Source organism: Neopsephotus bourkii, unplaced genomic scaffold, assembly GCF_033783945.1.
Source record: "Neopsephotus bourkii isolate Nb327-2 ecotype Australia unplaced genomic scaffold, CSIRO-AGI_Nbou_v1 NB_941, whole genome shotgun sequence".
In the NCBI taxonomy this organism is placed as follows: Eukaryota; Metazoa; Chordata; class Aves; order Psittaciformes; family Psittacidae; genus Neopsephotus; species Neopsephotus bourkii.
In genome coordinates, this window is record NW_026901435.1 from 2,324,071 (window position 1) to 2,396,159 (window position 72,089).

At 40.4% G+C, this 72,089-nt stretch overlaps 1 protein-coding gene and 2 long non-coding RNA genes across 3 annotated transcripts; 1 reads left to right on the plus strand and 2 right to left on the minus strand.

Annotated features, from left to right (window-relative positions):
* Nucleotides 1-8,484: 8,484 nt before the first annotated feature.
* Nucleotides 8,485-31,412, minus strand: LOC133214923 (uncharacterized). Its single transcript, XR_009726267.1, has 4 exons — nucleotides 31,232-31,412; nucleotides 10,431-10,529; nucleotides 10,181-10,233; nucleotides 8,485-9,050 (listed from the first exon to the last, which is right to left on the minus strand). It is a non-coding gene; the product is annotated as an uncharacterized LOC133214923 (long non-coding RNA).
* Nucleotides 13,899-16,382, minus strand: LOC133214953 (uncharacterized). Its single transcript, XR_009726280.1, has 2 exons — nucleotides 16,179-16,382; nucleotides 13,899-14,855 (listed from the first exon to the last, which is right to left on the minus strand). It is a non-coding gene; the product is annotated as an uncharacterized LOC133214953 (long non-coding RNA).
* A 13,817-nt stretch (nucleotides 31,413-45,229) lies between the features above and the next one.
* Nucleotides 45,230-69,238, plus strand: HMGN3 (high mobility group nucleosomal binding domain 3). The gene is given in 6 exon segments (XM_061358374.1): nucleotides 45,230-45,426; nucleotides 59,708-59,758; nucleotides 65,579-65,608; nucleotides 66,255-66,302; nucleotides 68,617-68,730; nucleotides 68,847-69,238. Coding segments are annotated over 6 exon segments (441 nt in total). The 5' UTR covers nucleotides 45,230-45,411; the 3' UTR covers nucleotides 69,030-69,238.
* The last annotated feature ends 2,851 nt before the right edge of the window (nucleotides 69,239-72,089 follow it).

The following is a 72,089-nucleotide window of genomic DNA, read 5'->3' on the forward strand; positions in this document are numbered from 1 at the left end:
GGGTTCCAAATGCATATTTCACATCGTATTTTCTTTTTTAAAAGAATACCTTCATTTTCCTGACAGACAGAAGGCGACAGTTCATGATTTTGGATTTGTTCAGGAAAACAGTTCTTCAAGTCTCCATGAAGACGACCGTTCAGGCTGGTTTGTGCTGTTAACACTGAAGGCTGTATTCTTCCTAAATAAGAGAAAAATTATCCAATTCAATCCAACCCAATCAAATACAGATATATTATCAGTATCTCAGCCTTGCCGAAGAATGAGTACACAGAACTGCCTCTTCCAGAGCTGCTGAGGACGTCTGCCTTTCAGGTAACTTAGAGTAGGCTGAGCCACCCAGTACCCACACGGCCCAGTTCTAGACTTGGAGCACTGTGTTTTAATCTCAGTTCATATGGGAGCCAGTGGGGCCAGCAACAACCTCTCTGTAACCACAACTTCTTTGCTCCTCCCTCTGCTAAAAGGCAAGAACAGTGATGTGTCTCAGAGGGATATTAGTTAGCTTACAAGTGTTTGTAACCCTTTCTGAGATCTTCCTCCTGTCACAGTTCAAGAGTCTGAGACACCTCAGAGTTGAGATCATTCCAGCGAAGTACAACCTAAATTTGAAGTAAATCAGCTACCTATTGATTTAAGTTTTCACCTGCTGTTTCAAAACTATCTGTAAAACACTTCACTCTTAAACCAAGTTCAAGAGCACACAGGTACCTGATCTGCGGGGAAAGCAATGGACAGTAGGTCCTGAAATACTCCTGAGGCCACAAGCCTGGAGCACCTCTGAGAGCGATGAGCCTGTCAGACTGCAGCAGTGTGCAGCACTTCACCTGCTTCAGCCTAAGAGAGGTTTTCCCCAAAGGTGTGTGCTCCTGATTAAATTCTAGAAATGTTGCCCAAGGATGTTGAGTAAGCCAGAGGTATAGATGTAGTTCTAGCAGGACTAAATACATCCAAGGAAGACTGGTCCATGCGAGTTATCAGAAAGATCCTCAGATGCAAAATGTTTGGCATGAGGCACCATAGGAAAGATCATAGTATGGTCACAGAGCTTATCCTGATCATTGTAGCCTTTCCTGAAGGGTTTGGACAGGGGTCAAGGACAGCTACCGCTCTCAATCACTGCTGTCACTGCGGTACTTGGTTTCAGCTCATGTTAGCACTTGTAACTGGGCTGGGCTCAGTACCAGGTGTTGCTGGGGTTTCTGCATCCCCATAGTTTGTGAGGAGCCACCAGTGTGGTGGGGTTTTTATATATAAATATATTTATATATATAATGTAAAATCATGTAATTTCTGAAAAATTAAGTTCAATTCTCATTTTCCTCTACGCTACCAGTAACATCCTGTGTACCTGGTACACAGCTTCTTCCCCTCCCTGTTTCCAATGGTACACCATCTAAACCCCCTCTTGGCTCACACCACTAGCTTTCCCATTGGTTATAAATGTGACGGTAAAGAGACTTCTGTTGCAGCCACCCTGTTACTGCAGTTACTCCAAAAGATTTAGCTATTGACTGAATGGAAGCATTGGACAAAATGCTGTACGCTGTTCAGAGGGTTCAGCTTCCTTCAGGTATTGTTGTACTCTGTGACTTCTGGCTTTTATGAGGGAAAAGAAATGGCTGGTTGCTATGACTGTAGCTTCAAGAAGTCCATTGCTTTAAAGCAGTGCCAGGGTCACATCTTTTTTTTATCTTTTCAAGCCTTCCATCTCTTTCTGTCTCATTTTAGGCATTCTCGAGTTCACCTCAATCCTGACACTGTGTCCCATTGCAGCCATGCAAAACCCCAGAGCGCTCCAGCTTCCTAACACTTATTTCCCCCTTTTTCTAAAGTTCATATTTCTATTGCATTTTATGACCTTCACATAACTTTCATACAGCGGTCAGATGCACTCACTCCTAGCCTCTGGCCTTTATTTCACTGTAACAGCCAAGAAGCAGAAAGGATCTCTTCATCATGAAACCCAGCCCAGCACTCAAGACAAGAAAATATGTCATATAATCCTTGATTTAAGCTTATTTAGCTCAGTCTTAGCGTAAGTTAACTTTTGTGGCCCCTGCTTCCTTCTACAAAGCTGTTCTTGCTGCTTTGGAAAGCCTCTGATTTTCAAAATTACCCTGATGGTATTTTTCTGGTTCTCCACTGGCTCTGAGGTATTTGTGAAAGGAGCTACTCTTGCTTTGTTTTGTGATGCTGAACAAGTCAGGCTTCCCTTAGCTCCTCTGGAAACATAGGCACTGTAGCCCCTCTACTGTCCTTATACCCTCCATGTTTGTATGCAGCCCTCTGCTTAGGAACCTGTCAGGCAGATGTGAATTGGTGCAGTGCCTGCTAGAATCAGTATTGAGTTTAAATTGATACATGGATGTGAGCAGCTTCAAAGCTTAAGGGAGCTAGGACCAAGGCGATGTGCCTCATCTCTTAATAATTAATAATTATTATTATTTATTATTGATTATAGTAGTTTGCTCAAAACACTAATGAATGTGGCTACAGCTCCAAAAAGCTGATAGCTTGGTTAGGAGCTACATTAAAATTATATGATTCAAATATATCATAATAAAATTTGTTATCCAGTGTATTGCTGATAACTGATGGGACCTATAGATTAAACCTCCAGCATACAGCCACAACTCCTGATGTTTTTCAGCTTCCTAGGCTAACTGCCTTTCACGCCTAGCTAACATGAGGACAAAGGACTGATACGAGGAGGGGCAATTTCCCATTATTTCTGTTGAGGCCAGAAAGGTTATTTTTCAAGTAACTGGTGCTAAACAGAGAGCTCTTAGAAGCCCTTGCTCTTAGTGTGCCATACTTTATGCATTTACGGATTGTGTTAATCATTCAAGGCACCACCTTGCACTGAAGCTTCATGACTAGCTCACCATCTCCTGTGACTCCTTAACTTCTTTTCCTTGGGGCGTAATCTCTGCTCGCAGAAGCACAAATGTTCCTTTTCCCAAGTAAGTAACTATTTGGCTTTACTGTAAATGAATTTTGTTTGCTTGTTTGTTCTCAGTTTATTGCATCTGCTGGAGGGAAGACCAGACCTTTTTAATATTTAACAATCCTCACATTTTTGCTTTATGTGCAAAATTTACCAGCAGTATTACCATAGAATCATAGAATGGTTTGAGTTGGAAGGGACCTTAAAGATCATCTAGTTCTAACCACCTGCTACAGGCAGGGACACCTTCCACTAGATCAGGTTGCTCAAAGCCCCATCCAACCTGGCCTTGAACACTGCCAGGGATGGGGCAGCCACAGCTTCTCTGGGCAACCTGTGCCAGTGTCTCACTGCCTTCATAGTGAAGAATTTATTCCTTATAACTAACCTAAATCTCCCCTCTGTCAGTTTAAAGCCATTCCCCTTTGTCCTGTCACTACAGGCCCTTGTAAAAAGTCCCTCTCCAGATTTCTTGCTGACCCATTTAGGCCCTGGAAGCTGCTCTAAAGTCTCTGCAGAGCTTTCTCTTCTCCAGGTTGAGCAAGCCCAGCTTTCTTAGCCTGTCTTTGTAGCAGAGGTGCTCCAGTCCTCAGAGCATCTTTATGGCCCTCCTCTGGACTCACTCTAGCAGTTCCACATACCTCTTGTGTTGAGGCCCCCAAAGCCAAACACAATACTGCAGATGGGGCCTCACAAGATTAGAGAGGCAGAATCAGCTCTCTTGACCTCGTCGTCACACTCCTTTGGATGCAGCTCAGGATACAATTAGCTTTCAATTTCACTGATAAAAGTTAAATAATATGAAGAAATAGGGAAGCACACTAAAAAGGAACTTCCTTAGTGAGGATTCTTTAGGTATGTTTAAGTTTGAGATCAGTCAGTTAACTGGTTTTATCATCTACCATTTTGGTGATGATTCAGCAGAAATATAATCTATAATAATTAAAATTTCATGTATATATACATATAGTTCATATATTTGATTTGCATTCATGTATTTACCAACCAAATCTGTGACATGATCAAAACAGGACTGATTTGCTTTGGAAATTATTTGTTTTTCTTATCTTCTTACTGGTATTGCTTGTACATCTCTCCTTCTATTTGTTTAATGATGAAATCCCATATCTGCTCTTTTGTTATATTTACTAGAACTGATACCAGGTTGCCAGAAGTATGGTTAATTTCACAATCCCTTTAATGGCTTTTACATTCTTGTATGTAGCTACGTTTATTTTCTTCTTGCTTCTCCCACTAAATGCACTTTTGCATGCCAAAAAATGTATGTCAAAAGATAGTTGCTGTTGGCATACACCAGCCAGTTTGTGACAGGATCAGACTAACAAGGTGTTTTTCTATAATCAAAGAAATGTGAGTGAAGCCTCCAGAACAGACAGAGCAATACGTATTTGTATACTGAGTCCATCTATTTCCAGGGAGCATCCTTCAGTGACGAAGAGAATTAATTCCCTTTGTTTCTCTTCATCTTGTGGACACAATCATTGCTGCTGTGCTTTTACACTGATGCTTCTCCACCTTGACATCCTCTTCTCTCTTCATTAATTTTGGTGACTGCTGCTCTTGTTTCTGTTCTTGGCATCCTTTGTTGTTATTTATGGAATAGGAAGGTCAGTTTGCCCTTTTGAGACTTTGTAAATCCTGGCAAGACCCCATTTGTTTATCTGAGGAAACAGTTGGGATCTCATTGCTTTTCTCATCAACCCACAGTGAAGTTCCCCTTCCACATAGAGATGCCTCAGACACCTGATAAAACTGTAGCTAGTGATGGGTAAGAAACAGTTTCCCCTTGCTGAAAAATTGAGTTTTCAAACACTCTTCTATCACGTTGTGTGACTTAGGGCTTAGGTGGCAGTTACCTCCTGGAATGTGTTCTGCTGGTGGACCCAGCCCGGGTGGACAAGGACAAACCAGCACCCTTCCAGATCTACTGGAAAAAGAGAGAGTTGTATACTGGAGTCAGGCAGAAATACCTGCCAGCTAATTTAGCAGCTGCGACAACCAAATGTGACAACTCACTGCAGAACAAATACTTCCTTCTACAGAGAGATACCTTCCTTGTTCTTCCCCAGCTTCCAGACCTCTCCCTTCCTGCTTCTCCTTCTGTTTCTCAAAAACCTTAACATGATTTTCAGGCCATCCTTGTCACCCACTTCTCTTTCTGGGATGCTCCAGTGGAGCTCCGCTCTTGCTTCTTTTCTCTCATGTGTAGCTGCTGGTTGATCCCATAAATAGCAAATTATCTCTACGCAGGTGATAAAGCTGATTTAACATCTGGACCTCTCTCCTCTGTTCAATCCAGGCCTATCTTTCTGGCACGTCTTTAACAATTATCAGCTCCCAGAGTGACTAGTGCAGATCTTAGCCAAACTTCTCCCAGGCTCCTTTCTTCATGGGGGAGGATTGTGCTGGCCATCCCATGCTGCAGGCAGTTAGGGCCCTAGAACTGGGATATGCTTCAAGTCACGCCTCTCATCCTCAGACTCCTGTAACTTGCATAAATATAGATGTAGGCATGTCAAACATCATATGTATCAAATACATTTATTTGTGGCATAACTCTTCTAGGAGATGTAGTTTCGCTCTCCACCACTTACCCGGAGCTCCTGCCCAGGCCCACACAGATACCTGCAGCATCCTTTTCTCTGGCCTCAAATTAGCTGTGCCCTAGCAACGGTACTCAGAGGGTGGCTTTTGCATTAATCCTGTCTCCTAGCATCTGCTTTAGACCATGGAGGGCCAGTAGCATCCTTTTGCCCCAGGAAAGCCATCTGATGTGAATGGAAGGGCTCTGAGACCCTCAATGGCAAAGCCAGGAGGGAAGTCACGAGCAGATACCAAATGTGACTGCCATTTTTTTCCTGAGTCCATTACGTACAACAAGATATCTCAGCATTTTCTTACCACTTACAAAAAAATCTTAGTGACAGTTCTGTGCAACAAAGTGGTAATGGCATGGACCAGGCAGGGCTGGAAGGTGCTCATTGCTCTTGAGCAGTGGGGAGGCTGGGGAGGGCAGGCAGAGGAGCACCAGGGGACTGATGCTGCTGTGAATAAGAGGAGTTTCTCAGCCTGAGGATTTCCTCCAGGGTCAGCTGAGTAAGGATGGCTGCCTGGACAGCGCTGGTTTCTAACAGATGTTTTCAAGGGCAGTTTGAACACTTATTGGATAACACAATTGACTGGTCAGATAGCATTGCTTGGGTTTGGGAAAGGTGAAAATCCAAATGCAGGCTCTTAAGCTAAGCAAGGCCACTAACAAGCAAGTAATGGCCTTTTCATTCTGGCTTTGTGCATCATGCAGTGAGGTCTTGATCCATGACTACAACTCCTACGCTATAAAGTAATACAAATAATTAATAATAATAATGAGTTGGGATTCATTACGTGTCTTGCACTGCAGAAAATCCCCTGTGAGCAGTTACTGCCTGTGAGAATATTTCATGTCTGGGTGCAATTTGAAAATGTAGTGCAAGTGACAGCGTAATAAACCAAAGAACTTCATCAACTTCTAATTGAAATTAATGAGAACTGAACTACTGCATTGTGCATAAAAGAAGGCTCCTTCCCCAGCCTTAAAAGCAGTTGACTCCAGGGGTGACATCACTCAGTTTGAATTATCTTTTTTTCTACCTCAAACATCATTTTTATTGCAGAAAATTCATCTTATTTCAGACAGACAGCAAAAATCACATTGACTTAAGAAGTTAGACTTTTCCCTCAGTTCCTGCAGAAGTGTTTTTCCTACCTATGTATCAGGTCAGTAAAAAAAACTATGCCCATCTGTATTTTGGATGACTAGGAACTGAAAATACATTCCTTACCTACAGGACCAGTTTCTACTATACTACCTCAGAAATTCATGCATAAACCAAATCTTAATGAAAAAAAGACCCTGTTATTTCAAGGTTATTTTATACCTCTGTGACAGAGGTATGAAGGTGAGAAACAACATCATGCGAAAGCACAGTGCACTGAGGCATGTCAATGTGTTTGTCAAAATGGCTGTGGAAGCCCCTTTCCCATCCCCTGGCAGCAGAAATTAATAACAGAGGTGGTTGGTACTGGTCATTGCATTTTATTACCATGCCATAACACAGGCAAATATGATTCCCCATGCTGACGTTTGTCACCATTTCACAGACCCCTAAGAATTGCAATGGGGCACAGCCCAAGCCACTCAGCTCAAGGTTACTGAAGCATTCCTTGTTTTCATAATTACATATAATATTTACTTTTCCAATAGCTTTTTTTGCCATAAACCCTGCTAAAACTAGAATTAATCTCTATTCTTTGCACAGCTCTGCAGAGCTTTAAGAATGTCGAACTTGCTGTAAGTTTTAGCACAGCCATTTACATCATTCCACACTACTATATGGCAGCTGTTTGTGGGTCACCTGTGAAGGGAAGAGTTGTTATGATGTACTGGACTTGCAGACAGCAGGCACAAATCAGAAGAACTGTACTTGGAGGCATATCATTAAATTTAAACAAACAGCTTTACTGGAGAAGTCATTCTTCCTGTGAGATCACTAAAGCTGCCATTGCTCATAAACTATTTAAAAGACCTGAATAAAGGGATACTTAAAATTTTCAGTTGATAAGACTTAATGTTGTGTTTTCGTGTTCCTTTGCTTCTTATTCTCCTACTTAGTAGGATTTTTTTTTCTCAGTGCCAAAAAATTCTCTGCTAATGGACACCTACTTTCAGGATTATTAGAGAAACAGGATATTTAAATACTACCTCTGTCTAATACCTACAGAGAGACCTAAAGCTCTCTGAGATTTTTGATGGCTGCAACATAATGGATGGTTAGCTTGTGACAAAAGCATGCCACATAAGCTGAGTTCAAGTGAGTGTCAGTCTGTACCTCAGATATTGTTGGTTTATTTCTTTTCATCCAAACAATCTAACAATTGTTGTTTTTCGTATACCATCAGCCTGCACCCTGGGTCCAATTCAAAGACCATGAAGTCAATGGAGATTATTCTAAGCAAAGACAAAAAAGTTTCTCCAGAAACAGGAAACAGCTTGTGGTATTTTGTTCTATTTTATTTTATCCAAATGCAAAGACATAAAAACTATAACTTAGGTGAATTTTCTGAAAATGTTTCACCTTCCAGAGACTTAGAAAGCAGTGCCCAGAGTCTGCATGTTCTTCTCCAAAATGTTTACCCTCTTGGAAGTAGAAACACCATGTCAAAATCCCATCTTTCATAATGGAATTTACTACTTCCTGGCGGAGAAGGATGCTTTCTCCAGCAGTATTATGCACTAACAAGGCATGAATCAATTTACATTTTAATTGTAGGGGAGCCAGTAGCATCAATTGGTGAAAGTGCTTTTACTTTACCTGAACTCACAGTCATTGGACACTTCCCAGCAGATTTCCCTTTACGGCAATGCTTACTTTTACCATGACATCCCTTGAGTGCTCAGCATCCGTAAAGATTAATAAATTCTTCCCAAACTGTGGTAAATTCGTTACCAATGAATCTTCTTTCACTACATGGAATTCTAAAAAGACAGTTTATTTTAAGCTTTTAACAGACTGTTGTAGTTAATTGTGTATATCAGGCAAAAGGCTTGGTTGCTAAGAAAATCTTTGGCATGTTTCCATGGGATTTGTGTGTTATTGACAGAAAAAGCACCAAATGATAGGAAATGCATCTGTTAATTTGAATAGTTAAACAAAAAAGAGAATAGAACAGTTTTCTGCCCAACTTCTGAGTTAATACAAGCCGAGGCCAAAAATAACATCGATCTGTCAGTTTATAGATACTTGTCTTTAAAGATCTGATTTAAAAGAAAGTACACCCCCGTTTCTGTGTGGATAGAACATATGGTTGTCAGTGGCTGCCCTTACACTGCTGCACAGAGGTTCCCGGGATGAGCTCAAAGTAAAAATATGTTATTTGCAGAAACACCCTGTGTGCTTGTTCCTTCCAGAAATCTCAGTTGAATTTACATTTAATTTTCTGCACTGTGCAGTTGTCTGCCATGTGATCAGACAGGGCTTTCTCCATAGTTTTTCCAGCTGTCCCCATTGCAGTGGTCCAGAAGAGGGAGGGAAAAGATGGCCTGAGACAGGGAGAGAAGACAAAAGCTGAACCTCCCTTAAAATTCCTCGATACTGCTTGCCTCAAAAACAGACACAGCAGGAGGCATCCAGGGCTTTAGCTGAATGAAGTCTGCCTGGAGGAACAGATGCCTAGTACTGGGTCATACCCTAGAGCTCAAAATGCAGCCAGGGAAGTTCTGCCAGGTACAAGGTGGACACAGCCAGTGGCAGAAACAGCCAGGATCCCAGCATGGACATACAGCCCTGTACAGGCCAAGGTTTAAAGACTAGCTGACTGTAAAATCCATACTTAGTCCACTTCAAAACTTCTGTATTTTATATTTATAGAGAGACTAGAGTCACCTGGCAATCAAGATCAAGCAATGGGATTCCATCCTATTGATACATTCCCAGAAACTGTAATTTAGTTGCTGTGTATTTAGAACTTGGCTATGCTCCATAATCAGTACATGACCTGATAACTTACGATTTTGAAGAATGAATGAGTCCCATAGGTCTACAGGCCAAATAAAACAGTGGATGTATTGTGAAAGGATATATTATTTAGCAGGATAGCAGAGTTCAATAAAGCAGTGTAGTGGCCAAGGAGCCTATTCAGAGAGTAGTTTCCAGGCATACTGAGAACACGGATCTCGAGTGCAAGGTTCAGAAAATCCTGTGGAAAGTGAATTATTCTATGAGATGATAAGGGGTTCTAATTCTTTAATTCATGTTGGGTTTAGGTATCATTTTTTTATGTCTCAACAAGGAAAATCAACCCTACAGCTGAAGCCTACATCCATGTATGGCATATGTGTTGCTCAGTAATTGCCTCCTACAGTGTTTATTTTCCTGGTGAGACAAATCTTGATTTTTGGTTTTCTCATTTAAATGCTTCTTTCTTATTTCAGTTTAAATACAGGAGGATTTTATAGGCTGAAGAACAGGTTCATGCCTCTGATTACCTTTGAGCTGATTAAGCAGCAAAACATTACTGGACAATGAGGGAATCTTATTGGAGGTAAGAAAATGGAGAATGTCAGATTCTCTGATATAATTCAATAACAGCACAGGAGAGAATTATTCATTTGCTGGGAGATAAGTAGTCAGGCCTTTTCTGTTTTCTTTCTGCTTCTATTATTCTACACACTCCGTGACTTCGGGCAAGTCCTCCTAACTTCTTGGTTTCTCAGTCTTCCCTTTCTGCAAAACAACAAATCAAGCTGCTTTGCTGGAATGCTGCAGGAATGGATGTGGTGCTTTATAAATACCTAACAAGCTCTATTTTTTGCTAAGAGGCAGAATGGATGAAAATACATATATATATTTAATACTTGCCAGTGTTCTTGGGTTTTTTTCAAGACATGGCAATAAAAAACTTAAAAGCTACTATGACATACCTCATTGAGTGTCAGAGGTTTTTATCAAATATTTGATTCAAGGTTCTCTGCTTGTAAAGCAGCACTGAGGCAAGGCACATTTGTTTAGCCTGCATATCCCTAGAAAGAAATCAGATATGCATTTTTTAAAGCACCTTCATTTACTTATGAGAAGAATACCTATCTGCAATACTTGATACACAAAATGTTTTGTGCCTGCATAACATATGCACAGAGCATATGTTTTAATTTTAGATCCCTACAATATTTCAAATTTAAACAAATTAGCCCAAGGCATAAAGAACTATCATACTTTGGGTTTTTTTCTGGTTTTTAACACATGCCAGATTGTAGAGAAGCATTTTACTGATGAAAAGGGCAATCATACACCTGAGCATATTTTATTTACTCCTCATTAAGGACACAATATACCTCTTTTTTTTTCATTTAGATTTTCATGTAGTGAAGAAAAAAAAAAATCACTGGTAATGATCATACCTTGTTATTTCTTTGCATGTTTTTGTAATCATTGTTTTAAGGGCTTTTTGTGTTGAAGGTGCCATTCAAACTTTGTTATTCAGAACGATTCCTCTTAAAAGTTGTCCAGTTTCCATGTTTCATAACCAGGGAATACAGACATGGCCCTGAACTATTTCAAAGATAGCTGCTAAAGATAACTTAAAAGCAAGTCGGAAGGTTTAAATTTACTGTTCAGGAGTCCACATTTTTAATCCTGTGAAATGGTATCTATTATGTATATTGAACATGTACTCCAGTAAGCCCTCTTTCTCCCACAGAAGGCTTAGCTTAATATGGGATGCTGTTTCTCCAATCATAAACATTCTATGGCAGTTGTCCTGGGTTTAGCAGTGGCAGTCATTTTTCTCTTTCTTGGTAGCTGGTGCAGGGCTGTGTTTTGACTTTGAGCTGGGAACAGAGCTGGAAAACAATGATGTTTTGGTTTGGCCAAGGACTCTGTGGGCTTCATGCTCTGCCAGGGAGGAGGGAAGCTGGGAGGAAGCAGAGACAGGACACCTGACCCAAACTGACCAAAGAGGTATTCCATACCACAGCACGTCATGCCCAGGATGTAACTGGGAGTTACCCGGAAGGGCGAGTTGGACTGCAGGGTTGGAGGAGGTATGGGTTGGTGCTTGATCGGGCTGGGGGGGGGCAAGTTATCGGTCACCTGGTGATGGGGTGTTGTATTCTCTTCCCTTGTTATTTCCTTTATCATTACTATTATTGGTGGTAGCAGTAGTGATTTGTGTTATACCTTAGTTACTAAACTGTTCTTATCTCAACCCATGGGAGTTGCATTTCTTTTTGATTCTCCTGTCCGTTCCCCCAGGTGTAGGGGGAGGGCAAGAAGGGGGGGAGTGGGTAACAAGCTGTCTGGCTGTGGGTTAAACCATGACAGCAGTGTAACCACCAAAGGTGATTGCATCACTTGTTATATAAAATTTCAAACTTAATTCACGAGTGGGAAGTCTCCTGAAAATCCTCTAACTGAAGGGAAATTCAGTAGCCAATATTCTTGCATGTTACTGGATACTCAGCTTTTGCAAACAATTGTGTAAGCCACTTGAACAGAAACAATGAACAGACTGCTTAAATGGCCAATTGCTAGAACAACATTTTATATGAGCCCAGATTTAACACCCGTATGAAGCAATACCTCTAAACATCCTTCTAAAATTTCTTTGGGTGTTCCTCGCTCTGTCCACACGGACTCTTTCATCACCAGCAGGGCTGCCTAAAGGGCCCTCATGCCCTAAATCTTCTATTTACCCGCCCTGCTCTTATGAACCTTCCTCAGCCTGTCTAAGTGCAAGTATCTGGGATGGCTTGAGCAGAATTAATTTAGGTCTTTGCCAACTTGTCTTTTGTTCTCAGGAATGGCTTATTAGCAGCTCAGACGGGAGGCTGAGGAAGATGGAAAGGTCTGGTGCAAAAAGGCAGGGAAAGGGAGAGAAAGGGAGGTGTGTGTATTGAGGGGTCATGCAAAGGGGAATGAGGGGGGAGAAGCTAGCTAAAGACTGAAACCTCTGTGGTTGGCTCAGCTGGAACAGGAAGCAGATATGTCCATGGTGAGGTAGCTCAGAAAGGGATCCAAAGCATGAACTCGTGAAACTTGCTTTCAGGCACTTAAGTTATTACATTCAGTGCAGCACCAGGTAGTGCTAAGATACAGGAGATGATGAGTACAACGTGTATGGCTGTAATCCCATCCTTTCCCTGGTTTCTATCCCTCAAGCAGAGATGCATGCAGCCATAGCTTACTCTCTGCAGGCAGACTCTTACACTCATTTCACTCAGAGAATGTCTCTCTTCCTTTATCATCCCAAGAGAAGGCTGTGGGGCTCACCTTTTACAGTCATCTAACAGTGAGAAACCTAAACCAAGCACTAGTTCCAGCTGTGTCTCCAGCCTGAGAAAATGAAAACTCCAGTCACTCCTTTGAGGAGCTTCCAGCCCTGTATGGATAAAGAAATGTTTGATGTACCATTTTCTGGAAATCTTCTATTTCCTTATGGCAGCACCGGAGTACCCTCCTGTGTGGTTCATGTTTCTGTAGTGAGCACAGCAGGGCTCTGTAGGGAGCCCAGTCACGTCAGCTTGCCTTCAGTATGTGTTGACAATGCCTGCCAGACAAACCCCCTGTCAGGGACGAACATGGCCTCTTCCCTGGATGATCTCGTAGTTGGGCAGACACCAAACTGCTGAGCTTTTGTTTGAAGTAGGGCCACTGTCAAAATAAACTGGAGTGTATCTTAGGCATATAAGGAACCGAAAAGCATTAAAGGATTGAAACATTCCCTGGATTAGAGAGAGCAGATTCAGATCCTAAATTCTGTATGAATCTCATTTTAATTTCACCTCTTTTTTGTCTGTTTGTTTTTGAGTTCTAGTCGTAAAAGTTTTTCCTGCCGTCACATAAAGATGCTGTTACGGATCAAAGAAGTGGGATTCTGTGTCCAACTCTCAGACTAATTGACTACCTAATTTGTGTTTCAGAACAAGTCCAAGTCCTCATTTTTTTATTGAGAGATGCATCAGTGCTGCAAAATAAACTTTTCATATGGGCTGCCGTAGACCTACTCTTGATTTATGACATTATATGATCTTTTGAGGTCCCTTCCAATCTCTAACATACTAGAAGCTGAGTCAAGCTAACGTTGTTCACTGGATATGAAGAGAACAAATGTTAAGTGCTCTGGGGAAGCACTTTTCCATTTTGAATTTTATATGAAAACCAACAGAGTCTACTTCTACTTTTTCCAGTGGAGATGAGAGGGTAATCTGCTGCAACTAGGGGAGGTCAAAAGTAGCCTGTGTTTTAAACAGTCGTTTCTTAACATGGGAGTTAGTCACTTTCTCATGTCTCTTTGTTTCTTGGTTATAGTTAACCTTAAAAAGAAGAATGCTTTAAAATTCAAATTAACTATAAAATCTATAAAAATGTAACATCAAGCATCCCAAACCAGGCACTTGACAATTACATTTATTACTGCACACTGACTGAACAAGATACTGCATTAGATACAGAAGGACAATTGACATCAAACAGGCACTCTACATAAAATGCAACAATATGTATTAGAGAGGAAAGGCATTTGGGGGGCATTTGATTAATGTACTTTTAATTGGACTTTCCTGCCTCATTGGTTTTATTCTCTCAATTTAGCTCAAGCTGCTCAAATACATAAATAGCCAAAGCACCTACTATAATTAACAAAACACACTGTTTGCAAATTACCAGATTTGTCAGACTGTGCATAAACAAATAGTATATTATGCAAATGCTGTTGAACTACAGAAATATAAACAGGCAAAGAAAGTCTAATATTCACTAAAAGAAAACCAACCCCACAAAACCTGACATCCTCCTCATTGAAAGCTATTATTTGGGACACTTGATCTTTTTAGTCCTATATTTCATTAAAAATTTGTAGGATGTTCTGACAGTGCCATTCAATTTTGAGTGTACTAATTTATGTCCCTCATGTGAAGCTCCCTGGTCATATAAAGCATATGTGAGACCATATTTGTACCACAAAATTTAAGCAACAAAACTGAAAAGCAAATATATATTGAATGAAGAATGCCTACAGCAAAGAAACCCAACACAAAATGTTGGCTTCTACTGCTACATATGACTTTTAAAAGATTCTGGGAATTTTAAGAATCCCATGGCATGCACTATAAATCCAGGCTGTAATTCAAAAGAATACTTAAAGTGCACAATTGCTCATAAAACAGATTAAACATTTAACAACTGAGAAAACCATGTAGGTAATTTGGATTTGATACTTACATTCTCAGCAAATGTGAATGACATCTGGCAATAAAGCACATGGATAGAAATATCATAGAGTATAAGCTGAGTGAACAATTTGTTGCATGAGTATTTGGAAGGAAAAGAGCAGACTGAAAAATGTGCATCTTCCATGTCTGAGCAGTCAAATCTTCGCACAGGATTTAAGAACCAGTTAGTATAATATTTAATATCTTTTTAGAGGTTTTGCACTTGAAATAATTTTTAGTTACCATACTAAAACCCCCCAAAGAGCTCTTCCTCAGTAAATCTTCTGTAATTTGCATTTTAGACTATGTACATTTCTACCCTGGGAGCACCACCTACTGTTGAACATCTACATGTACAGTGTATGGGGGAACTCCTACCAGGTTGATAGTCCTTTCCAAGTTTAGATTAGAATACACAGCTTTTCCTTTAAAACAAACACTGAAAGTTAGAGACAGATTCTGCAAGTCACCTGCATAATATATGAGCCAAGAGGGAAAGATGTGATCCTTTTCCTCCCATTAGGTAAATATTTGATTCAGGAAGACTCAAATATTGGATTTATTACATATTTACTACTCTCCATCCCTTCTTCACTACTCTTTGCCACAGAGAAATGTCAAATTATTATTTACTTTATAGTGCTTTTCCATTTCACCTCACAAATTCAGTCACATAGGCTTGAATAATTGTTAAAATGCATACAGTTTCCCTCATTAAGCACTCACAAATCATTTTACAAACATTATTGTGGTCCTCCCATGTTGTCTACTTCACAGTTACACAAAGCTAATAGTAGCTAAGATGTTTCCCATTTTCTCATTGGGAAAGAGGATTTTTTGAGCTGGTACTCAATTTGCAATGCTGGTATTTCCAGGGAATGCTTAGGTGACTTGCAGACTGACTGGGCACTGGGTGGTCATTACTGCCCAAAGCAAAAGGTTCTGGAACACGCATGCTTAGATAAAAAAATCAATTATAGAAGGGAAGGAATTTAAATTGAATCTACCTAGCTACGTTGCTGAGGAAAACAGTAGTGATGTGAGGTAAATGTCCATTAGGAGGTAATAGCTGGAGTATGCTCCACCACTGCTGTCTCTATGCTGAATATGTAAAATCGCTGTAAGTCAGGAAATTCCTTTGGGAAAACTGCTCTTCCTGCTTTCCAAATTAATTATATTAAATGTGGTGAATTACATTAAGGAACAGGAGCATGGAGGAAAGGTTGGAGGAAATTTATTTCCATGCTACCAGAAATTTTCAATGAGCTGTTTTCATGGAGGTGCACAGGGTAACTGAATTCCCCATACTATCTTCTTCTCCAGCTGGGATAAATATGGTAAAGACTTGGAACTTTTATTTTAAATGCATTTTATTATTTATTATATATTTCAAAATAATTTAAATATATTTAAAATAGATTTTCAAGAAAAAATCTTCCTTCTGATGAGCTGAAAGGACACAGAATCCTGAATGATTGCCTGTAATATGCGTTCAATACACATATCAGCACTGATGGTCCTCAGATTTGTAGTTATAACCTCTTCAGACTCAGAGTTTTTCACTAGCATTGCATCTGTACACCTAAGATACATGTTCCTCAATGGTCCAACATCCTTTAAGATGAGCACAGGACAACAAATTCATAGTAAGTATTTATGAAACATTAAAAATCTAAATGCTGATTATCTCTGTTATCTGTGCCTGTTATCTCCACATCCAGCTATCTATCTCCTTTAGCAAGAAAAAAATGAAAAACTAAACGCTTTTCTTTAGTATTCCCTGTCCTCTTCAGTTCCATGTCTTGTGTCCGAGGAAGATGGTATATACTAGTTTCACTTGCATGTGCCTCCAAAATTTCCCAAACAGATTCTGAAAGCCTTCTGAAAAACAAATGATTCTGCTTGCTGCAATTTGGGTTTTTTTTCAGTGTACATGTTTGGTTTGAATTCAGATTGCCATAGCTATTTCCTATTGCAAATAAACACTTTTATCACTAAAGCTTCCAATTAATTTACTCATTGCTTCACTTTGTGGTAGAAGCAGTTCAGTATGCTGAAGAACTCTGATTATATCCATATGTTTAAGTTAGCCATTACTTTTCTGAACTCTGAATGGTGGGAGGCTGGATCTAAAGTCACCATCGAAATGTATGACACTGTAGTTATTTAACATTTACCAATATCATTGTAGCATAGTCACTACATGAAGGTGAATTAACTCAGTCAAGTTAATGAGTAGAATTTCACAGTGTTTATCGCTATATGTGTATTAAGGTTTGCCATTTCACTGGTCAGTCATTTCAGGCTATGGATGTCCTAAAGTTATGGCATTAATCTTACATTATGAATTTTTTTTTTCTAAAGTTAATGAACATTCAGGAGAAAGGAACGGAATTAAATATTTCAAACATCCTCTCAACACATTTGGAACTGTCTGAAATCAGACTGTTCCCGCTGAAAGTGTTTTAAAAGCATTCTAACACTAACAGTTTTCTTTGACAACCCTGAACAAGCTCTAGAAATATTTCCTTATAAGAAGCCTCCAGTTTCTCTACTCATATGTCCACCCTGCAAGCACAGGCAAGTATTACTACTGTGTTCAGTGTAACAATTCAATGGTCATAGAAATCAGAAGTACTGGAGAGACTGGATGAAAATCCACCTCCATTGAAGATAATGTACTGACTTCAGTGAGACAGGATTTCACTCAAAGCGTAAGAAATGTTTTTTAACTATATGGTCTATGCATCTGCAATACCTGAGGAAAAAGGAATATTCTAACCATAGAGCTAATTTGTGTCATCAGAACTGTTTAAAGAAAATTGCTGTTTCAGTTAATGACTTGTAACAACTATACCCAGCTGTTAAAACTAAAACCAAACTTGAAAAACATCTGTGATGAGAGATCAATCATTTCATGGCACCTAATTGAGATGTAGCCAATTAAAACAATAAACAAGATCACACAGATTTTCACATCGCATCAACAATTCGTCTTTCACGATATATAGCTTTGATTATAACCAACATTTGTTTCATTGTCCAAGTGTTCTTTTCTCAGCTTCTCAATTCAAAACTCCTTTAGTGCATTTCTAAAGATGTTCTAATTTACCTGTTTCTGCTGCTGAACTCACTCAAGCCCCTGAAAATAATTTGCAGTGTATTAGCTTCTGTAACACATTATCTTTGCCCTCCATGTCATATGGCAGGTGCTTGTGGTACAAAGTATATTAATTTCAGTATTGTAAGATCTTTTGGTCTGAAGGATCATAGACAGCTCTAGGGAACACCGACAACCACTTCAAACCATTTGAACAAATATTGTCATTTTATCTTGACTAGAAAGAAAGCTTCATCAACTTCCATGCCAGATAGTCTGATCAACATTCACACTCAAAAGGATTTGTGGTCTCTAAGTATCACTAAAATTCTGGTTATCAGGCAGGATTCATTTTATTCCTTTTTAGCTCTTTATAAGGAAGGGGCTTAGTCTAATCCAGTTTCGAGATTTCACCTTCTCGCAGTGAAGAGAAACGGGCTCCTCTGGAACATGTTTCATCCTGTCTGTCCTCGAATAGAAGCTTGTGCTGTATTCCTCCAGAAAAAGTCCAGGGCTGATGGGGCTTCTAAGGGTAAACGAGAATCACCCCACAGAGAGCGAGCAGAAGAAAGCACATTATAGAAAAGCTGTTTCTGCAGAAGCGAAATCAAGAAATCATGGAAGGGCGGTTAAGAAGTGCAGCAATGCTACTCAAGCTTTCTCACCAGCTTGCACCACAGTGCTATGACTGGCCATAGTCAGGCTTCATAGTCATCTCAGCAATGCCAATTCACCACTACTTTTCAAAGCCACTGCTCAACAGGACATATTCCCCCATTCTCAAGCGTTGCCCACATTTTTTGTCCCATGGATGTACAATGTCCTGAAGTGCATGTTCAACTAACTTGAAAAGCAGTCTATGCTGCTGTCTGCCTTAGTCTCTTTGTTAGTTATTGCTTACACACCTTTTTGTGTGATCTTCAAACATCATTAGCATCAGAATTTTGTTGCAAGTCTGGGCCCTGCAGCTGAACCCATTAGCACCTGTAAAAAGCCCCAGGTGATAGCCCACTGGTGATACTAAAGGTATGACTACATTTGGACACTGCGGGTTAAATAGTTTATCATTCTTTTATTACATATCATGTACGTATCAGTACAGTTTAGATGTGTACAGTTTCTCAAAGTGTTGCACATACCAACTTATGTGGTTGTTTATTTATTCTATTACCTTTATAGATTAAACATGAAAGCTCATTAAAAAACAAAACAAAACAACAATATACTAGGATTCAATCTATTTTCAGTAAAGCCCTCTTAGCTGCTATTGATTATATTCCCCTCTTTTAATTCTTAACAAATCAAGTCCTGTATCAGTCATTCCAATAATTTGACCAGGATTGATATCAGGCTGTCAGAACTGTAATTAGATGAATCATCCTGTTTGGCTTTAACGTAAAAACTGGTCACACTCTTCTAAACTTGATATAAGTAGATTATTTTCATTTGCTTCAATTAAAAAAATAAATCATTAGCTATGTGATTACTTGCTGTAGATCAGAATTGTTTCAAAGCAAATTCACAAAGCTGTATAGTATTAAAATATCACAATTACTCAGGTTTTCTTGTGGCCCACAGAAGCATCCAGGAAGGATGCTCTCCATGCTTAGACTGACAAGGACTTGGCTGTAGCTTCACTTCACAGCCTCTGTAAACACAATCATTTGTGGCTGTTTGTGTGGCTGTTAAGGCAACCTCATCAAGTAGAGAGACTTGTCTCCTCAGTCTAGTCAGAGTAGAGCCAATCCCCATAGGCACATTTCCAAACTGCAATCCAGCTGCTGCCACAGCTATGCTTGGCTGCTGAGCAGAAATAGGAAGTTATCTCAGACTCCTGGTCTTGAATACACACTTCTTATAATATTACAAATCATAGAATCATTTGGATTGGAAAAGACCCTTAAGAGCAAGTCCAACCATTAACCTAATACTGTCAAGTCCACCACTAAACCATTAAACTCTAACTGCCACATCTACATGTCTTTTAAATACCTCCACAGGGATGGTGACTGCACCACGTCCCTGGGCAGCCTGTTCCAATGCTTGACAAGATTAACCCTTTCAGTGAAGAAATTTTTCATAATATCCAATCTAAACCTCCCCTGGTGCAACTTGAGGCTGTTCTGTCCTATTACTTCTTACTTGGGAAAAGAGTCTGGCACCCACCTTGCCACTACCTCCCTTCAGGTAGTTGTAGAAAGTGATAAGGTCTTCCCTGAGTCTCCAGGGGAGACCTGTCCATGCTAAAAAAACCTCAGGTCTCTTAGCTACTCCTCACAGGACTTGTGCTCTAGACCCTTCTTTGGACCCACTCCAACACCTCAGTGATTTTGTTGTAGTGCTGGGCCCAGAATTAACCACAATATTCAAGGAGTAGCCTCACCAGTGCCGAATACAGGTGGATGATCGCTGCTCTGGCCCTGCTGGCTGTGCTATTGCTGATAAAGGCCAGGATGCTGCAGCCCTGTACTGCAGTCACTGACTGCAGCGATAGGAGAGGCTGTTTAGAGAATGTTCAGGAGCCTTGCCACCTTCTGAGTTCATTTCCTCACACATCACCGTAAGCCACACTCATTGTATCACAGGGTACATCCCTGCTCATTTTCCTTATTATCTGTTTATCAACCCATGGGCCATGAATTTGTCCATCCCCTTTTGAAGCTGCTGATACAATCTGCCCCCACAGCTTCCTGTGGCAACACTTTACAGAAGTTCACTATCCACTGAGTAAAAATGTACTTTCTTATATGTGTTTTAAAACACTCTATCTCTAATTCCGGTGAATTTCCCTAGTTTCAGTATTGCAGGTTTTGGTGAACAACAGTTCAGTTTCACTTCACCTACATTGTTTTTTAATTCCCCTTTGCTTTTTTCTCTCCAGACCGAAGAGTCCTGTATCTTTGCAGTATGTCTAGCTCCTGGAAATGGAAGAACGGAAGGTTTTAAGCCTCTCATCCTCTGTTTCATTCCATTTCCCACTCCAGAATGGCCATCCTTTCCTCTCATCCAAATGTGATGGCAATACAGATAGTACCATGCAACTGGAGGTGGGAGGGAGGGACTGATAAATATGTTTGACTTTGCCTATAGTTATGGAACAGCCCTGTTGTTCGCAAGGCGCTTGCATGTATCCCAAGTTCTGTACCTAAGCCCTGCAAACAGCTATACGCACAAGACTGCTATTCTCACAGGATTTGTGAAAAAGCAGTTCATTAAACACATAATGTTGACATATACATGAGTGAGAGGCTCAGTGCACTCTTTCTCCATACACACTCAGATTGCCGGGGCTGGAAGTTTCTCGTGATGGTGCTGGTGTAAAGCAGTTTCTTCAAGGATGACACTGAATGCTAGTGAGACTCCTCAGCAATAGATCATCTTTTGAAAGTCCATCAGTTGAAGATGGATGTGCCTCTTTGTCTTTATGATTTTTTAAACTGTTAGTGCTTAACACTGTCTAACATGTGCTTAGTAATATGTATTTGGCCAATTTTCTGCTTGCCAGTCTGGAAAATCAACACAGAGTCATCTTTCAGTATTGAGTTTGGTACACAGCTAATGTGAAGGGAAAACACAGGACTGTTAACAAAGACAAAGAGCATGAGCTGACATTATTTCCTTCAAGCTTCATTCAGCAGAATTGCCCTGTGGAGCACATTATTCCCAAAAGCACTTTCAAAATGAGTGGGTGAACATCCTCTATCATTCTGTAATACTTGTTAAATACCAACACTGCTGCTGGGAGGGATGGAGAGCATGGAGGGTGTAGCTAGAGGACTGACACTCCTGACCAAAGGACAACACCTACAATTACAAAAATTACAATTCTTAGTAAGTGTTTTGGAAAATAAATGACGAACAATTTAAGTGGGTGAAAAGCTGGACAGAGCCTGGCCCAAGCGTACAGCTGAAACATATGCCCACGGAAAACAGAGACAGAGACTCTCCAAGTAAAATACTCTGCCTGTATCTGTCAGTGGATCTGTAGTATATCATTTACAAAAGCAAGAGTCTTACAAATATTTCCTTAATGGTTTCCTTAATTATTCTAATTAATGAGGGTCTAGTAGGTTGCTTCTTCAGTCACTGGTGAACTCAAATGTTGTGTTTCTATTCCTGCCTTGTCTTCAGGAATCCTGTAAGACAAGAAGTCAAATATACAAAACAGTGATGAGGAAGTGGCCAGTGACTGGAACTTGGAGGAAAATAATTAATAAAAGAATTATCATGATTAAAAAGGTACAGTGCTGGAAAAAAACACATCTCCCAAGGGAAAATGGTTTACTGTCTTACTGCCTGGCATGATTAGTTGTGTCGTGGATTTTTTCCTTTTTTTGCTGATCCTAGTGACAGGAGAACATACATTTGATAGAGCCTTTTTATTCAGTATATACTGAGCTGCAACCTCATATTTTGAACACAACAGAGAATAATGTATTACTAGGCAATCTAATATCTAATGATGAGCAAATAATACAGGAATAAACTAAAGTCCCACTGAACCCAAATAGCTGCTTAAGCTGAACCAGCTATGAAAGTATAATTATGTTTGGAGAGTTCATCTTGCCGTTCTGAATAACTCTAAATATTTATTTCACAAATCTGTTCATATGTTGTTGGGGGCTTTTTAACTTCCCTAAGTCAATTAATGCAATATGACATGAGAGTATGCGCAGCATCACAGTGCCATAACACTGGCAATACAAGTTCCACGTTTTCTTTGTTAATGCAGCTCTAGAAAGAATACTCTGACATGCTATAGACTACTAGATCATCATTGCTTTGCAATGAAATCCTAGTTGTCTGAATCAGTTGGGTGACATTGAGGATTTGCAGCTAATTGCAAATCAATACAGAAGTGGAAGATAACAGTGGAAGAAGTAGCTTGTTAGAGGGAGAACTTTGAGTTACAGATTTTCAAATACCGGGCTTCTATGTGTAATTAATCTTTCTCTTCCCAATGTAAAGCAGGTATCTGCTGTGAAATAATACTATCCATTTTTTCTTTAGAAAAAAAATCATGGTGGGAGTCAAACGAAAGTTATTAAGAGATGTTAACAAGGTGGTTCAATGGGCTTTATTCAGAACATGCCAACAGAATTCTTTTTGCTTGAAAAGACAATGCTCTGAGTCCCTAAAAATCACAGTTTAACTGTACAATCTGATCCAATCAACAGTGCTATATGCATGAAAAATGTTCCCAAAATCCATGCTGCTGACAGGGCTTCATTACACTTACCACCTTAGAGAACCTGCCCACTGAGGTTCATTTATAGTTGATTAGCTTAGGCATGGAAGAGAAACATGATACATGATTATATCTGCACTCAGCCCAAAAACATTAGCAGTGCTGATGCTGTGAGTTCAAAAAGAAATTATTTGCAAACAAAAGTCTCTATGATCTGATCACTAATGTCAAGAGAACACAAGTAAGCGTAGCTGTAATTTTAGAGCAGGCAACAGCGCTCTACAGCTCACTAGCTGAATTATTTTCCTTTTAATGTCAAACCGAATATGCTGTTAAAGGATGTTCAACACAGTAACAGAGCATCACATTAACTCTGCATAGCAAAGGCTGAGCCTCCCAAGGAAGGAGGATAGCAATAGCCAAGAGCTAGAAATCTATCCCAGTGAACTCTTTCTGTCTGTATCTCTCCACCTCAGTGAGAGCTTTTGAATTTTAATCTCTTGGTCTCCATTTTACATACTTTCTTTCTGACTACAGAAATAAGGCAGGAAATGTATTTCTCTCCTTACAGTCTGTCTCACAATGTGCTCCACATGGCTCATTCTGGACCTCAGATACAATACATGGTCTTAGAGACCCACATCAGTTTTCATTTCTCTCTTTTCCTTTCATAAGTTCCAGTAAAAATATAAAGTGATCCTAGAAGTGAACAGAAGAAACCACTTAATTTCTGCAGGAGGACAGGAAGAAACACTCAGCAATCCACATCTCTGTGATGCCAAGAGCTTCCTAGCCCTGCTTGTTGGAGTGGCTGGAATTCCTTTGTGCTGTTTTTCAGCTGCTCCCCTGCTGACCTATGATCCTGCTCCAGGCTCTGGCATCTATTGCTCACACTGGCATCAAACTGGTAGGAGTGGGATGGATGGAGGTTCCCCTCCCCTGGCAACTTTAGATTAAAGCCTTCTTCACCAGTTTGGCTATGAATTGCTAAATTGGAATTTTATCAACTGTCCAGTTTTTCTAGAATAGCCAAAGAGGAAAAAAACGTATTCCCATGGTAGCTGCAACAGCTGTTTTGAGAGTTCACATCACAAAGATCAGGAAAAGAATTATGAGTTCCAGTGACAGCCGAAAAACCTGCTTAGACTGTAGTGAAATAGTAGACGCTGGTCCTGAATGTCCACAACAGTTTGTGTCTGCAGGCATCCTCCCAGATGAACTTCAGACCCAGTGGTGCAGAGCATCCACACTGTCCAGAATGAAACTTCCTCAAGCACAGACTTGCTCATGTGCAGAGTGCACAGCACTTGACTTGGGTCTCCATGGGACAGTGCACAGTAAAACATAGTAATAACTCTGTGTGTGTGTGTTTGTGTATGTGGTAGGATGAGGTTTTAGTTCAAAGTGAATTTAAGGACTGTGCTGGATGGAGCCCACCTGAGTGCAGTTTTTATAGCATGATGGTGAAAGCATTTATTGCTTATTCTGGGGCCTGGCATCAGCCCAGTGGAGTTTAAGGGTGTCTTAAGCCTTCTGGGCTAGTGTTGGAGGAACATGAAGCCCCAAGGAACAAAATCTGGCAATTAGAAATCATCCCTGTCTGCAGAGAACAATCCCTGGGACAAATGATCACCAGAACTGCTCCAGATGGTCTATCCAAAAGAGTTCAGGGACAGCTTTGCGTATGGTACTGAGACTTCTTGACCTGTCCTGGAACCACATTTGCCTCTTTCAGTGTCATTATCACCTAGGCACCGCATTGTTCTTCTGTGGTCATTTGATGACAACCTATGTAATAGCAGAGGCTCCTATTCTTTGCTCCTAAGTGGATTGCTTTGTACTTGGCATTGTTTAAACCTACTCCATCCTCAAGCTCTTCTTCAATTCCCTTTTATATTCTCTGATTGTTTTATACCCTTGATATTCAAATCCTTTCTATGCTAATGGTGCCTCTCAATGTTGCATCATCAACAGATTTAATTAGGATATGCACATTTTCCCATGACAACGTATACTACATGAAAATATTAAATTAGAGATCAAGACAGACCGAAACTGCTCCTGAAGGAATTTTACTACATACTTTCCTCTAGGATTATGATTGTGTTTTCAGGACAACTCCTGTCATCTATGTTCTGACTACCCTCTTTTCAGTTCTTATATATATCCTCTTCTCTGTGTGGAACAGAGTGAGTAAGCAGCATCCAAATTGATTAAAGCTGTTGTATTTCAAAGGAAAGATAACACAAAGAAAATATTTTTTTTGTCTGAAAAAAAAATTGTGTTATCATAAAATCTACTTTTGGTGAACACAAAATAGATCTTGCTCTATTTATCCCAGTCATACTGGCAAAAAAGCAAGTAAGCTCGGCTTTACTGTGTAAGAGCCCCCTTCTTCTTTTCTGGTTCTCTTTTTGTTTATACACCTAAATTAAATTTTACTATTGCATTTATTTCATCTTAATTCATCTTAACTTTCAGCAATTTTTGATTTAGCTCTATACTTTTTGCCCTCCAGGGAACTGTTCAGTCTTTTTTGTATTTCAATAAGGGTGTCTACTTACTTCTAATATTGTTTGGAGGTTGCTAATTGTCCAGTTTATCCTGAACCTTTTCATACCAGTTTTGGGAGAAAAATTATATACTATTTTTTGCAGGTTTGCCTTCAGAAAAATCCAGTTCAAGCATTCCTTTCCCAAAGCACTTCAGTCCAGCCTGCTTCACTATACAGTTTTCCCAGCTTGTCAAAGTTTGCCCATTTAGGATTGTCACTGTAGGTAGAGATCACTTTTGTTAATCCTTTCATTTCATGACCATTCTTCACCAAACAACAAAGAGCTCCTTGGTTAATTCTCTTAGCCTAAAAAATTACAAGCTCTGTTAGTTTTGGCTGTGGTTTATATGCCCAGATGAATGAGTTTGAACGAAGTTGTTCTACCTGAGGCATCTCCCTTGCGTTTGTTTGAAGAGAAGATGAATGAAGTGCCCTTGGCTTTCCTGTCCTACCTGCATGTATAAACACTTGAGTGTTTTAAAATATAAGGTCCTGTGGAGGGTGTCATGTAAATGTCTATGTCTGAGATAGTCATTGCAGGTTCCTCTTAGAGTCCTCGAAGAGAAGCAGGCATTTTGAGGTTGCAAATCAGAAATAAATAATTCTAGTCCTTCCAGAGACTAATTTTGGATAGGGAGGCTAGACAGTTAGCACAGATGTAGGCATCTACACTGCAGATTACTGCTCTGAAAGGAGATGAGTCAAACTACTGGTGTGCTTTAACCAGTTGTTTGTGAAACAAACTACTGCACCCATTTTAAGTGCTAATGAGGTTGTGGATTCTCTCTGCTACCTATTACCACTGCTGGAGACAGAATACTGGGTGACTAGGACCTTTGATATGATACAGTTTGTCATGTTCTTATTGCAGACATTTTTCAAGATAATTATGCTACTTAGATTTTAGTTCACTGATAATTAATAGTAGCGAGATTCACTTGCTGGATGATAATTAGTATTATCTCTCAATAGTCTTGTATATATTAAGTACAAAAGACAATGCTTGCTCAAAATGAGGTGCTAGTCTGAAAATCTGCCTTAAATTACATATTAGGTTTTGTACAGGATATAATAGTTTTTGGAGACCTCTACATTAGGTAGTGCATACAAGCTGGTGTTAAGTTCATACAAGGTTATCTACTAAAGACAATTACTCCATTGTCCCACACAGCAAAAATGATGCGCTAGTAAACATAGGTATGTCTAAAATTGTACGGTTCACTTAAATTTGCATGGCTATAAAAAAAAAGTACACAATTGCTTTTTGCACTGAGTCATTGTGATCAGCCTTGTTTCCCTATATTCTCAGTTAAGCAGCTAATAAAAGATGAGAAATTTAACGTTACTTCATTCAAGCCAGGAATGGCTTTTCCCCTGTCTATACAAAAATTTACTACTGGAAATATTATTCTAACAGCAAATAATGCAATTAGGTATTTGGTTTTGTTTAGTTATTGAAATGTAGGCCCAACATACCTTTTCTGCACATGTATGCCCTGGTTTGTTTCTATATTAATCAGATATGTGAAGTAATAAATTATTTCTAAAGAAATATGTAAATTTTTACTGTAAGGCTAAGGAAAGCAGAGCAAAGTGCACTGACTATTATGTAATAATGAAATACCTTGACATCTAGACCACTTTATGATACTATTTTATCTTCAGGCTGACATATAAAAGAACAATAATACTGATACTAAGCAGTATAAAAGTATCTAGTACTACTGACATTTTGACATAAGAAAGCTTAAGATGATATACAGGTACTCAGTGCCAAAAGATTACCTGACTTCCACAAGCTCAGCTGAAGAGATAGTCTGGGAAGGTGGAGGTGAATTTCCCCTAGAAGGTGATGTGCAGTGGTAGAAGGAAAGAGTACTACTTCCATTTCAGGAACACTAATTGCTGCATCAGAAAAGTTTCTCATGGACTGTTGAACTGTACAGTCATGGCATTTTCCAGGTAATCACATTTCATCAGTTTAAGCCCTTATTGTCCTTCAGCAATATTCACGACAGTATTTAGGTTGTAATATTTGCAGAGAGTACTTATTTTTAAATACTTACTGATTTATTTATTTTCCCATCAAAACTGTGTCTGGGGTTTTCCACAATATTATAAGCTCAGCTATCCTCTGGAAATCTCTTGTGATGGGCAGTTCTTTAAATCTTATCTACTTACTGATCAGACAGCACATTTTTAAAACAGTTAGGTAGTAAACAATGGACAGCAAGTACTATTTGTGGAAAAACAGACTTTCTTTTTATAAACTGTCATGGTTTAAGCCTAGCCAGCAACTCAGAACCATGTAATGGCTCACTCACTCCCCCCCACTTTCTTCCTCCCTCAGCTCCCAGAGGGATGGGGAGGAGAACTGAATGACTATAACTCCCACGGGTTGTAAGAACAGTCCAGTAACTAAGGTATAACACAAACCACTATTGCTACCACCAATAATAGTAATGATAAGGGAAATAACAAGGGAAGAGAATACAACTGCCCACCACGCGCTGACTGATACCCAGCCCGACCAAGCAGTGATCTAGCCCTTCTGGGTAACTGCCCCCAGTTTATACAGTGGGCATGATGTGCTGTGGTGTGGAATACCTCTTTGGTTAGTTTGGGTCAGGTGTCCTGTCTCTGCTTCCTCCTGGCTTCCCCTCCTCCCTGGCAGAGCATGAGACTCACAAAGTCCTTGGTCAGACTAAACATTACTGAGCAGCAACTGAAAACATCGGTGTTATCAGTGCTATTCCCAGGCTGAAAGTCAAAACTAGAGCACTGCACCAGCTACTAAGAAGGAGAAAAATGACTACTACTGCTGAACCCAGGACACAAACACACAGCTACATCAGTGAGGAATAATTCAATGATTATGCTGAGCATTTACAACCCATTACATAAAAAAAAGACAGTTGGGGTACAAGCCTAGTTGTAGAAGGCAGTTCTTTGGAATTTGGAAGTTCATAAATTTCCCTTTCTGTAGCTTCTGATGTCTAAATGGCACAAACTTGAATATTACATGGGATGGATGTAGTCAAAACAGATTAGGTTTTATAACTGGTTATGTCAAGAAAAAGACTAGCCTGAATTGCTTGGCATTAACAAACAAAACTCATAAGGTATTTAACATGCACACGCAGCAATTCTATTACAGACATTACATGGTATTTGCCAATAAGTGATCTTTGAACATTAGCAGCTAGGGAACTCAACAGTCAGCTACATTAAATTCAGCTGTCAAGTAACAGAGTGACTCACAAGAACTTACAATGAATTTAGGAGGAAAATACCCCAAGTAATTCCAGTTCAGTACATGTATGAGAAAAAGCAGTCTCCTGCCCATTGTGGCTATGATCTCAAGAACTAATCTGAAAAACAAGCTCAAGTACTTCACAAAGCTCCTGGTTAAGAACACAGGAGGCTGAGAGGAAGGAAAAAAAAAATTAAAAATCTCTTTCTTTTGTTTTCTTGTGGCTTAAGATATAGCAAAAGTGCTCTCAGCACCCTGTCAATTACCTTGAAATTTAACTAAACCAAACTTAGCACAGTCAGTTCATGCTGTACTACCAGGTAGCATTATGCATACTCCCCTATTCATCTGTTTGCGTGTTACTCTTCCAACCACTCTTCAAAGAGCAACTACCACAAACAGGTGCTGGATGGGGGGAAAAAAGCAACATCCCAGACTCTTCATACAGAACATATTCTCGACCCACCTCTTTTTAATTCTGTCACACCAGATCTAGCAACAGCATGTCTGCAGACTGCAACCTAGGCTCTCTTAGATATTGCAAGTAACGATAACCTAGGACACAGTTGACTCACGCTATTTTAATTTATCTCACTATGCTAGCTCAGAAGAGCTTTACTGAAGCAGACTCATGTGGATTTACCCCTCATGTCTGAGGATAGAAAATAATAATGGAATTCGTAATTAGAAAAATGCCAGTTTCATTACTTCTGACCTCCATATTGCAGTTCCAGGTAAAAGAACAACTGCTCCATACTCCTAGATGAAAAACCATTTAGATCAAGGCTCAGCAAAGAGCCTTGGACAAATCTGATACATCTATTTAAAGCCACGATGGAGAAGAGCAATTTATCAACATCAGTAAATCCTGATGAATGCCAAGACATACAAGTCTCCTAAATCGAATAAGGACTTCGACCAGGTTTTGTCTAATAATTGGTGGCTGAAAGCTGAATGTGAGGTAGGACATAATTAATTGGATTCTCCCTCCTCATAGCACAGCATAGCCCTGGAGTGCAGGCTGTGAAGGTTTAGGATGTCAAGGAAGAACAGGAAATTAACTTGCAGAAGATATGGGAACAGAATTCTCACCTTCTCCAGCAGGTAAGTTATATGGAACTTCATGGTTTTTTGACTGACCTTTCCAAGCCCCCAAACCTGTTTTGAAAGAGAGGAGCTCTTCACTCCATCTGCTATCCCCGACTGTCACAATTGGCCCAAATACTGCGAAATTTCTGTATATACTTGGCAGATATGAGAAATGTGCATTTGGTTTAGGTACTTAACAATACTTAATTTCACCATAGCAAGGTACTGATCTAGAGACAAAAGAGTTAAGGCATTATTTTGGGCTTGTTAAACAGATTAATGCACTATTTTGGCTTGTGAAACATATCAAAGCTTGCTCTGCCAGGGAACAAATGAGATTTTGCATGATCATGGATTTATGTAATCTTGGGCAAGTCATTTACACTTTCCTTCTCTTTTACCTTTTTTTTTTGTCTTCCTTTTTTTTTTACTGGGAATACCAGTGCTAGTTTGAAATGAATTTGTGGAATACATATAAATTAAAGTTTATGACTGTGCTGTAATAATGGAACTATGTAAGTAACCTTCAACTAGACCTGTGACACTAATATTCCTCCCACATTTCATCAAGGTATGGAGCATGTGGATGAAGCTGCAGGACTTAAGGCATCCAGCAGTTATCAATCATAAGTGCAGAGGCAGAGGCATATTTACCTAGCTTTGTGATGTTTCCTTGAGACATTGCTAATACAAGAAAACAAAATGCTAGGGTCTGCACCTGATCTGTTTGGATTTTGCACTGTGATATAAATATCAATAAAAACACACACACACACATACACATAAAGGAAGAATTCACAGGAATAAGCAAGTTTCCTTTCCTTTAGATCAGTTTCTCCTGTGCAGGGGGAAATGGGATCCTGAGTAACTCAATTTCCTTTAATTTGCCAGAAGACAGCTTTCCCTGAGAAACAAGCTTTCAAGCTATCAGGCAGACCAGCTCTAATATTCACCCATCAGTAATCTACTGTAAGGATAACATATTTTAAAAAGAGAAAGGGATGTGATGATCCTTTTACTTCTCAGCATTTTTCATAGTTGTTCTGTTAAAAAGTACTGCTTCTTTGAGACATGGTCTTTGTGCAAATACGTAGGTGACTAAGATAGTTGATACTTTTCAAAACCCACTGGTAAAAACCCCCAAATCTCAGAAACCCTAAATCCCAGGCTTCAAGGTAATGATAGCCAAGATGCCAGTAATTTATCTTTGCTATCTAAAATAGAGGGCTTCCTGTTGTAAAATTGTTAGCCTCACTGTTGTGAGGATTAATCATCCTGGGGGAGTGGGAGAAACCAGGACAGAGAAGAAGCACAAGTAACACAGTCTAACCTTAATGAATGTTGAATTTCCACTGACTTGTGCCAGCAGGCTGTTCATGCCAGAAAAATGGCAGATGATGTACAACATAATTAGTGTCTACCTAGTGGAAGAAAAGACAGATTAAAGAAAATTTATCGAAAGAGTAGCCTAATTATTATCCTATACTTGAGAAAATTCCATGGAACCTGGATCTTGTCACTCAAACTTCATATGTCATCAGCTGCCACAGCCAGCAACAAAGAAGGGCTGCTATCCATGTTTTTAGAGCCACAGCCTCTGCTGTGAGCTCTGGGGCACTGACATCCTTCCACAGTGCATTTAGTGCAACTTATGGTGAGTTTGTTGCCCCTGAACAGAGAACTCCCCAAAAAGTGTTTGGAGCTCAGCACTGTGGCTCCCCCCCCATGATTTATATCACCCGTTTCTGGGTTCAGTCAACTGTAGTAGGCGAAATGAACACATCTTAGGTTGAGTAAAACATAGTTGAAATGCATCAATACAACTGCTCTTTGTTCAAGTTTATTGTAAGGAACTGCAGAAGGGGCCTCATACCAAAACACAGCCACTTGTTACCAATCTAAACAACTTCGTGCCCTGTGAGATCTCACTCAGGAATTTGAACTATCCGGGTGGAGGGCTTAGATAGGTGGTGTTTCCGTGAGTGCTCTTGTGGATGTGTGCAGGTAGGACAGAAAGAGAGAGAAAGGCAGGGGGAAGAAGCAGGAAAAGAACAGAGAGAATATGGTTTTGGTTTTGGTGTTGTGGTGGTTTTTTTTGCAAGCAGATGTGAGCTTGCTTTGGTTGTGCTCCAAGTAGACGCAACTTGTGCCCACGCTATCAGCAAAGGCTTAGTAGCTCAGGCTTACTAACCATGGCTACACTGTTTATGGTTTGGAGCTGACTCATGCCCATCCAGAGTAAAGGCTCACAACTGTGCAGTTAAAACCAGAAGAGACCAGAAAAACAATTCCAGCCACAGCTAGAATAAGCAAGTTGTGTTTCCTCAGAAAAGTATATAGGTCTTAGGCTTGTAGCAGGGCACTGTCCATAAAATCAAATTAATATTAGTACTGAGCCATGGGAATTCATCTTGCAGTTCCTGTGCTCCAACCCAGTAATTCAGCACTGGGACACACATGCTTTTTGGCAAAACTTCTGTTCTTGATTTTGAAACCAGAAGACTCTCTTCAGTTACCTACTCCATAAGTGAGCTAATCCTCATTGCTATTAAAAGTTTTGCTGACTTCAGCTTTCAGCTGTGAGACTGCATTTGCCTCATTTTTCTGTTCTTTTCCATGTCACCCATATTGTGTGACATTGGCTACATCCAGCTGATACGTATCAAATCACACACTGATATGCACATAAAAAAAAAGAGATCAATGATTTCAGGCCCCAGACCTGGGGAAGAGATGCCTAAGTCCAAAATGAACACTTCTGCTTACTGGGAAAATACCACTACAAATCTCTCAGCTTTCTTCTGACGTGGTACATGAAGCACCTCAGCACCTATCTCACAACTCAACCAGCTGAGGCAGCAAACCCATGTTCCTTTATCTGCCTGAGAAGAAAGAGGGAATGTAGTCAGGAATTTGACAATTTCTGCATTTTATAAGAAACAGTTAGTGAAAATAATTCATTAACAGTTCTTGGAGCAAAACCTAAAAAACTAGGTCTTTCCACTCCTGGGTAAAGGCCCTAAGGCTGAGGAGCCCAAGATCACATCCGCTTTTCCACTGGGTGGAACTCAAAGGTTTTCTGTTCCTCTGGTGCTGGTAAATTATTGGCAGTTGCAGCTCCAACAGGCTGCAGATGTCCAGAAATCCTTGCCAAATGACCACTGATCTCAAGTTTGTAGATCTGTTCCTATTCTTAAAAAGACATTGCTGCCACATGGCCTGAGTTGAGAAGGGATTCCTCTGTTGAGGAATCAAACATGATGTTGAATGCTTCAGTCCCAGAGCAGAGATAGAATTACCATCAGCATTGACTAAGCGCAGACAAGCCAAAACATTAGAGCATGCTGACTGAACAACGCATTATTGGTGCTACCTTCCTCTGACCACACACAGTGCAAGAACCTGAGCTGACCCTCTACAGGAATTTCATAAATTCTGCATGAGATCAAAGGGATTGCAACTTTCAGTGTTGTGATGTTCACTCGGGTGCAGGCTCCCAAGAAAGATGCTGATATCTCAGCTACGGTGGTTGTATTGCATTTATCCTGAGGATACGTATCATTTCAAGGGCAACCACTCCAGGTCTTTTTGTGTCTTGATACGTCCTATGAATGTGTCAACTCTACACTGGAGCAATCTTCTCCAAGAACAAAAGGATAATAATTCTGCATTTTGAAATTTTGAGACTAAATAATTTAATGAAAGGTTTGGGGTGTTTTTTCCCTTAGTTTCAATAAAGATAGGATTTTATTCTCTGAGTCCCACAGTATGATGGTCAAACCTGGCAATGCTTTTAGTCATGTCTACACTACACAGTGAAGGGTGTTACAGAGGGCTACCAGAGAGGACTGAAAACTGGTTGCTTCACGCTGAAGCATGAAGTACATGCTGTATGTTACAGCACTGCTCAGACACCCTGATTCTACAACAAAGGCATTGCATCTGCATTACAAGGTAACATTAATTCTAACAATTCCCCCCCCCCCCATAATTTAGCTTTTAGATAGTTTTACATAAAGTATTTAAAGGCAAACAAAGAAACAGATGAACAGCAGATGTATGAAGCTGTCAGGTGCAACTGAGGCTGTGACCCCATTCATTTCTTCTCTAAGAACCAAGACTAACTTACAGTGAAGAAGCTGGAGAAACCTTAAATCAACAATGTAATTTTTTAATGTGTATCTTACTCTATATGTAAAATACAACATGTCATACACAACATGTGGTACAATAATATATTACAATACATATGAGGTAATGTATATTGGCTTATATTTATTATATATTATATTCCATGCTTATTTATACATTTTGTATATGTGTGTGTATATATAATTGTATGTATAATATACAATAGAGTTTACTTCTTCATTGCAGGAAAGACTGAAGATAAATGGCATTCAGTAGATCACCTCCCCCCCTTAAAAGGCATATCTGTGTCTTTGGCATATTGAGATACTGTGGCAAAACACTGGGGCCCTTTAACTTTACAGAGTACAACCTAGAAGCGCTCTCAGAGTATATTAGCACAGTGATTTCTTTCAGCAGCTTTGATTTCTTCTCACAGGAGTTAAGAAGAAATTCACTTAATCAGTATACCTAGGCTCAGCTTACCAACTTCTTCAATACTTAATATCTATACTGGAGATAGTACTTACTACAAACAATCATTGCAACTTCTGCTGGCAATTAGGATGAAGGAAATTAAACCCAGGAGACACACTAGCTGACATACATACAAAGCTGATCCCCATCGGGGTGATTGCCTCACCTACTACAGTATGCCAGAAACATTTCTTAAGGCTTTACATCATCACCATGCTAGAAAATAGAGTAAAAATGAAGTGGCAGTATGTTTGACACATGTTGTAGACCTCTGAAGTAAAGGCCACACCAGGTACATAGCCTCAGCTATGGATACCTGTGTTAAAAAAAAGAAGAAACAAAGAGATCTTCAGTCAATTCCAGCTAATGCTCCTCTCCCTAAAGTTCTCCACTGTTTAATTTCCAAATGCCTAAATCAGCAACTATGGGATCTCTTCAGCTCCCCACTGGAAACACTTGTTTCTGGTTTTGCTGGCTTCCACTGTTCACCCGGCTGTATATGTTCCCCTAAGATGACAGTGCATCCAACAGCTAATACTTTATCATTTGGGAATTAGAAGCAGCAAATGAATTTTTTGAAAGACTGGTTTCTTTTTAGTTCAGTTTGTGACAAGGCATTTACAGAGTTAGTCATAGAGGCTTGTGAACATTTTAAGTATAAAATATATTTTCAAATGGTTTTTGTCTCAGCAGTTGACAGGGTAAGGACCTGTAGAAGCATTCTGCTTTGGCCTAACTTCACTTCCACCAAAGACAATGGTTTCATCGTTTTCAGTGGCAGCAGAAAGCTGACAGCAAATCTTTGGAAAATCTCACCAATGACATCTCCTCAGTTTGCAGAAGAGGCATGTCATGGCACTTGGTTTATTTTTGTTTGGTTTTACCTATTTTAGAGTGTTATGAGCCAACCTGTAGCATAAATGGGTGGACTACTTTTCTTCACATATCTGTTTTTACTAGAAGGGATAACTGTAAGATTAATCCAGGGGGGAAAATTTGCATGTAATGAAAAAAAAGAATGGGTGCAAGCATGCTGTAAAGAAAAACATTTTTTAAGTATAGCTGTATCTAAGACACCAAAATGTTTATAAAGGTATCTTAATAGAATATACCAAGCCTGCATGCCAATACATGTTTTGTTGTGGGTTTTTTCTTTAATAGTGACAAAATTTCACCAACAAATGCTTTTTCAGTACAATAACCACATACTGTTTACTGTACAGAACCAAGCCCTCTTCCAGCAACAGTTCTATCATGCAGTGCTGAACTTTAAGCATTCTTTGAGCGTTACTATCTCTAAATCTTGCAAGTGGTTAGGTCTGCTTATGAAAAAAACCTGTTTATCAAGGATGATTCTATAGCAGCACTCTGGAAATATTTTTTTTTAAAGTGTTTAGAAGCTGTAATTTATAAAGTTCATAACATGATATCCTATCTTTATTTCCTGAGTTTTATTAACTGTTCCTCATGCCTTTGTTGACTGCTGTGACTAGATTTTGATATATCAACAAATGTAAGTTATGACTTTGTGGCTGGTTAATATGTTTACTTACTGGTTAATATGTTTACTTACTACATTATCTAGCAGTTGATTTAGGATCTCCTATCGAAGTTACACTGGCTATTCGAAAGCTGTATTTGACAAGGTTTCCACTGCGCTGTATTTTTCTCCCTGTCAGCTCAATCAATTATTTATTGACGTATTTATCATGAAATATACATTAAAAAGGGACAAGCACAGTTAGCCAAGGAAAATATGTGCAAGAAAGATGGAAAGACTTAATTAACATAGATTTACACTACTTTCTTGCTACAAAATAGCTAATAAACTAACCTCTACATCCCTAGTGCAAACTTACAGAAGACTGATGCATATGTAGCATCTAACAGCAGCCTTCTATTCAGCAGTGGATGCAGCATTACTGTAAAGGAGAGACAAGAGCAATCTCATTGCTGTAATCCCACGAATTCTGTGCCAGACCACTGCAGCTACAGTGTGTGTTCCCTTGCATGCTTGCTATCTTTCCAGTTTGAGGCAGATGAATTGATTGCAGAGAAACTCTATGCAAAGATTGAAAAGAGCTAGTAATAGGGAAGGCAGAGGAGGTGCCTGTTTTGTTCAGCTGGTCCAGAATTTCAACAGAACATGAGGAGCATTGGCTTGAGCTGTTTAAAGTATCATTAAATGACAAGCTCAGAAATATTATTTTTCCTGTGCTGTAGCAGCACTTTATCATTAGTCAAGATGTACTCTTCACATAGTCAACTAAGATGAGCTTTATACAGTGTCTACACCAAAAAATACCCAGCTTTTACTGAAGTAAATAAATGTATACTCAGCACACGTACAGAATATTTTAAACAACTATTATATTTTAGCTGATCCAGGTAGGCCCTTCATAATATTCCCCACACTTAAATACTTACTGATTATTGACAGCAGGGGTTAATGCTGTGGAACAGAAATAAATGAGTAGGTTTGGGGGATTGGGCTTTTTTTTTGTCATTGTATATTAACAAAAGACCTATTGCTTACCTAAACTTGTCCTAAAATTACACTTGATTTTAAAGCTTAAAAGAAACCCTCCCTGTTTTTTTCAATCAGCTGTATTATTTCAGAGAAGCGTGACGGTGATGGAAATGCTACTCTATACTATCAGAAAAATATTAATCTAGATTTATGAATCTCCTCCCAATATTTATGAGGTTTTGCAATTTCAAAGAGTGATTCAGAACCTTAGCAGGATGAAGCACCTCTTACAGCTGCCCAACTCTTTCCATTAAAGAGATATTCAGGGCAGTCGGGTTTCTGTGTTCAGACAGCTAGGCTGTAGTTAGGCTAAGTGAAGACACTTGGGGCACCCCCTGTTACTCATCACCACCCCCACTGTAGATTTCCACCTCCCAGGTTCTGCCAGTGTAACTTGTCTGATTGCTCCCCAGCCCATGTTGAAATGATCCAGGCCCACTCATTTTCATTGACAGGTCTTTGCAAGTCCAGTTTGGTTTGCCCAAACTAAAGTAGAGATTGAGAGAATGAAAGACTGGGCCAGCAGAATTGAGGACAGCACCTTTCAAAGAATTTTTATGGTCAAGTGGGTGGAGAAGTCCCTTGACTTGCAAAGCTGCAACTGAAACGGGGCATCATTGCAGTTGACAGCAGGACAACTGCTGCAGTACAATTGCAGACAGGCTGTTCTAGCAGTGACTAAATGAAGTCTGTTACCCCAAGCTACAGATTACCACCCTACCTCATTAACTGGAAGCTAGCATTTGTCCAAACTGCTGCACTGTGTTGCTTCCAGATTCAGGGCTATTAAAATGTTTGTTTAATTAAATACCTCTAAATACTTGAGCTTCTAACCCAACCACCTTGATAAGTAGTGAACTAGGGTGTGGCCACATGGGTAGGTATATTGGCAGACTTGAGAGGAGGCTCTGGCTTCACCTAGTTTGGTGGGAGGTGGAACAACATGTAAAATCTTTGTTGAACCCTTCTGAAGAGAAGTCAGCTCTATGTTTGCTGGTTTGATATATACCACAATGTGGAAAGCACTTCAGGGTGCTTCTCTTTTTGCATTTATTAGCTACTCAATTCTAGAAGGGCTTAGACATGCTAAGAATAAATACAGAAAGAAGTGTACTCAAGTAGGCCTCCTGCATTCAGAATGTCGCAGTGGAAGTGTGAGTATATGGTTATAGGCATGTGTTTGTGAGTGCTTCTAGAAAGGATCAGCATAGAATTAAGGACAGAGTTCTGAAGACAGGGCTACTGTGAGTAAAATTACTCAGGTTTAAGATGATAGCATCATTTCTCATTCTTGGCTAACCAGGATTAGAAAGGTTCTTCCCTGGCTGTGCATGTTCATTCAAGATTTACCATTTTTAATACTACATTATCCCAAAAGGTGTCATGTTTCTTGGTCCAGCTTCTGTATGCAAGATTAGAAGGTAAGAAGCTGAGAGAAAGGAGAAAAAATACGGTAAGAATATTGTTAGTTGTGGCAATTTAGTGTCTATATTAGTACTTAGAAGGCATCATGGCTGAAGGTGTTGCAAAACCTGAGACAGATAAAGGCCTTTGCTTTTGCTCCAGCAAGTCAAGCAAAACAAAGAGCTTGTATAGAAAGGTCGTAAGTTGCCTCATGGGTTTATATGATAAAGTAAGAAAGCCAAAATGGCAGGTGGTTGCCTGACTCTGGCAATGGGCTGGATAACAATGGACTGTGATTCTCATTTAACTTCAATATGCAATTGTCTCTCCAGGGTGAGTGTTTCTACTGTACTACTACATCAAGGCTTTATGGACTTGTTAGGCATGGAACCCTGAGTCTCCTCAGCTTTTTGCAGCTTTCTATTTTCCTGTAGTCTTTTTTTTTTTAAATGAGTCACAGTGAATGTTGTTGATAATCTAACTGGTAAGACTTTTCTCACAGCAATCTCTGATATCTGAGAAGAGTCATTTTACTTGCTCAACAAGCCCTCAAGAATTACCTTCTTAAAGATTTCTTTTGTTTGTTCCTGATTCTCTGGAACTGAGGTGGTTCCAGAAAATTCCAGAGAAGCTTCAAAACAAACTTGCTTTGCTTTGGTTGGATAGTTTGAGAAGTCACAAGACTGGGGTGCTGCCAATGACAGATAGAGGTTCTTCAGGCAAGGATGGTAAAGAATGGGAGTCACCCTTTATGTAAGATAGTGGCAGGAATGCATGGAGCTCTGCCTGGGGACAGCTGAGAGCTCATGGGTAGGTTAAAGGGCAGACCTGTGTGGGTGCCATTGGGGTGGATGTCTGCCACAGGCTGCCTGTTCAGGAGGAAATAGAGAAGGCCTTCTTCAAACAACTGGAAGAAGCCTCACATTTGCAGGGCCCGGTTGTTCTGGCAGACTTGAACCCCCCCAGTATCTGCTGGAGGGGTAACACAGCAGGGTGCAAACAATCCAGGAAGCTTCTGGAATGTGTCTGTGAGAGCTTCCTGGCACAAGCCATTGGTGAGCTGACAACAAAAGGTGCTCAGCTGGACCTGACAGTTCTTCTACTGGTTCTGGCTGGGATGGAGTTAACTTTCTTCATAGGAGCTCATATGGTACTGTGTTTTAGATCTGTGACCAAAACAATGCTGATAGTGCACCAATATTTTAGCTATTGCTTAAACAGTGTCTGTAGAGAATCAAGGCCTTCTCTGTTTCTTACTCTGCTTCCTTCCTCTCCCCTGTGAACAGGCAGGGAGAGGACAGAAGCAGGCAGATGACCCAAGCTAACCAAAGAGCTGTTCCATGCCCTATAATGTCACGCTCAGCAATAAAAAGGGAGAGGAGGAGGTTTAGGGAGGTTAGGTATCTTTTGCTTGAGAACTGACTAGGCATCAGCCTGCCTGTAGTGATTGCCTTTGCATGACTTGTTTTCTTTCTCTCTTCTTCCATCTCTGTTTTACTCACTAAACAATTTGCATCTCGACCCACAAGCTTTCAGGCTTTTACTCTTCCTTTCCTTTTCTCCCATCCCACTTTGGCTGAACAGTGAGTGACTAAGCAGCTGTGTGGTGCTTAGCTGCCTACTGAGGTTAACCCATAACATGATCAAACAATGAAGAATTGCTTGGCATTGTGAAGGTCAAGGGCAGTCTTGGCTGCAGTGACCATGAGGTGATGGAGCTTGGGATCCTGTGAGGAAGAAACAAGGCAAAAAACAGGATCACAACCAAGGATTTCAGAAGGGCAGACTCTGACCTGTGTAGGGGCTTGCTTGAAAGAAACCTGTGGGATATGGTCTAGGAGAGAGAGGATGGGTCCAGGAGAGCTGGCTGTTTTTTAAGGATTGCCTCTTCCATACTGAAGAATCATAGAATAGTTAGGGTTGGAAAGGACCTTAAGGTCATCTAGTTCCAACTCCCCTGCCATGGGCAGGGACACCTCACACTGAACCATGGCACCCAAGGCCATGCACAAATCCATGAGACCTGATGTGAGACACCAGCAAGTACTGAAGGCAATGACTGATGTCACTGTGGGGCCATTCTTGATTATCTTTGAAAGGGTCATGACAACCAGGAGAGGTTCCAAAAGACTAGAAAAAAGCAAATGTCACTCCTGTCTTCAAGGAGGGTTACAGGCTGATCAGCCTTGCCTTGATCTGTCAGAATGTGATGGAGAAAATAATCCTTGAAATGTCTTCATGTGTATTAAGGACAAGAAGGTGATTGGGAGGGAATAATTCCTGTCCTACTTGATAGTCTTCTATGATAACTGGTGGGAAGAGCAGTGGATGTTATTTATCCTGTCTTGAGCAAGGCTTCTGATGCTCTTCCATGACAGCCTATTAACAAACTGGTGCAACATAAGCTAAGTACGTGAACCTCTTATGATGGAATGAAAACTGGCTGAACTGCCCAGCCAAAGCCTGGCAATAAGTGATTACATTGCTGTTGATTAGTGGCCTGAAGTCTTTCTGGAGGCTAGTCCCTACTGATGTACCCCAGGGGTTAAATGTGGAACAACTGATGTTTAACATCTTCGTTTACGACTTAGACGATGTAACAGTGTTCTTTCAGGAGGTGTGCAGAAGATACAAAACTGGGATTAGTAGCTGATACACCAGTTGGGTGCACTGCCACCTCTTAAAGTTGACCTTGACAGCTGAAGAAGTAAGTAGACAAATCTTACAAAGAGAAATACCAAGCCCCGCCCCTGGGGAGGAATAACTCCCCAGTAGATGCTGGGGGCTGATGGACTGGAAAGCAGCTTGGCAGAAAAGTCCCTGGAGTCATCTTGTACAAGTCAGACACAAGCAGCACTGTGTCATTGTGGCCAACAGTGTTCAGGGCTGCATTAGGAAGAGTGATAACAGATCAAGGGTGGCAATTTCTCTAAGCTGCCCTGATGAGGCATACCTGGAATGCCATGACTTCTGTACTCGGTAGCCCAGAACCAGACATGGACATACCAGAGTCCAGCAAAGGTTGTGAAATAATGAAAGGATTGGAGCATCTGATGTATGAGGTGAGGCAAGGAGAGCTGGAATCGCTGAGTCTGGAGAAGAGAATGCTCAGCACGATCTTATCCATGTGTACAAATACCTGATGGGTGGGTCTTTCTGCGATATTCAGTGGCAGGGCAAGAGACAATGGGCACAAACTGAACTATGTGAAGTTCTATCTAAATATAGGAAAGCACTGTGAGAGTGGTCAGACAATGGAATAGGTTGCCCATGGAGATTGTGGAGTCTCCACCCTCAAAGATATCTATCCTGGGCTTAAACTATGACAATATCCGAAACCCAACTGGACACAGTTCTAAGCAACCTGCTGTAGTTGAGGATTAGACTAGATGATCTGCAGAGGTGCCTTCCCACTTCAGTCTGTGATTCTGTGGCCTTAACTGTTAACAAATTATAGACTGATCATAGTATGGAAGTGTCCAAAATAATCCAGATTCTCTGGGATATATGGTGCCAGCCAAATTCTGCTCCAGACTTCATTGCTGTGGTTCTTGTTGACTTCTATGGAAACACTGTATACCAGCTGCTCTATTTCTGCAAATAATCAGCAGAAATTTATGGCAAATATTGAAAATTATTAGATTTCCAAATTCAGCTGTCTAATATGCATGTGAACTGACTGCACTTGTATTGATTAGTACAGTAGAAAAGCTGGCATTACTGTTTTGTAGTAGCTAGCTACTAAATGTCTCTGTTTTCTGCTATTCTGCACAGTATTTGCACAGAGCACTACTTAATGAAAGTTCAAGAGGTTTAAAGTGTGGTTGTAGTGGTTCAAGGTGATAGAGCTATCCCAAAACAATGGCAGATTGAGCTTCTCAACGGCAGAGCTGAGAACTCTGACAAACTCCAAAAGTTGGACAGCTTGGAAACTGTCATGATTGTGGTGGGGTGAATATGGAGTGCTTGAACTCCTTTCTTATTCAGAAATACACCATAAGACTGTTCTGAAACTATTTTAAATGGTTTATGCGAGCTCCTTCATACGAGTTGAACTGCTTGACAGGTTTCTTTTCAAAGGTAACTGTCATAAATTATTTTTGCTTGTAATTCTGAAGCACCAGAAATTTCTAAACAGCACCAGACGAATAATGAAAATAAAATAATTATCAGACTTCAGAGTGCCTGTTTTTGAAAGAGTAGAACTAACTAGAAGTGTGTTGATTGCTTAGTTTATGTATCTATAACCTCTTATTGCCACCATTTTGAATTAGCGGCCTACAGTCACATATTCATTTATAAGGAACTGATCACAATAATGTCTCTCTTGACAGTTCCCAGGTGGCTCCATATTACAACCATCATCTCTTGGACATGAAATGTGATGTAGGGCTACAATACTTTGATCTGTGTACTTCCTAAATGCTGTTAAGAGAAAACTGTGACTTCCAGATGCATCCCTTATTTAGTTATAAATAGAAACAGTTGTGAAGTTAAAACAATCTATAAACTAATTTATATGACAACCAAAAATATGGCCAAAATATGGCTTTTCTACTATAGCCTACATCTGTGGTATAGAATAAGGCAGTGAAGAAAGAAACCAACTGGACTGTTCTACAGAGCAGCAGCTTTCCTGAGTGATTTCATCCTGAGGTGCAGTATTTCCACTGAACCCGAGTTTGGTTCAATGAGGTGTAGTGGTGGGAGCATCTGTAAATAACTTCCCAGCTGTACCAGTTCTTTCTATCTTGCAGCTAAAATTTTGCTTTTCCTTCATACTAGTTCATTAGTTTTAGCTAATTATAAATTCAATGTCAAGAGGATTGCTTTTCCCCTTCCTATAAAACCAGGAAAAACTACTTCACACCTACTGGACTTTCTCTCTGCCTGTTCATAGGATTCTACTGTTCTGATAGAAGTGTCATCCTCTTCCAGCTGGAAGTTTAAAGAAATTGGACTGACAGTGGAAAGAAGGTGGGGACAGTTTTAGAACTGAACTTACGCATAAGCAGGGAAAGAACTGGAGAATTGACATAAGGTGCCCAGGGTGATCATGGATCTGTTTTCAGAGATATTCCCAACTTGAGGAGGCCCTCAGCTGCCTTCTCTAACTGAACAGAAGGTTGTATTTAGTGACCTCCTGAAGTCAACCTCAATTACCTCATGAGTCTTAAAGTTGAGGGACAAAATCAAAGAGGAACATAATAGAACGAGAAGGAAGGTAGCCATAGAGCTAATCAGAACTTCTACTAGGTGTGTCATCCCTCCCCAGGCTATTTTGGTTTGGAATTAGATGTGAATTTAATCCAACTTGGGTGGTTTAAGAAGAAATCACTGCAGTTGTGCGTAGGTCTCCTGAACAGTATTCACCTGTATTAATGGAGGTCCAGCTCGTTTCTTTTGAACGGACAGCCCACAGTGAAGCTGTCGAGACTGCTCCCATTATCCATAAATGCTTAAGGACATGTGGGGGAAAACGCTGAAGAAAACGGGGGAAAAAACGAAATAGGATGAAAGGTTAATCTATAGAGTAATTCCAGCTTGTTTCTTTCCTATGTTAATCAATATTGAGGCATGACACTATGTGGGGTAGGACTAAACGTTTGATTAGTGCAGGCATCTGCTGAAGTTCATGTTTCTGAGTCATCCTGTGTGGAACTTCGTACAAGCTACTTAAATGTATGGAAGTAGCACGTGAACAAGTGGGTGTGACTCCGTAGTTTGGGGGTTTACACACTTGACTGGGAGCAAACCCACCTGGGTTCCTGCCCTCATGAATTATTAGTACAAATTAATTAATGTAAATTCAACAAAGCTGTTGAAATAGCATCAGCAGAAGAATGTAAGATCTCCTACAGAGACACTGTAGTTTGTTGTCAAAATAATGTTATGGGAGAACAAGAGGTATAAATTCAAATACCCTCAGGTAAAGATGAAAATCGGGCCTAAGGCTGCCAAGTACTTGTGTGCATCCTAACCACTTAGCTTTTGGCTAAAAGGCCAACCCCTTGGCAAATCGCCGTTTTCAGTACTGCTGCTTCTGCAAGTGCTCAAGAGGAATCATTTGGTTTCCAACTGATAAGAAGTCAATCACTTGAAAAATCTTAATAAGTAAATAACACATACACAAAAAAAAGGGGGGGGAGATTTGCTGGCATTTGAACTTCACTAGAGGAATTGATTACACCACCTTGCAATGGAGTGTTTCTCTCAGCACCACTGCTTTGCCTTGCCACTGATTTAGGAAGTTGTGTAAAGAGGAGACTTGGAATAAACCCCAGTATCCTTACATTTGAAGGACAAGAGGGTGATTGGATTTGCACAGCAAAATAAGCCCCCCGGGTTTAAGAAAGGAGAACACCCACGATGAGGAAAGAATACAGATTTCAGTCGAGGAGGAGAAAACGAAGGGAAACTTAAAGGGATTGAAATAGTTCATCTGTACAACAAGCACTGTAGCCTTTTCGGGCAGCTGCCGCTCTCCGCACGCAACTAGCCTCATGCACGCAGACCTCTCCGGTTCGCCTCGCCATCCGCTCCCGAACGAGCCCGACTCCCGCTGAGCGCTCCCGGCCACCAGCCCTGCCCCTAGCCCCACGCTCCCTTCAGAGCCCGGGGCTGGCCCCAACCGTCCCCGCGCGCCCGGCCTCTGACCCGTGCGGGCTGCCCCTGATTAGCCCGCTCCCGCCGGAGAGGGGGGCGCGATGCAGCTGGGGAGCCAATCAGAAGCCGTGGCTGCCCGGCTCTGCCCGCCTCATCGGCGAGGCGGGCGCTGGCAGTGGGGGCTGCCGGGGCGCCGGGGGCGGCAGGGCGGCGCGGCGGGCACCGGGCGCGGGCACAGCTGCGGGCACTAGCGACGCCGGTGCCGCCGCCGCTGCCGCCACTGCCACCACTGCCACCGGGCGGATCCACGCTTCTGCCGGAGCTTTTTTCGTCGCTTTACTTTCGCGGCCCGGAGCAGGGACATTATGCCGAAGAGAAAGGTAAGGCGCCCCGGGCGTGTGATGGGTCCTGCCTCCGCGTCTCCCCCGGGCAGGGCCGGTGAGTGAGCTGCGCGCTGGGGGCCGGGGACGCCCGCTGCTCTCTCGGCGCCGTGCCGTAGCTCGCGGATTGCTCCCTCGCCTGGGTATTTTGCTGCCTGTTGCAAGCCCCCTCCACCCCTCCCCGCACTGCCGCCCCCTGTTTACTTTCCCGGTGCCGCGCGGGGCTCCATCGCCCCGTCCCCGGGGGATGAAGACGCGATCACAACTCCAGGCCCCCCTTCCCTCCCTCCGTCACCGGGGAGAAGCGCTGCAGCAGCTGCGGCTTCGCCCGTGGCCCCCGGCGGGAGGAGTTTCCTGCTTGCAAACTCCGCGGCGGGGGGAGCGGCGGGGAGGAGGTAGCCCCCACCCAGGGGCGGCCGGATTCCGCTGCCGCCACCTCTCACCGTGCCAGGGTGATGGCTCCGAGGGTAGAAGGGAGGAGGGGAGAGGCAAGCCATGTTTAAAACAAACTACACCCTTCTCCTCGCCTCCCGCGGCAGACCCGTATGTACCAACTCCGGCGCCCAACCGGGCAGGGCCCCCGGGGGCGGGGAGGCGTCTCCTGAGGGGGCGCGCGCGGCCCCCGCCGCCTCTCCCCGGGCTGGGGGCCCAACGAGAAGGGTGAGGGGCCATGGCCGGTGTCCCCCTGTCGCCGTCCGTTTTCCGCTCTGCGGGCATCTCAGGGCGGGCAGCCGCCCTGGGAGGGAGCTGCCGGCGGGGGCCGGTTGTGAGACCGAAGGGAGAGGAGAAACTTAGGCGGCGGCCCTTCGGCAGCCGGTCTCGCTGTGGTGCGGTTTCGTGGCTCTTCTGTCACTCTCTTCGCTGCGCGGCGTCGTGGCCGCGGGCAGCGGTTGCGGTCTGGCAGAAGGCAGGCTGAGGGCGGGCGGCGGCAGCTGGCCCCCTTCCCGGCGAGCGGCGGAGGGGCGAGCGCCCGGCCCTAGGGGTGCGCACCCGCGGGAGGCCCCGCTGGAGGTGGTCCTCGTCAGGAACTCGCCGCCGTGCCTTCTGCAGGCGCCGGGTGAGGGCAGCGAGGGGCTTGGCGCTGATACACGCAGTGCCAAAAAATCATAGCTGCGGTCATTTAATTGTAACTAGGTCAACCAAAGCAAAGCAATTTGTGTGTTGGGGGATTTCCCAAATGTCACCTGTGACCTCCTAACACACCCTATTTCAGCACTTTAATAAAGTTATGATGGCTTCCAGATAGCTCTGTGTTCAGCTGTTGTCCTTTCCTTATTCCTTATGAGAGGTGTCAAAGTGTCAAATTGTGGAGTACGCTACTGAATTATTTAATTCATCATTATGAACGTGATTCCAGTCTTGAAAATGGATACAGCTGTGGGGCTGACTGTGTTTACTGGGACAGTTGGGCTTGGAGTTACGGAATGCTTTTCCTCTTGCTCTTCTGTCATTGCATCCTCATGTAGGCCTCAGGTAGTGTTTCTGCTGTTTTAGCACCATTGCTTATCATCACAAAAAAGTTGAAAATCAGCATGTGCCCATGTCCACAACTTCTGACACTTCCTATCCTGTTTCCTTTGCTCTTCTGTGTTCTTATGCTGTGGATAACATTTCAGGCTGGCCTGCGTAAGCAGGGGTAGAATTAAAGTCACTCTTGTAGGTTTTTTGTGGTCTGTTGTGAAATGTTTAACAAGAGAAATGATGTTGGAGTAGTAAGTCCACACGAATGAGTCTTCTTTCTGGAAAGATAAAAAGGTAATAAAAACATTGCATATGGGATCAGAGCAATGGAAGTGAATTTTAATGGCACAGTCAATTTTAATTTCCTTAGCGTTGTACAAGTAAATGTTTAAATAAAAAAGATTATACATGAAGTGTGGGTTTTGGGTAGCACTGGTTCCAGGAAAAGTGTGTTATTAATGGCTTTGCTTTTTGAGAAAAAGTGAAATTGCCCTAAGTATTCTACAGTAGTCAATTTTTACTCCAGAATAACATCCACAGGGTGAGAAGATAGTCATGCAGTGATAGTTGAATGATTACACTGGTCAGCTTCCACATGGAGACAAAACCATCACATGCAGTGCCTAGTCAATTCTTCTATTAAAATTTCTAACTTACAAAAACCCTTCTAACACTTAGTTTTATAAGGAAATAAACGTCAAAAGTCAAAATGAGGAATCTTGACAGTTACGGGGGTAAATAAATAAATCATATTGCAGAAAGGGCACAAATCAACCTGTACCTGTTTTTATGGATGCCTTGGTTATCTAAACTGGCTTGTCCTTTCTGTTCCATTTTCTTTTCATGTCTGATTTTTCTTTTATTTTTCATCTCCATGTAACCAAAGTCAGTTGCGGAGTCCCTGGCCTTACTATTATGAACAAAAAAACATAGGGCTGTCTTCCCATCTCTAGAGGGCTGCAGCCTAAGGTATTGGGATGTTGTTACTCATTGCTTGAGGATTGTGGGGAAAAGGAAAAACTTCATGTGTGTTGAGATGGTGTTAAATACTGTGCTAAAACAAAAAGGGGTTGAACTCTGGACTCCTGTCAGATTACTGCATGCTTTATCTGTTGTAATAACATGTGGTGGTGTGAATGTGGCCTTTCACAAGAAGAATGACATGACAGCATGGGATAAACCAGAATGCTTGTTGTGGTATTGATAACAATGAAATGGATTGAGGTGTTTTGTCGCTTGCTTAAATTAACTCTTGGGTCATGTTGGAAAACACCTTGACCTTGAAAACGGCCCAAACAAAAATGTCTGGATGTCAGCCATAAAAAGATGAAGATCCATTCCATACCTGATGGTGAGGAGGATTGTGGTATGGTCACAGACACCTGTCTGCATAAGCATACATACATCAGCTTTAATGTGATCGTCATCAAGATGAATGGTACTTAGCCCTTTAAGTAGAATGTCCATCATCTCTGAGGGACCTTAACAGACTGAGTGGTAATTTGTTCAGCCTCTCAGTTAGTTGGGGTTGCACTACAGAATGACCCAACTTGTTCTTTAGTCTGATGCTGTAAAACACGATCTACACCTGACATGTTGTTCTGAAAACACTTGGAGTTGAATCAGATGTGAGGACTAAATGTAACTTTTTAAAGTTTCGTTGTTTTTTCAATATCTTTAAATATTTGCTTCAGAGCAAATAAAAGATATGGTTCAATTAGCCATTTCTGTGGGCTATTCGGCACTTCTGTGTAGTCAGAAATGTTAGTTTCTGCAATACAGTTGATGCTGTGAAAATGTAATGGAGAACATCTGTGGCAGGTTCCTGTTCTGTTAATGCAAATTCATTTTCTTTAAAGTCTGAGACACTAGTTAGTTATATTTACTACAGAAAAACAAACCCTTTAAGTATTTTGTTTGGAATGCTGCTTCTGTACTGGAAGTTAGAAGGTGCGATATTCCAGAGTTGTCCTATCATGGTGCATTTAGTTACAGGATCACATGCTAGATTTTTTTCATGGGACTCTTACCTGGTTGGCAAAACAACTAGTAAGGTCAATCAATGTGTTTTCTAGTCCTTGGAGTTAAACACACGTCCTTACATTTACAAACCTAGAGCTGTTAAATTCTACTTTTCCTTTTTTTCTCAACCTGAACTGAGTTCTCTTTGTGGAATTCTTCTACATGTTTGAGTTTCATTTCTGAAGTGTTATGAATACTCAGAGATAAATGTTGTTCCTCATCCACTGATGGAGCGGTAAAAAATCTGGACAGACATCTTAAGCTCAGAATCCAAGATGAAGGGACCATTCCAACAACTTGGCCATTTACGTCTGTGCCCCATTTCCCTATCAAGCACCTTCTGCACTCAAGTGGTGCATTTGTTGTTGTTACTTCTCCAAATTTGCTGTCTTGCTTTGTGGTGTGTACATAGAGTAACTTGGCAGTAGTGACCAGTTCTCTAAAATTTTGTTGGAGCAACTTGTATATGATCATATACCAATTAACTAATGAAGCTGAGGGTTCTACAGATGACAGTTCTGTTTGCTATGGCTTTGAATGTCCACTGTTGCTCTTTGGTCTGTAGAATGAGGTGTAGATCTTGTGCAAAGAGTAGTGGGTGAGTTTGTGTTCATGGTGCAGGAGTATGAAGTACACTGAAGTGCTGTTCAGCTGCATTTCATGTCCATTTCCATGTTTTGATACTTAAGCTGTGTATCAGTCCATGTCAGTTCAACATACCACATGTAACATAGTGGTTATCTTCATTTTGAAGCTACGTGGCAGGAGAGCAGTTCCAGTGATGCTGTGAGGACATGCACCTTCTTAACAGTTTGTTTCATTACTAGGGTTGGAAGCTCTTTGTAGCAGAGGCACACTTCAGTTTTGCTTAGAACACAACTAACTGCACACATTGGTAGCAGTGGGACGCAGAAATAGGAGAGGTTCTGTATTTTATTTCATGATCTGGAGGTGATTAGTAGGGTAAAGGGGCTCAGTATGAGATCCAGATGTGTTGGCTGCTGCCCTCTCCCCACTCCTGTTCTAGACTTTTGCTTGAACTCCCCATGTTTCATGCTAACTGCTTACTGCTTCCTCCTTTCTCCTTGTGCAACATGAAGATTAAGAGCAGAAGTCAGAGCTAGGAAAAGATGTTTTTCCACTTTTCCTATTAGATCAGTCCTAGACCATTTAGTTACTACTGGAAAACAGGGTAGGCAACAGCAGAAGATAACCTTCTTTGCATCTGCATCGCTGAGGTATCCCTGAATTTGATAGACTCCTGCGTAACCTGCCAGCAGAGCCTTCAGGTGGGCTTCTACCTTAAACATCCTTTGCAGGGACAGGTAAAATGATTGCTTTGTAAACATGCACTTAACATTCAAGCACAGTGAAGAGGTGCCTGAGCAACTTAGAAGATTGCAGGAGTCTTCTGCTACAAGGGAAGTTTTCTCACCGATTTTAGAAATTGTACCTCTTGTAATGAATCTCTAGCTATTAAGAATTTTAAACCTCGATATATTTAAAGCAATTGCAAACTGCTTAGTTGGCCTACACCAAGTATCTGTTGTGACCAGGCTGACTCAAAGGGCCTACATCTGTCATAGGAAAATTAAGTAGAGAAGGTCACAGATTTTTATCTGTGCATGGTACACTTGGATGTAATACAGTGTAGCAGTGTTGAGTGGCACGAAGGAAAACCATGCTTGGGAAATGTTGCTATGCCATGTTGCATTAAATGATGCTTACAGGGCTGTTAAATTACATGCAGAAATATTCATCCATGTTTTATACTGAAGATAGTCATAGCTAAAACTATATCATCTCTAACATGAAGTCTGCTTTTTAGAGTTACGGAGATTAAAAGCTCATTGACTAAGGATTTATAGATCTAAAATATTTCTGATTGTTTTATATGAGTCTTTAAAAAATTTGACCCATTCATTAGCAATTCGTGACAGTGTATATAAATTTTCGTCTTAGACCACACTGAAATACAATTAGACTTCATTAATGGGCAACCCTCAGTGAATTGCCAATTAAAAATTATCCTTAGTGGTCCTTGGGTGCATTAAAGCGTGATATCTGGTGAGGTGTAGCCTAGTACAATCTACTTTGTAAGTTGTCACCTCTGAGTTCAGAACTAACCAGGTGCAGGTAATCTTTTTATATACAATAGTTCAACACAGCAAGGGTGGTAACATTATTTTGTATTCTAGAGTACCAGTATTGTTAAGTTTGAAAAATAAAGAAGTCCTGTGTGTAAATAGGATGTAGCAGGTATAAGCTATCTAGTTTAAGGCTGCTTTTCTTCTGTGTTACTTGAAAAACTTCTCTTTCTGTGCTGTTTTATACCCAAGCAATAGCTGTGAATAGGCCTGGTATGGTCCAAGGTGTACCTTGAGAGGAACTATATGAAGTTGAATTTTGCTTGACATGATCGCTATATTTTATTTTGTGCAAAGAAAACCAGAAATTCTTCTTGGAAATTAGCACTTTGTAGGATCATAATGGCCACCATCTATTATCTGTTCTTTAGCTGCACTCTATCCCAGCCAAAACCAGCACACACAATGTTTTATCCCATGGTCCATTAGCTGAAAAGGTGTTTTCATCTGCTGGACTTACATTTTAGGCCATGATCCTCTTAACGGTTGCTTACTTAACAAGTTTGGACATGCTTTTGATTATTTTTTTTCTTTATTTAAATCCTGGATCATTTTATGTTCCAATTTAGACATGTTGCACAGTGACACAAGGAGTTTGTGGTAACCTGTTTGAAGGGGGTAGGCTGGGAATGAGCAATTGGCTGTATGCAGAAGTAAGATGCTCTTACACCAATTTTGTTGTTGGCAAAATTGGCAGTGTGAGGCTCACAGTTTGGACAGTAGTCAAACAGATATTTCAAGATGGCATGTATAGGCCAAAAGAAGTAATTCCAGATACTCATTCCTGTTCTTACTCTGATTTAGTCTGTGGGAGGTAGCGCATGTTTGAGGTAGTTTTTGGCCAGATATGTCTGCTGATCTAGTTTCCCGTATCTTGGCACAAAGACTTAAGCTGGCTTATGGGCAGGAATGAGTAGGTGAGGAAGGGCAGAACTCTTCTTAGCAGCAGCCAGGCATTTATCGGCCTTAGCCAGACCTTCTTTGGTTGTCCTTAACTTAGGGAGAAATTAATTAGAATAATCAGAACAACTTAGTGGTCAGTAATAGAGTCCTTTTGGGGAGGGAGGAGTCCTTGGGCTTGTGTTTTGTTTTGTTTTGGGGTTTTTCACTTTGGTGTCTTTGGAAATTACCAATTTTCAGTTAATTACACCTGCAACTTGGAGATACAGCTCCTGTCTTCCTGCAGTAAACAGTGGGTGTACTTGGGAACACTGAAAGCTGCAAATACAAAATGCTGTGTTCCTGAGAATGTTGGGATTGGTCTGCAGAGAACAAAAAATTGTGTATGTTCTCATCAACATGGGCTTTGTTGGGACTGTTGGGTGGTTTTTCTTTTGCCACCTAGCTTTCTCTATTGTCCTAAAGCTACCTGAGTGTAGTAGTAGTAGACAGTGCTTCTGTAGTTGGCAGTCAGCTGTCTAATGACATTTTTACCTCTGCAGTGTTTCATTTCTCTCAAGCAGAGCTGAGGAGACGTGTTGGTGCTGTTTGTAGTATGAAAACATCCTTCATCTCTGCTGTATCATTTCTTCCTTATCCTACCTGCACCCTCCTGGAGACATTTTATTTTTCTTTTCTCTTGAAACTGTTTTTAGGTTTCTATGAAACCCTCTATTCTGGCTGTTGTAGTAGAGCAATACTGCTGTTAACCACAGCTGAAATTATTACCGGGCTGTAAAAGGTCGGTGTATCTAAGGCATTGTATCAGTTTGTGCCTTTCGTACCTACCTCGTAGTTGTGGACCTGCTATCATTGTCTCAGAGGTCTGATGTCCTGTAGCACCACTTAGTTGAAACAACAGAAAGGTTCCTTTCTAGATAATTGTTTTATCACAGTTATGTCCTCTAGAAGTGGAAGAATTGTACACCCTTTCTCAGTCATTCAGAATATGATGTTCATTGTCAGAGGTGGCTATTCTCAGGAATTGGTTGTTACTGAAAATGATTGCCTAATCTTTAAGTAGATATTTTTCTTTATTACTGGGTTTTTTTTCAGATGTACTTTGTGCTGGCTTTGCTTTGCAGATCTGATCAGTTCAATTTAGATGCAGATTTTGGAACTTCATCTTTAAAGTTTTAAAAATTGCCTGTGTGTGTTGACTTAGATGAGTTAATCAGCTTTGAAAGGTCAAACAAACGATGTTATTGGGGATTGGATTTCATCCATCATATTCTTTGAATCTGTGTTTTTATTTTATGGTGGCAGTAAAATGATTAAGCAAATATTGGGACAAGAATTTACTTACTACCTAGGTGAATTCTTACGTTTGGTGTAAGAGGAAACAGCAATTTCAAATGCGCTGTGCTCACTGCTCCCATGGCTGATCTGTATTTTTCAAAATGCATGTGATTACTTCACTTGCTGAAAAAGGAACTGTCTACTTTTAAATTACAATGCTGTTTTTTGTTGTTGTTTTGTTTTGGTTTGGTTTGGTTTGGTTTTTTTGTTTTTTAATCAGAGCCTCTAGAAATTGCTCCTACTTCTTCACTCTGCTGTAGGTAGAAGATGTCACATTAAAAAATCTGACTACAGGGAAAACAAACTCGGAAGGAAAAATAAAAACCAAACCATTTGTGAGACTTACAAAATGTCCCAACAAATACAAATGCGTTCTAAATTATATTGATCAATCTTTGACCTTTTTTTCAGTGGGAATAGCAAAACCTCAATCTACAGTGAAGGAATTTCCTCTTCTGGAAAAGCATTTATTTTCCCTGGTTTTGGATATCTAGAAGTACCCAAGGCCTGACTGGGTTTCTGGCTTGTCTGGAATTGCTCACAGAAGCTACCTCTTAAGAATTAAGGAATATAATAAAATGGATTTCCTAAACCTAATAATTTTGCTTAGAACGAGGCTGTTTGTATTTTTATTTTCTTATATATTCTTTGAAAATGCAGTGCATATCAACCAGTCACTCTTTGGCTTGAATCTCTTAGCAAGAGTGGAGAATTTTCCCTGATATTTTTTCCCCCTAATTGCTTATTAATACCAGGGGATATTAATGGTCTTCTTTATATTTAAGATTTTAAGTACCACTTGTCTTTTCAGAGGTTTATGATCTTGACATTCTCCCCAAAAGAATTAGAAAATTAAATATTCTGCTCTTAATAGATGTAAGATGGAGGGATTTAAATCTAAAAATGACATACTGTATAATACTTCATTGTAATAGTTCTCAATATATACTCAAAGAATAAGAAGCAGGATTTTTTGTTTGGGTTTTTCTAATGGATTTTTTTGGAAGAGAGCAAGACAGGTATCACTTTGGTTGGGTATTTAAAAAATCCATCCCTAACAAGATTTATTATGTACTTCACTTGTAGTTTTGTCAGAATTACTTGGTTTTTTTTTCATTTGGTGGCATACAAGTTTTTTTCCCTGTCAAGATCAGGCTCTAGGTAGAAAAAAGAAATGAACAGGTATAATAGGAAGAATACCTGATTTTCTTAAAGCATTTATTACAGTAAATGAACTTTACTTGTAAAGTTCTTGGCTTGGCAGTGAGCACTGTTTTATCTGCTGAAAACAGATGAAAGAACTAGCTATAAACAAAGGTTAATGGTAAGATGCTGAAGGAGATAAATGTGGAAACAGTGGTTAGAAGGGTGTTGTAGGAGTTGGCTGATGTTAAATTAGTCAGTATGTAGTCTTCATTAATCTAAACCCAGAAATAAACAGTATTTTAATTACATTTATGAACAGGCACAAAATTCAGAAGTGCTCTGAAGACAAATAATTAGAAATTCTAGCATGCATAGGGAAACAATACATTGTATTAAATTTAGTCTAATGTAGAGTCCTACTCAAAGGGAAATGAGGGGAGAAAAAAAATAGAAAAATGGTGCAGTAAACCTGGAAAAGCCTTAGGATTTGATATGTGTTCTTCTTGCACTGTAGTTTTGTTCCAAGCCTGTATTTTGCTGACGAAAGTTGTTGGAGGAATGACCAAAGTATTACATCGTGGAAAAGGCAGCTAGAACAGTGAGCCAGGAAAGTATCTACTGGCAAATCCCATTGCAGGCAGCGTAGTGAGATGTGGCTGGAACAGAACAGCTTGCAAAGAAGGGAGGAGAATGCTCAAGTGTTAGGACAGTTAAGGCTTTCTGCCTTTCTAACTTGATAAGCTGGCAGTTAGGATGAAATTGGCATCTGATTTTTCATTCGTTCTTTTGTTTGTCTGGGTTTTTTGGTTGCTTTTTTTGTAATTAATGTGGGTATGAAAAGACTGATTTCTGTCCCATCAGAGCCAGGGTGTTGATTTTCAGCTGGTAATAAGATCCTTCAGAGAATGAGTGATCTATTTAATTTTATAAGCAACCTTCTGTACTGACTGTTACTTCTTGCATACTTGTATTCTCATTCTTCATGCTCTTTAATGTACTCCTCTTTAATAGTACAGTCCATTTAAGCACAAAATATTTATCCAGAAGCCAGTCACTGCAAGTTTAAACATACCTTTGGATCTCTTGAACAGGGAGGTGCTTTCACTACTTTGTTATGGTACTTTCATTACATCCTGCTTATATTTGCAGGGGTTTGATTAGAAAAATTGAAGCTTTTAGTTTCTTTTGTGGTGCATCTCTACCAGGTAAACCCAGCCTTAAGGACAATTTAAAATTTGCCTGTGTATACTATTAAATGCTTCCTTAAAACATTTGCATAGTTTTCTGTTTTCAGTTTAACAGCTCTGTAATGGTGTTGGTATTGCAGATACTGCAGTGTTGTCCTGGTGCGGGGAAGCACTAGTTCTTATGTATATTTCACAGCTGGTGAAATGCAGGAACTGTGTATACGAACAAGCTTAATTTTGATATTACTTTGATATTTTTTTTAATGTTCTCTATACTGTATTCATGTTCCTTTGTTTTGTTCTGTCTTCTCAAATTAATTTTTGTAGGTTGTCCTTAAAAAGGGGTGCGAAAAAAGCAAATAATAAAAAAAGAGTTGATTGCTGGTAGGGTAGGGAATCTGGTATGCAACCTTCCAGGTTAGTCTTGTGGTATAAAAGTTATGCAGCTCTGACAGATCTTACAAAGCTTAGCTACAGCTTAATTTACAATCTTATTGCTAACATGTAATGCTAATTGAGTTATGACACAATGTGTGGTCATCTGAACCTAAAACTTGCTATTAGTTTAAATGTGAAAAGCATATTTAGAGTTAGCCAGTCAGCTGCTTTCCTTCTGGGTACCTCTGTGATTGGAGAATTAAAAATAAATCGCCATAATCTGTGTCTTTGTTTGCCTTTTTTTTTTTGTCTGTCTTGTCTCTTGTAGGTATCCATACAGTAAGGCACAAAAGGTCTACAGGGTAGTACACGTATGTGACAGAGTATAGCTGAAGAATTACTGAGGTTGGAGAAGTGACCTTGTCAAGCAGTTCAGTGCTTGCATTGGTCTTTGATTTTGCTGCACAAAACTTGCAGTTTATATAGTCCTGCTCCTGACTAGTTTACAGTGTGAGGCACAGTATCCAGGGTGTGTTTAAATGTAAGTGGGCTGTCATGTGAAATATAGTGAGCCACAGCATTACACCAAGGAAAACGTGGCAAGGGGGGGGGGGATTGCTTAGTATGTTTGGTTGCTTTGAAATCAGAGATCCTTCAGTAGTTTCTCACCAGGACAAAAGATGGGGGAAGGATTCCTGTGGAAGAGTTAGAGACAAGTACTTTAAGGTTTTGGTGGTATCTACTAAAAGTCCTGTGACTTCCAGATGCTAGTGCAGACGTTCGCTGCTTGTGGCATGCCAGCTTCTTTGGGAACTATGCTTGGCATAAATCCATTCGTGTACGAATCTCTCTGGTCCCTAGAGAGAGGTAAAAGGTACTGCAGAAACTATCAGGAAGATCCAGATCGGCTGGGATTCACTGGGATGTCTAAGCAGGATCGCAGACAGGAAAGGAAGTTTCTCTTCCTCTTTTAACAAATATACTCTAACCGTATCTGACATAGTTTTTTGATGTGTCTGTTGGCTTAAAGTGTCCCAAGCTGCTTGCAACTGCCCCGTGCCACTTCAGTCTTGTACTGGCTCAATTGTTTGTGCAGCTGTGCAATAAAATGGTTCTGCTGGAGCGGGGAAGGCTATATATTTATAATTTGTATATATATTTATAAATTTGTTTAAGCAGCAGGCTGTTTTTCAGCTGGATCAATTACCTTATTCATGACATGGCCTTCCACACAGCTCTGCCAGCATGTGGGGAGCCAAGGCCCTGGGAGGATGTGCACAGCCTCCAAACACCTGGACTTGTAATGGTTGCAGAGAAGAGGAAGCTGGTCTGAAATGGAAATGAGAACATGTCAGAACCCCTTGCTGCTTATTCACACTTCTGAGATTATTACTGTGCATGTCCCTCCGCAGAGGAGAGTTATGTGGCCTTCAGAATTGCTCTTGGGTTTTCTAACCTGGGAGGGAATGCTGGGCTAATTAGCTAACTCAATTTAAGTAATGTTGGTAATGTATCATAGTAGTATGCAGTGGTTGTGGTTGCATTAAGAGTATTTTAATATATTTCCTCCCCCCGCCCCGTGGTTAGCCTCATTAACATTTAAAATCTGTTGTCAAGCAATTACATTGGCATCTCAAGTCAGGCTGCCCTGTCCGTCATGTAGGAGACTTGGTTTTTACTAGTTCTAAAGAGAGTGGGGTAAATTACTGCATGTTAATTGTGCAGTACTGAAGGGTGAAAATTTGCACCTGGGCAATTACTGCAGGGCTCTTAGCATGTGGCAGTGCCATCTTGTGATGATTTAGCCCTGTTTCAAAGCTTCTGAAAGGGAAGCAGGTTTAAACAGCCTGATTGTGGAGTGTCAGCTTCATTTAGTTTCTGGTAGTGTTTTTTAGCCTGGCTTCCAATGGAAATGAATCATGCCATCTTTCTGTCCCTGTCCCTAAAAAGCTTGAGCCTCTTGGCCACTGTGAAGAAAAGATTATAAAGTTGGAGAGACCTTCCTTATAAATAGGTGCTCAGGTCAGGAAAGACACCATTCGAGTTCCCCCCCCAGGGAAAGGGTGCTTTGCAAATTTATTAGACTTGAGAAAACTCATGTGAAGCAGGAGTTACAAATTCATGGGCTACAGAAGAGCTGTCTCCAGAACCTGTACTGTATCGTTAGCTGAAGAGGGAAGCTGTGGGAAACAAGACTTCGTTACTGACAGTCATCATGGAACTACTTGGTTTTGTTGTACAAACTACGGCTTTTGATGCTCCCTGCATCGCAGCGTCAAGCTGTACCGACTCTTCAGTAACCGAGCTGAAAGGCTTTTAGGCATGCAAACCTGAAACGATCCTGTAGGTGGCTGGTGAGGCTGCAGTAGCATAGGGAACAGCCAGGCTCCATTTTGGATGCCTGGCTGTTGCTATTCTGAGTTGCTCTGCGCTGCGCAGTGCTGCTTAACTGCCTGCTGTTTTCTAGCTACTTCGATGATTTTTAAACCAGCTGCTGTCGTGGCATGCTTCCTTTCTGTCAGGAGAGCACAGAGTAACAAAGCCATGTTTTATTCTCTGGTGGGGGGTGTCCTTCTCTAAGTATGTTAGAGTCCAGTGCCAGGAGAAGGCAGGGGTCAACTGCTGCACACTAGCCGGTTTTTTTTTCTTTGCTCCAAACCATAACTGTGTAACAGACATTCCATATCAAGATCTGTGGGGGAGGTTTGGGTTAGGGTTGCAATGGAAAGACAAGGGGAAAGATAGCTAGCTTGCTCCTTTACTGATTGAAAAACAAAACAGGAAGCAAATTGTCTTCTCTGCTGCCTGCTAAATGCCTTTTTGAAACACTGTAGTTCTCTGACTGCTGCTGCTGCTCGCTGTTTTTCCATGAACCATTTGCTCCTAGGTGAGAACCCAGTCATTTGCAAAACATGAAATAATATATCTTGAGTTGTGTAAAAACAAACAAAACAAAAAATCCCCAAACAACCCCAACAAGCAAACCCCCCAAAACAACACCTCACGAACTTGATTTTACACACATATACCTGTGGTTTAACTAACATTTCTGTAGTACCTTCGAAAATAAGTAGGGTTGATACTTTGTTCTTGAGAAGGAACATGTTTGTCCCTAGCTTTCCTGTGGGTGTCTTGGTGTTTTACTGATTTTTGCTGTTCTGATGGAGGAGATGAGATGAAGGAAAGATACCATTAAAGCTTTCAGCTGAGTAAACTTGAGGCACAAATTGAGTAAATGAGGTAAAAAAATCACTCATTTCAGTAATGCTGTGCTTTTTTTGGTTCATCATATCTCATTACTACTTAGGTTCATGTTTGGGAAGAAACATGTTAAATTTCTCAGAAATTTCAAAAGCCCTATAGAACAAACCTCAGATTTCCAGTTCATAGTTTTGTGCTGCCAACTGCTGAGGTGATGTAGCTCCCACTGGAACCTGCAGATGCTTTAGTTAACTGGCAAGAGGGACCACTGAGGGGTGCTCTGTGATATATGATATGTATGTACCTGGTGATGATCAGTCCTTGTGTTCTTGCTTGGAAAATCTAGAATGACTTTGGTACAGTGTTTCTTGTAAATACTAATGTAAATTTGCCAGACTTCAAGTTGCTGAAATGTATGAAGACTCTTCACCCATAATCTTTGTTTTGCTGTTGCATGGTTGCTTTTAAGTCTGTAATAAAACCACTGACTTTTTCTTTCAGTCTCCAGAGGGTGCTGAAGGCAAGGATGCAGCAAAAGTAACTAAACAAGAGGCAAGTATTCTTTATTTTATTATTTTATTGTTTTAAATGTCTTTTGGCATATAGTTGTTTAAGTGGAGATCTGCAGTATTGCTCTAGTGTTTTTAGAGGGAATAATGACAGTAAACCACATTTGTAGCTTATCTAGCATAAACTGCTTTTGGTGTACTGAGGATTCGTGCAGGTTTTTAATGCATAAAATAAATTTAAGAAACACTTAGGGCTTTGATAGACAAACTCTGCTGGATCCTGTGGCAACAGTGTAAGGTGTTACTGCCTGGAACTGTTGCTCTGTCTCTAGCAGGTTGGCAGAAGAGGGTTAATGCGCACACCTCAGCCAGTCTGCTTCAAAACTATTCTTAGCTTAAGTGACTGGTGGAAGGGTGTCTTGAATTAAGATACCAAGCTCTAAACTGGAGCAGCTGACACGTTTGTGTGTTTTCTTTGTCTGAATTTGTTTTAAGGGCACAGTAACTTATGTCACAGAAGGGAAGGAGACAGCTAGTGATACCTTGACCTCTACAGTAAAGTTTAGTAGTTTGTCACAGCTCTTAATGTGAATTTAAAAAACAGGTAGGGAATTATGAGGATTCATTTTCTTAGGCTGTTATCTTTTGTGGCAGATGAAGTTAAATCAGAACCTTGGAAAGATTAGGTGGATATTCAAATGGATTAATAATTAATTACTCTTCTTCTAAATCTTTGAGCATATTTGAACAGGAAAAAGTAGTCTAATGAAGTTTTACACTTTCTGAATTGAGAAGTTGGTTGTTGCTCAGGCTGGCAGAGAAAGATGGTACAGTGGAAGTGCCAAAATATTTCGAACAATAGTAAAGTTTTCAATAAGCTCCAGGAAAAAAACAGGTAGAGTAAAAAGGAGGTCTAAGAGGAATAGATTCTGATATTTCAGTATCTTCCTGTGGTATTTTCTAGAAGACAAATCAGTTTCTTTTCCATAAAGTATGAAAAGGCTGACTAAATCATACTAAAAATATAATCTCCTTTGCTCTGAATGTTTTTTTCTGCTCAACTTCAAGAGCCAGAAAAGTTCCTTCTCGTAAAAATTTGAGATCTGATTACTAGCGTAAGGAAGGAAGACCAAGAATCTTACAGAAATACAAAGGCTGTCTGGAGAGGGCCTGCTGAATGAAGTACCAGAGCTCTTAAGTCTTCATTCAAGGTGAGATGCTACTGGGGGAGGGAGGGAAACCCAACAACAAAGTAAGATAGTCTCAGCAGATACACCTATAGCTCTTAGTGTGCAAATGAGGAAAATAGTTGTAGGATTAGATTAGAAACTGGGAGCTCTTCGAATAGGTAGACTATAAACAGAAAGCGTGGCTTCAGTCTGAACAAAACCAGACCTCTGTGGATGGCACTGAGGAGATTTCTGAATTATTTTAAACTAAACATCTGAGGGGAGACCGGCATGTTCTTGAGAGTCCATAGGGTGGGAGTAGAGGCAAGCACAGAAGCCATAGAAGTCTGCATCTGAAAATGTAAAGAGCAGCCTTGAGAAATACGGCCACGTTTAATTCGCATCTATGAAAACAGGCAGATGAGACAAAATACAAAAGCTACAAATCTAAGTCTGGGAAATTCAGAATGTCTGGCTTTAAATGAGAACACTGATAAAATGGGTAACTCAGAAATTTGTGGGGACACTGTGACACCAAAGCACAAATTACACAGGGTTGAGAGCTAAGTTGCATTAGTGGTAGAATGCCTTTCTATTATGTGTCTTTAATATTTCTCTAGATTAACTGTATTAATAACTACAACAGAATCCTTTATGGATTGCCAAGCCATGTATAAATGGGAAGTATGCAGTGTAGAAATTGTGCCAGATGTCATCTGACCACAATAATTAAAATGGCAGTGGGATGTTAAGGGAGATCAGAGGGGCTCCAAGGACATTGTTAATGGGCATTCTGGTTCCCTTTCAGACATTTCGTAAAAGGGATAGGATAGCTTTAGAAAGACAAAGACGTCAGAACTGTACATGCCTGTTTCCTGGAGGAACAAATCATAGGACCAATAAAAAAACAATCAGCTGTATGTGGTTCTATGTCGTATTGAGAAGCTAGTTAAAAAGACAGTTGTTGGAGAACTGTTCTGTAATTGTGGCCATAATAGATTCAGGTTCATCATCCTTGCAAGAATTTAAGTCCAGATAAACTCTGCTGTGGTCAGATGTGATATCAGGAAAGGGATTTAAAAAAAAATAAATAGAGTCTATTAAAAGGAGAGGCAAAAAAGTTTAATGGTTTCAGGTGGCGGAGAGGCTCTGTGGTATGCCATGCTAAAGGCTTGTGGAAATGCATATAGTTTTTCAAAAGCCCCCACTACCCTTCTGCCCCCCTCCCCCAAACAGCCAAACAGAAAAGCCCAGAATGACCTAACAGCAAAATAGGGGAAATGTATTGGCTTTGAAAGGTATTGTTGTGTTGATGGAAAATAATGAGGAAAGGAGCAAACCCTACAGCACGGTGAACGTGAAGCTGAAAAACAGTAAAGAAAGAAACTCCTGCTGTGGAGAATTCTTAGGGAGGTTCTCACAGTAGAGCCATTTCTCATGGGTGTAGAGTCTGGAGGACGTTCTTTAATGGAGTGTAAGCGAGAACTATAAACAGTATTCCCCAGCAACTGCCAAACTGCTTGCTTTGGCCTTAGTACCAGAGTAACTGAAGGTGATGAAATGCTCCCAGGACTTTACATAAGGGATTCTGAAAAATAAAGCCTGGAGTCGTAACTTGCAAAAGTAGGGGAGGGTTTGTTTTGTTACTTGTTTGTGGGGTTTTTTTGGTTGGTTGGTTGTGGTTTTTTTAAGTGTATATGGACAAATGTGTAATGAGGGAGTTGACAGATTTTGCACACAAGTCATACTTCAGGCATTTTATTTCTTTGTAGAGGTCAACAGGTCTGAGGATGACAGCATAACAGTTGAGTTTACTTGCATGAAAGAACATTTTTTGATGATGCTCCCGAAACAGGTTCTTACAGAAGCTGAACTAGCATGGATTAAATGGATGATCTTCCTAGGAATTGGTAACAAATACATATGTGAGAAAAGAGTGGAGAAGTAGCTAATTTTTATAATGGAGGAGACTTACCAGTGGAGTATTGGATGGATTTGTATTTGGGCTTGTGCTGCTGAGTATGAGCGATCTAGGAGAAGAGGGACAGAAGTTTCCTCTGCAGTTTGCTCCTCTCTTTCTGACTACCCCGATAAAAAGTTATCAGGGTAGTCAGAAGCCAGAGATCGAGAAGGCTGTTACATCACTGATAACTAGGTGATAAAATGTCAACTGAAACTGATTAATGAGAAATGCAAATGAATACACAGGGGGGAGTGATGGTCACCAAATTGGCTGTTCATCAGGGGAGAGATTGTAAAATCAGTGGATAGTTACTAGAAGACATTGGTTCTTCTAAACAAAAGGTAACTAGAATAGAGGACAGAGTGTGAATTATCAGTGTATCACAAGATTAATGTGGGATTAGTAATTAGTGGGCTTTACTCATCCCCCAGATGTGGGATTAGTAAATGTTCTCCTGACTCTTTCTCATAAGGGTCGTGATAGAATTAAAAGTACTAAGTATAGTGGGACAAAGGATGCAGAGCAGGTTGGGGGAGGGAAAGGGAGAGAACCCAAAACAAACCAAAGCAAACGGAAAACCACCAGAAACTGAAATGGAAGCAGACAAACAAACAATAACTCCAAATAAATAAACAAAAAAGCCCAAAGAAAACAAACCACTCAGATTTTCTAGGGTTCTTGACTGTCTTGATTTTTCATATAACAGAGGCATGATAAAATCATCAGTAACACAGAGCAAGGCAGTTAGGAAATTATTACTCCTGAAACCTGAAAACAAGAGGAACCTTGTAAAAGGTGAGAAGTTTAAAGCAAAGACAACAGAGGGGGAAGGTTTTCCTCTTTTCTCTTTTCCGCACAGTGCATAATCCTATTAATGGAACTCACTGCCACAGGATGTTCTGGAAACTGAAAGTATAAATGGGTTCACTACATTATTAGACAAATTTATGGAGAAAATGACCCTCAGGGACTAATAAACACATGGTGTGGATATAATACCCAGGTTGGAAAGTTCACAGCTTTAGATTGCCAGAAGCTAGTGCAGTAGGGAAGCGTGCAGCATTGTTCTGTGTCTGCTCTATTTCATAGACTTTCCGTAAAAGTTTCCTAGTGGGCCAGTGTCAAACTGATTGTTGGGTGAGCTGCTAGTTTCTAGGTTAGTACAGTTGCTTGGAGGGGGACAAAAGCACATCAAAATGTGACTTTTGCTGACCTGACTTTGCTTCCCTCCTTAGATAACACAAAATACTTACACATTCTGAATCAGAATTAAAATCATTTAGCTGTTGTGCATTTCTAAATAACTGGGGTTTTATGCTGCCTTTCTTATGGCAATACAAGCCTTCTATGAAACCAGTCATGGAACAAGAACAGTTTGGGAATGTGGGAGAGAATGAAAATTTATCTAAAATAACATATATCCTGTGAAACAAATAGATGTTAATGAAATATTCTAGTGCCCAAATGCACTGGAACCAGTTAAGAAAACAGATTTGTAAAAGAAGATACCTTGAGCTGGGAGTTCTTTGATTACCTGACCAAGTGAAATGCTTTATTTAACCTGCTGTAAAATAATGCCAGGCCTCAGCATTATTTTACAGCATAAATATTTGATAGATGAAAATATCTTAAGGTGTTTTTACAAGACTTTATTTTACTGAATGCAGGTCTGAGCTATTCACTGCTTTCCACTAAAAATACTTAAATGGCTTCAGTGAATACAAATTACTGCATTCTTCAGATACTAACAGCAGCTTTTCCATGTTGCAAGATGCGTAGAGCCATGTTTATTTTAGCTCAATTTAAATGCTTTAATTAAGAAGATACATTTGACTCACCTTTTAAGCTGTGTTACATCGGGTATTTGTCCCAGTTGAGTTGTCCATTTATTTTGGCAGGTTTTTGATGCAGACTAAACTTTAACTGCTTGATAACCATGCTCTGGGACTGGATCATGGGTTCATCTGTTTTAATGAATACAGAAATACCGTGAACAATCTAATGAGCTTACAACTATTTCTAAGACTTAACTTCAGTAATAAATTTATGACAAAGAACAGATAAATAAAATTGAATAAGGAAGTGTGTTGAAGTGATAAAGGTGGGGGAAATCAGAGTATCTTTTTTCTTTCCTTTTGAGAATTGTTTAAATTGAAGAAATAATTTCTCCCCCTCGTCCTGTATCTGTGCAGCTGGACTCTCAGATTGAGTGTGTGGGGAACTTAGGCAGTGGAAGGACTTACCTTCATGTTTTGAAATTTTAGCAGTCTTGATATCCTCTAGGGAAGGATGGTAACTTCATTCTCTTGTTAATCAGGTGGCATTTTTTTGCCCGCTATTACATGTAGCATCTGCTAGGTTATAGAAACATCATTCTGAGTATTTATGAGAAAGGATTGGTGTCCTGTGTGGTAGTCAAGCTAGGGTAGTCCCTTTCATGGAGCAGCAAGGGACTTGGAAAATAGGGAAGTATTAAACCATATGGAGATTTAGATGTTATAATTCCTGAACAGCTTTTACTGCTGATTTTCACATCACTTTGTCTCCGTAAAATTTTGTTCAAGGTGAGGAAAAAGTGAATTGTGTTTGTCAATAGAGATGTATTTTGGTAGGGGCATATTTTATGCTGTCACCATGAAATGACTGGTATTATATTGCTTTGTATACTGTTTGCTGTAAGCCTATAAAAATGTTTTCTCCTTTTTTTTTTTTTTATTTTCTTTTTCTGTAGCCCACAAGACGATCAGCAAGATTGTCAGCTGTAAGTATGTATAACACCTCCTGGTATATACTTTTCTAGGCACATATGGTTTCTCAGACCAAACAGGTTTGTTATATTTGGCTTGATTCACTTTTTATACTTGCTGAGAGATATTAAAGAACTCTAGAGCTGAAGTTGACTGTGCTGTCTTGGTTTCAGGTTTTCAGGTTTTAGTTTGTTCTGACAAAAGACATATTTTCCCACCTCACTGCAACACTGTTATTTGCAGTATTGACCTCATACTGTTTTGCAGGCTGATGTTAGTTGTGGAAAAGCAACTACTTCTCTGGGAAGGAGAAGGAGCAGTCCTTCAAGGACCATTTGATGCCACTGCTAGTGTTTGGTTTTAGTTCCTCTTCTCTGTTAGAACATACCTGATTTTATTTTTTTAATAGTAATTGCTTGTCTCCATGTTTACTCTTAGAATGACCCCAAATTGCTTTGCTGGATGAGTGAGCTCATGAGAACGGGTGTGTACAGTGATGAGGTGCCTTTGTGCATTAAGGTTTCTGAGTCTGTTTCTAGATGCAGACTAATGAGCAGGAAGTCAGGGAAGGTGTGTGGTGGGGGAGGCTGGAGTGTGGAGGTGGTTAGCTGGCTTCTGATAATACGTCTAACACGTTGTGCAACTAAAAATGTTTTATAGAAACCTGCTCCGCCAAAACCTGAACCCAAACCAAGGAAAACCACCAAGGTAAATACTTTCCTTTCTGATGCCATCATTGTAGCCAATAGTAAACAAGTGTGCTCCTGCTTTGCTCTGCAAACAGTTCAGTTCAGAACATTTTTGTGAGGCATCGGCTCCCCTGCCCTCCCCGCAGCTCCCTGCTCCCCCCACCCCTCAGGAAAAGAAACAAATTAGATCATTCTTTTCTTTCTGTTCCACCCCTTCCTGGCCTCATTACTGGCCCAAACAAAATGTCTTGCCTGTTTGATATGCAGACCATGTTAGTTTGTAGTGAGTTCTGTAGTTTAAGAAGAACCTTTACCTTTCCTACACCTTTTCTGGGATGTACAGGTTTGGTGAGTAAGCTGTCCCTGAGACCTAGCAATTTCTACAGTGGAATTTGGGATTATTCAGTGCCATCCTGTTTCCTTGTCTTGAGGGGCAGTACTTCATTTCACAGTGAGAAACTCTTATCTGTTCTTGAAGCCTGGCCGTTGCCGAGAATGCACAATTATAATTAAAGGTGAAATTAAATGCATTTAAATTGAATGGTTTGTTTTTTCTAGGCCAGTTACAGTCAAATTAAAATCTTATTAGTGTCTGAAATACCTTTTCCGGATTCCTGCATACAGATCATGTACTTCAGAAACTGTAGATTTATTTGTGCCCAAGGGGAATGTTAAATAAGAACAATTGCTTTGTCAAGAAAAAAAAAAAAAGCTGGAAACTGAATCTAACACTCCTCACACTTATATTTTTCAAATTCTTTTATTGGCATTTCAGTGTGGCAAGTATCAGGATACAGAGTCTGTGTGTGAAAGCAAAACTCTGTGACTTCAAGCACTTTATGATTTATGAAATTAAATTACTCATAAAGTCTTGCTGAGTCCATCTTCCTCCCTCTTAAAAGGGGTATTAATAAGAAGGGAATATGGGCGCTTCTGTAGCTTCATGTATGCATTGTGAAATGAGCTCGGTGTTAAGGAGGCAGCCTAAGCTGCATGAAAGGCATTTGAAGCTCAATTCAGGTGATTCAAATCCATTACAACATTATTCTTGGTAGCTTTTTAATACAGTAATCTGTTGGGGGTTTTTTCCCAAACTAACTGAATTTAAGAAGTAAATTTTGAGGAGTATATTCATCTCAGCCTCCTAAACAGAAAACAGTAAGTGTGTACTTTGAACCTCCTTGTAAACAATTGGACCTGGTATGGATTTGAGATAATTTTTGTTGCTAAAAGTTTGCAAATTATAGGTTTTCTAAGTCAAGTAATTAGCTTATTGTTTTGTAGGTAAAGAGTCAGGACACTCACCACCAATAAACTTCTCAGTTAAGCATCATAGCTGCTGTGTAATTTTGAAGGGTGAAAGGAGTCATTCAGGCTGCTCTGGGACTAGGGTTACTGGCACTCCGTCCTTACTGCCCCACTCCTGTATGGGGATCACTGGGGAGAGGCAGTTAGTGAAAGGAGGCTGGCCTTAATATCCCTGTTCACAGGTACTATTTCCATTTTGCATGGAGAATTTGGAGCAAATGATCACATAGAAGATCTCTACAGTTTTTACCAAAGCTATTTTAAATACTAATGTAAAATTGTCAATTAAATAACATCTATATCCCGTGGTACTTAAAATTCGTAACATATGTCTCTACTAGCGTTAGATCACAAATACAAATATGTACATAGAGCAAGGATAAAAAAAAAGGCAGACTTCAACATAGGAATCATTTAAGAGCAGGTCTCCAAATGAAACTGTAGCTGTTAAAATAGCCTCTTTTGATAAATTCTCTGCTTTGTGTTGCTGCAGATGGAATTGTATCAGTGTTTGCATCCCTAGTGTGTTGGTTGGTTCTTTCACTGACACAGAATGAACATCACAGATGTTATCAAACTAACAAAAGAACAGCCAACAAAAATGCTTAATTTTTTAAATCTAATTTAATATTTCATGCTAATCGAAAATGTAGTGCTGTTACACCAAGTGTGGTGTTTGTGCTTGGCTGAATAAGCTTTCAATATACTATAATTGTATTTGTTCATGCATATATATTGTATATACTTCCCTATAATACAGCTCAGCTCTACCAAAATGGTCTAAGGAGTTTTTATATCCCAATAAGAAGCAGACACCAGCATTTTCCAGAAATTTTGAGAGTCTCTGTATAACTTTTGTTGATATACATTTTCCAGGTAGTCTTTGTTTTTCTGTTTCAGTCCAGCATATGCAGCTTGCCAAGATTTGCTTTTTAGTTCATATGAAGGTGGGGTTTTTTTCCTAAAGATGTAGGGTGCTGGCTACTCATACAATGTCTATGCCCATGTTTTTAATCTCCTGTCAGAAGGAACCTGGAACAAAGGCCAACAAAGGTGGTAAAGGGAAGAAGGATGAAAAGCAAGAAGCTGCAAAGGAAGGTACTACACCATCTGAAAATGGTGAAAATAAAGCTGAAGAGGTACTTTACACACATACCTCCTGCTGATTGAATCAGTGTTTTTTAATGATTCAGCCTTTCAGACATTGATAGCATGTTCATAATGTTTCTTTTTATTGCCCATAATGTTATTGCAGATTCGCATCTCTCGCTCAACTGTTAGTGTTTGAACATCCAGAGGTGCCCTACCCAGCACACTGTCAGTAAAAGTGCAGATTGAAACAGTGAAAGTTGAGGGTACGGTAGAGCATTCAGCATGTGTGCAGTGCATAGAAAGAGATAGTAGTGTGGTGCTTTTCAGTATGAACAATGGAAGCTGACAGGTAAGGCTTGTATTGCTTTTGAAAAGGTGGGACCAATAATTCAAGAAAAGTGTGTGAATGTACCTGTTCTGATTGTGTAAATGTGAGGTGGACATAGGTTTGAAACTGAGATGTTGCAAATAAGAAATGGAAGAAGCAAGGGTAGTTTGGGTATTTAGGCGTGCGATGGGCAATGCACTATAGTAATTCAGTTCTTTCTTTCTTCTCTACAGGCTCAGAAAACTGAATCTGTAGGTGACAAGAATGAATGAAATATCATGAAAATTTTGGGTTCATTTTATGTACCTCTTGGACAACTTTTAAAAAATATTTTTATCAAGTATTTTGTAAATGCTAATTTTTTTAGGACTATGATAGTTGACATATTAAACTGTATATGAACATTTCCCTTCTCATAACAGTGCTTTTAGAAATTCCCATTGTTGCCAAGTAATATAAATATCAACTTAATATTGCAAGGTATGTGTAAAATTGGATCAGCATTCCATACACTTGCTTTAAGAAATTAAGTCTTGTGCATATGGTGATGTTTTTACTGTGCGTATTTGAATTTTTCATGCAGTTTTTCTAGAGCAATAATCAGTGGTGCTTTTGTACTTAGGGTTTATGTGATTTTAATGAAACATGGATAGATGTGGCCACCTGCTGACTATCTTGGGTTCTTTTAATGGATTAAAATAAAAGGTCTCCTTGCCTGCAAAACTACAGCCTCCTAATGTTTTCTCTACATCTGAGGAATGCGTTACTTGTATTTCAGCTGTTACAAGGAAGACTAAAGGATTTAGCAACAGTTGTTTTGCATGCAGTCTGTTTGCTTTTATGCTGATGTCTGATATGAGAAATACCCACACAGGAGTAGCAGGCTGGGATTTTCAGTGGCCCACAACTTAAGGGACTTACAGATAACATTCTTCATAGATACATTCTTCAGATACAGTCACAGGGTGAGTAGAATTGCCATATTCTATCAGGTTATTGTGTCTGCAATGAGCTATCAATACAGAATGAATTGCTTGATTGATAGAGACGTACAGTAACTTAAAAGTAGCTTTGTTTCTCCCCTGCTCTCTCTTCATTAACTTGCATTGTATTCTGTAGAAACCTTTCTACCTGCAGCCTCAAATTTAATATAAATAGCAATTGCTGTTCTGCTTCAGCTGAGGACAGTTGTTAATACATTGAAATAGCTGTTAAACAGCGCTGTATCTTTGGTACCTAGTAGAAACAGAGCAATGAAAATTATTTTTGAGGTGATTGTGGTTATGTGGTAGATTAGCTAATGATTTTTCAGTGTCCATGTTTCAACTCTGCAGCTCATTCTAAGCGCCTATTATAATTTTTCTCCTTCTCTCTTCTCTAGGGCCCTGGTATTTCTGTTGTTACTTCTGGGATGGGAGGGGTGAGAGAAAAGATGTTCCTCAGTAGCATTGATCTGTATTGCTCAAGTGTTGGCCGTCATGTCTGAGGATACCTTTTGCTTGTTAAAGTCAATAAATAAATGACTGTTGCCTGACCTAGTGTTCTATTTATTTTTTGGAAAAAAATCTCCAGTTGCCTTTTTAATTAAAACAGAAGAGAAGCCAAGCCTTTCTGTACTTAAAAAATTGATGATTGATTACTAAAACTCTATATGCTGACTAGAATAGTAGTTAAGACATGCACTGAGATAAACCCCACTTCTGCTCTTGTGATAGGCTTACTACAGCCAAATAAGGGGAGGCTCTTGTCTGCATCATGAATTTGTTAGTTTTGGAAGGAAATTTAATTCTCTGTATTTGGTGATGGAAGGCAGAGAGAGGGCCGTAACAAAACATGTAGCCTAATGGAGGATAGTAGCCTATGTGGGAAAGTCCATGTTGCTGCTCAGTGATGTGTATTTGGTAGTCCTGTGCAGTACTGATTTGCTTTCTGATGGACCCTGTTGAAAGCCAGTTAGTTTAGACACTGGGGGTCACAGGAAGTTGAAACGTCTGAGCTGTTTCACAAAATCATCAAAGCAGTATTTCTAAGCATTTGTCAATTTATGGGTTTATCGTGCCTATGAGGAAGGGTTTTGTGTACTCTCATCATTTTGTGTGGATAGCTGAGAGATTAGTGGCCTAATCCTATCTAGACAGTTGGAGTTCTTGAAATTACCATTTTAACTTAACTTAGGCATGAGCATCACAAGGCACTGACATGTTTCTGGACACACTTATTTTAGAAAAGCTCCTTCTACTGAGTGCCTAAAAGGTGTACAGAAGTGGAGTCCTTAAACTAATCATACAGTGTCCTAACTTAGTCATTTTGGCATAAAATTCTTCCGTCGGTTTGACCAGATCTGGAGATTCAGAGTTCTGTCAGAAGCATTTAACAACATAAAAACGACTTAGGTGAAGTTTAATGAAACAGACTGTCCTGCTGATCCATGTAAAGTTTCTGTTTTTTTGGAAGTGCTTTGTAAATGCGATGCTTTCCTGTCTTTTTCCTCTATGTGCAAGTATTCAGAGAAATTTTTAAGCACTGTATTAAAGTTCTAGACCTTTTTCAAAAAGGGAATGGTTGCACATTCAGGGGTATGTAACTGGAGTCTTCATGGGCAGCTGGTGATCCTGCAGACCACCTTTAGGAAGTATGTAAGTATTTTAGTTGTGAAATGGCACTTGGAAGTGCCAGGTGCTGTATCTCAGCCATGAAGAAACTTGCATCATCAGTGACATTTAGTGACTGGCTGCTTCACACTTGGACACAAGGTTTGGAGTGATCCCTGGGAGTGGTATGTCCTGAGAGTGGTATGTCCATGTAACAGCTGGGGAGTTCAAGGTACATTAAGAAAATAAATTGGAAAGTTCTTAAAGAAGGCAGGTGCATCAGAAACAAAATCCAATGAATGATTAAAAATAAGTCACTTGAATAGTCACAGCTCCACCTTCCCTTAGCTTTATATAATTTCTCTCAGTTGTTGCTTTCTGCTGCTTCCCTACCCTTAACTGACCTTGGGCTAATTGCATGTGTCAGCACAAGGTTGCCCTTGGTATTTTGTCTCTTCACATGGCAAAGGCAGCTTTTTCCGAACAG